This window comes from Syngnathus typhle, linkage group LG8, assembly GCF_033458585.1.
Source record: "Syngnathus typhle isolate RoL2023-S1 ecotype Sweden linkage group LG8, RoL_Styp_1.0, whole genome shotgun sequence".
NCBI classification, from domain to species: Eukaryota; Metazoa; Chordata; class Actinopteri; order Syngnathiformes; family Syngnathidae; genus Syngnathus; species Syngnathus typhle.
This window is the reverse complement of record NC_083745.1, coordinates 15,041,310-15,113,133: the sequence shown is the minus strand read 5'-3', so window position 1 is coordinate 15,113,133 and position 71,824 is coordinate 15,041,310. Positions and strand designations below refer to the sequence as shown.

At 46.2% G+C, this 71,824-nt stretch overlaps 2 protein-coding genes across 7 annotated transcripts; both read left to right on the top strand.

Annotated features, from left to right (window-relative positions):
* The first annotated feature begins 39,575 nt into the window (after window positions 1-39,575).
* Window positions 39,576-56,969, top strand: LOC133158033 (adipocyte plasma membrane-associated protein-like). 4 transcript variants are annotated; one of them, XM_061284833.1, is made up of 9 exons: window positions 39,579-39,700; window positions 40,541-40,657; window positions 51,319-51,434; window positions 51,512-51,604; window positions 51,900-52,016; window positions 52,298-52,472; window positions 52,539-52,673; window positions 56,073-56,265; window positions 56,333-56,969. In XM_061284833.1, the coding sequence occupies exons 1-9, from the start codon at window positions 39,609-39,611 to the stop codon at window positions 56,540-56,542; spliced, it is 1,248 nt and encodes a 415-aa protein (XP_061140817.1). In that variant the 5' UTR covers window positions 39,579-39,608; the 3' UTR covers window positions 56,543-56,969. The 4 variants fall into 4 exon arrangements, with proteins under 4 accessions (XP_061140819.1, XP_061140817.1, XP_061140818.1 ...); XM_061284832.1 differs by lacking the exon at window positions 39,579-39,700 and adding an exon at window positions 39,887-40,022; XM_061284835.1 differs by lacking the exon at window positions 40,541-40,657 and having other exon boundaries at window positions 39,576-39,700.
* A 147-nt stretch (window positions 56,970-57,116) lies between these two features.
* LOC133158031 (uncharacterized) lies at window positions 57,117-64,554 on the top strand. Of its 3 annotated transcripts, XM_061284824.1 has the most exons (4): window positions 57,117-59,854; window positions 63,736-63,923; window positions 64,131-64,319; window positions 64,423-64,554. In XM_061284824.1, the coding sequence occupies exon 1, from the start codon at window positions 57,428-57,430 to the stop codon at window positions 59,057-59,059; it is 1,632 nt and encodes a 543-aa protein (XP_061140808.1). In that variant the 5' UTR covers window positions 57,117-57,427; the 3' UTR covers window positions 59,060-59,854; window positions 63,736-63,923; window positions 64,131-64,319; window positions 64,423-64,554. The 3 variants fall into 3 exon arrangements, with proteins under 3 accessions (XP_061140808.1, XP_061140806.1, XP_061140807.1); XM_061284822.1 differs by having other exon boundaries at window positions 59,088-63,923; XM_061284823.1 differs by having other exon boundaries at window positions 59,088-63,923; window positions 64,009-64,319.
* Window positions 64,555-71,824: the final 7,270 nt, after the last annotated feature.

Sequence of the window (71,824 nt, the reverse complement as noted above, 5' to 3'; positions counted from 1 at the left end):
ATTATTCCTATTAAATGTAGCATTGCAATGTCTTAAACTCACAATTTTGCTTCTTCCAATTCCTGAAAGGATGTTCTGTCGTTTTTTATTTCTTCAAATTTCTCATGAGGGCTCGACACTTAACATGCACTAGTGTGGATCAGTTTCTGCTCGCAAACAGATTTCTCTCTTTTCCTCTCATTTTTATCTTTCCAAATCGTTTCTGTTCTGCGGTGCAGATTGGATAGACCACAGTCTAGCAAATTTCTTTACATTAACAGTTTAACCAATTTTCATCATTTTAACACATGCACAGCTCTCGCGCTCGTAAGGTAGGTTCCAGCACCAATGATTCGTCACAGGCTGGCCATTTCCTGTGGTCGATCATGAGCTGGTCCCTCCCACGCACACGAGGACAGCACATTCTAATCTTTCATTTATCTTCTAGAAGCAAGTTGCATTTATTTACCACTTGATTTGCAAATTTTAACTTTAGTGTACACACACAATTTGATCTCTGGTCATTTGTCATTGGGCATACAAACAGCATTGTCATACTTCTTGTATGGACAGGAGCTCTAATAATCCAAAAAATGTTCCAATAATCTGACAATGACATGTTTTGCTGTCATATGGGCATCTATTCTTTCTTTCTCTGTTTTAGCATGAGGGGTCAAAGGAGAGGAAGCTTGTCATGCTGTAAATGTGACTTTTCCTCTGCCTCTTCTTTTGCCCCTTGACTAGCACCGCTTTTTTTTCTTTTTTTTCTAAAACACTCTCTTGACCAGTGTCCACGTTTCCCACAGTTCCAACAGTTGTCAGAATCTGATGGGGGTTTTGAATTATATGGTGGCCTTCGGCCTTGTTGGTCTCTGACTCTTCCTCTCCCCTTTGGTAACTTTGGAAGAAGATCGTTGTATCTTCATTTAGATCATTATCATCATCTAGGTAGATGAAATACATCAGAACTTTTGCCTTTTTGGATCACTTTTTCAGCATGCCTGTCCCACTGCATAGTTGTTGTATACAAGTGTGGTGAATTCTCTTCGATGGTCAGCTGGTCTTCCAAACAAGATGGTGAAAAAGTGGCTGGCTTGGGGAAGGAAAACTTCAGTCACACATGGCTGATTGGGGAAAGATTTTATTCAACCGATGTCAGAGAGAAGTGTCTCGCGCCCTAGCCAAGATGTCGAGTCCCTTTGTCTACTCTCGTCCTAAACCTTATACCCTTGCGCTTCCCTCCACGCGGGAGCGCGCAGATGGGGCTGTTGGCTGACCTATGACCCCGCAGTTGCCTCCTCATCTCTACATCATGTGTATCTTAGCAGTTGTTAATGGAAGCCAGATGTGTCTGGCGCCAACGAGTCTACCTTCCTGGACCAAGCCTCAAACAATCCCGCACGAACCTGACCTGAACATGCCCTGGTCATACTTAGGCTTACTAGTGAGATGAACATTGCATGATATCATAATAATAATACACTACACAAGTTTTGCACACGAGCGGAATGCCTCTCTTGCTCTTCTGCTTGAGCTGCGGCTGGAGCCGTGGCCGGGACAGTGCGCCTGCGCACTGTGGCCTCAGTGTCTTCCGGCCTGACAAACATAGTCGCAGCACTTTTCAACTTTCTGTCTTTTGTCTTTTGGATTTATTCTCTTCTCTCTTGTGAAGCTTTCAACCACAGTCTAGCACAATTCAACTCTCTCTCTTTTCTTTTTCCACTTCAGCATGTATTACATACAAGCAAGAAATCTACTCGCCATGAACTCACCTTCAAGAGCTAGAGATTTATCGTTCCTTTTTCTCACCTTAATTTTAGTTTTTCCAGTGTTTTTTTTTTCAATCTCTTTTTTTTCTTTGAGGATTCTCAATGCATGTTTAAATTGACCTTCCAACAAATCACTAGCCTGTGTTATTGCCGTCGATCAATGCTAGAACTGCTTCTTAGTCAATTTATCCTACCAGTCACACTCAACCACACAACTTTCATGCAAACAGCTTGGAAAAACGGACAAAAAAAAAACAACAACAAAAAAGAGTCTACGCCCTTCTTCAATTAAGAAAAAGAAGCTCTGTTTTTTCTTAGCCCGTTCCTTCCACTGGGACAAGAATCCCAGCTGTTTCTTAGCTTGGAAAAACCAAAGCCGTATCTCTCATAGCTCGGACAAACCAAAGCCGTATATCTCGTGCACCTTTAATTTTTTACGCGTTTCATAGCTCGAACAAATCAAAGCCGTATCTCATAGCTTGGACAAACCAAAGCCGTACCTCATAGCTCGGACAAACCAAAGCCGTATCTCATAGCTCGGACAAACCAAAGCCGTATCAGTGCTTTTTTATCTTTAACTTACGTGTCTCCTGGTTCGTTGCACTGCCGGCTCCCGTCAATCCACCTCTGTCAGACGAAGGCAGACTTAAGATGGCCCAGCGAAGAAGTTCTCTTCCCAGGACTTTTTTTTCCAGGTCGTCCTAATGGACGCTGGCTTGTCGACAATGCAGCACGTCTTCCTCCGTCAGCCAGATGGCGGGTATGAGGGTCCCGGGTGTCGGCACCAAAATGTTAGAGTGGTGCTCACTCTAACTTATTTTGCAAGAACCACTCGGAGACAAGTTAGTCGTTTTAGACACCTACAGGCGGAGAGTTCACTCGTCGCTGTGCTTACAGCGATGGTCGAATGAAGTCTGACTCTCGCTTCCCACAAGAGCATCTTTATTAAGAGAAAAGGGTGGGGGTGACAGTGGACAGAATAGACAAGTTAAAGCCCTTGACCTCTAGATTAGCAGAGCAGGGGATGTTTTACGACATTGTGTAGGATGGGACAAGTTAGGTTATTTATTACTGGTTACACACCAACATAAGCATAAAACTAATCTACCTAGGTTATTTATTACCGGTTACATACATTCCAACATAATCATACGATCAAGATAGTTTTAGAAAACCCTGACAACGGCCACATGGCAAAGTTTGGGATTTATGGCCAGAGATGCACTGGGGGCTTCTGATTGGACTCGAGTTGGGCCTGACTCCTTTTATAGCCCTACTATTAAGTTTTTTTAAACAAAACATGAACCAGGTCCTGTCATTTGTTAGTGGAGTTCACGTTGACTCCTGTTCTGAGAAAGCATCCTCATTTTGACATTTTGTGCTGTCGTCAGATGACGAGCAAATCCTCGCTGGGATTCCAAGTGAACTTTGGTCGACAGGTCCTTCTGACGTAGGTTTGGTGAAAGGAGCACTTCCTGTTGTTATTAGACCTAAAAATGAATACCGCCCTTGTGTGAGACAGTACCCATTGAAACCCGATGCCTTGCAGGGTATAGCACCTGTTATTTCAGATTTATTAAGGGCAGGTGTCATCATTCCTTGCCCTGATACTCCTTGCAATACTCCAATTTTCCCTGTAAAAAAGGCACTACCTTCTGTCGGGTGGAGATTGGTGCAAGATTTGCAAGCAGTGAACAATGCTGTCATTCAAAGAGCATCTTGTGTCCCTGGCCCACATACCCTGTTGAATTCGTTAACACCTGATGCTTAGATATTTTCAGTAATTGACATTAGCAATGCCTGTTTCTCTGTCCCTATTGCTGAAGAAAGTCAGTTTTGGTTTGCTTTCACATATGCTGGTTTGAGGTACACCTTTACCCAATTGCCCCAGGGGTAGTGTGAAAGCCCAACAATTTACTTGCAGGTGATGGCAGCCAGCATGGCAAAATCTGTCCCACCAATGGGGAGTCAGATTTTGCTCTATGTTGATGACATTTTGGTAGCGTCCCCTGATTATGCCTCTTGTCAGACAGACACACTTGCAGTGCTGCGTCACTTGGCAATAGAAAGCCACAAAGTCAGCAAAAATAAACTCCAGTTGTGGTCCACGGAAATTAAATATTCAGGCCACAATCTGAATTCCCAAGGTTGGACTATAGTTGAAAGTAGAAAGACCTCTATTTTGCAAGCTCCTAAACCGCTCACAAAGAAACAAATGATGTCTTTTCTGGGGCTCACAGGTTATTGTAGAAGCTGGATACCTGACTATGCGCAAATTGTTGCTCCTCTGTCCAAATTGATGTATGAAGAGAACATCTCAATGTCCACTCAATTAAAATGGACTCCCGAAGCTGAGGATGCTTTTGTGCTAATCAAGCAGGCTCTGGTCTCCAACTATGACAAAGCGTTTGTCCAAACTGTTGATTGCAAAGGTCATTATATGACCTCTGTTTTGCTACAATCGCGTGGCTCAAGGTTTCGACCTATTGCCTTTTATTCTTCTAAATTGGATAGTGTTGCTTGTGCTCTCCCGCCATGCGTGAGGGCCGTGGTGGCGGCCTCCATGGCTGTGGAAAGCAGTGCTAGTGTTGTGCTACTTCATCCTTTGACTCTGAAGGTTCCCCATGCGGTCTCGGCTCTTTTGCTGCAAACAAATATGACCTTGTCGCCTGCACGTCATCTGTCATGCATGGCTACGTTGCTTTCTCAGCCGCATTTGACTGTTGAAAGGTGCACGACACTCAATCCTGCTACTCTTATTCCCCTTCCTGACGATGGCGAATTCCATGATTGTGTTGATGCTGCTCAACAAGTTGCAAAGGCTCGACCCGATCTGGAAGACACACCTTTACCTGACAGTCATGTGGTTTTCGTTGATGGGTCGTCAAAGAAAAGTGAACTTGGAGTGACCCTCTCTGGGTATGCCATTGTCTCTGCTGCTGAGGTTTTAAAAGCTGTCAAACTGCCATTCCATATGTCGGCACAGGCCGCTGAACTCATTGCTCTCACTGAGGCTTGCAAAATGTTTGCTAACAAATCTGTCACTATTTGGACTGATAGCCAGTATGCTTTTGCTACGGTGCACGTTTTTGCTCAACAATGGAGCAACCGTGGCATGATAACTTCTACGGGCAAGCCCGTTACCCATTCTACATTGCTGCCTCAACTTTTGGACGCTGTCCAATTGCCCGCTAGGGTGGCAGTCTGCAAATGTGCTGCTCACACTACCAGGACTGATCCTGTTTCACTTGGTAATGCTTTTGCTGATAAATCTGCCAAGGCTGCCGCAGAGGGCCTGCTCCATGTCCTCTCGTCTTCCACTGATTGTGGTTCGATGTCACACGTGTCCTCTGACGTGCTGCTTGACATGCAGTCTCAGAGCCCCTCTCAGGAACGGCTCTCTTGGGAGAGGCGAGGAGCAATAAAAAACAACGATGGCCTTTTTGTGTGACCTCTGGGCAAGCCAGTTTTGCCTCGGAACTTGTTTAAGTGGGCTGCTATTTCGAGTCATGGAGTCTGTTAGAAAAATGTATATATAAGTTATCATGCGTTCTCTAATCAATGCCTTACTGCAATATTACTGCAATATATGCTTGCTGTTTGGCCTTGCTGTTTTTATGACGTACCACAGAAGGACAGTTCCTTTCTAACAAAGACCACTTTGTTAGACAACATGCCTCATTTCTGTCCTGCACCCCAGATGAACCTCCAAGTGACCATTAAAGTCAGGGTTTTCCTAACTATCTTTATCGTAGGATTAGTTTGGAATGTATATAACCAGTAATAAATAACTTAGCTTGTTGCATCCTACACAATGTCATAAAACTTCCCTTGCTATGTTTTAACTAGAGGTCAAAGGTTTTTTCTTTTGTATCCAGTCCACTCAAACTCCTCTTCCCAGATGTTCTTATCAGTATATAAACACCTAGTGGTTTTTTGCTTACGAGACAAAGCCCACATGCCTTCCTCCTCCCCTTGGTGGCTCGTGTCTCACACTGTGGGTAGGGCAAATCCAAATAAAAAGAGCGGGAGTGCCTACAGATTTTTAGTGTGTGTAGAGATTGTCTCAAGCTATCTGTACTGCGCTCCTCGTGAGAAAAGACTTAATATTCTGTCTCACTTGTGGTTTGTTTGCTGTTGCTCTTCTATTCACTTATTCAGTCAGCGAAATAAACCTGACAGAAATTGGGGGCTCGTTCCAGGATCTCAACACGCCCTGAACGGTTCCAGCGGGCTCTTCGACGCAGGCGAAAATCCTTGGCCGAGGTAAACAAAAGCCCTTTGACGGGACTGTCTCGATCAGTCCGGCTGGACACCGGGAGGGTTGACGAGATCTTCCGAGGAAGAGAATCAGCAGACCGTGAGTAGGAATATTAATTCTACTAAATAGAAACGGTTAAATTCCGCAGGGGCGGATGTGGAGCCCCCTAGCTTTCAAGCTAGTTAAATTCTGCAGCAGGAGGGGCGGACTCTGTTATTAAAAAAAAAAAAAAACCTTGAGAATTCTAGACCCTATCAAGTACAACTAGAAACAGTTAAATTCTGCAAGGGCGGATGTGGAGCCCCCTAACGTTTTATGTTAGTTAAATTCCGCAGCAGGAGGGGCAGACTCCTCTGTTCTTAAAAAAAAACGCGCGTGGTATGCTTGTGAACGGTTTGACTGAGAATGATCTCATTTGAGCGCTCCTCTATATAAACACACAGGATTGTAAACGGTGGCTTTGTGTGGGTGCAGAGACATCAACTCTTTAGGGGGAGGTGAAAGGAGACTTACCACACATTGAATTTTTAACCACTGTCCTGTGAATAAAGTTGGTTTTAGGACACTGTAGGTGCCGTTCAAACTACCAACTCCAAAATTTAGAAAAATAAACCATGGGAAACTTAAATAGTAAGCGAAAGTCCCTACCTCGACATGAACTAAAATGCAAGGATTGGAAATTAATGGAATGGGTCGACCCAGAAAATGTAAAATATCTTGACAAATGGATAACCAATTACAACTTTGATGGCCAGCTGAGCTCAAAATCATTAAACGACCTAAAGCAATCAATTAAAGCCAAGTGTGGCGCGAATAAAAAGAATAAAGACGGGTATCATATCATACAATGGGAATTGGAAGCTGAGAAAAGAAAATGTGGACAATTGAAAGAAAAATTGAAGAATAAGGGGAGTGAAGAAAAATCCAAAGAGAGCTTGTTGTTGCATAGGCAGGAAGATGATGAAACGACATCAGCGCGGCCTCGCTTGAGGGCCGTAGCTGAGGGTGTGATAGATAAAGATGAAAAGGATGATCAAATTACAAAGAAAGGCGTTGTGGGACGTCAAAGCGAACCATCCTTTCCGACTTTGTACCCCAAATTGTCAAGCGCAGATGATCCTCCAAAATATAGTGATTCTGCTCATGCCATGGTGACGCGAAGCCGCGTGAAGTCAGAAGCTCCCTCTCCCTCGGCCCCCGCGGCAAGCTGCGGCCCAGGCTACACGGGAGCGGAAGTAACTGACGCCTACCCAATGATTCAAGTAGCAAATCCTCATGATGACGGGGGACCCACAATTTTAGTATACAGAACATGGACACAAGCTGATGTAAAGTCAGCTACAGAAGGAATGGCATTACCTTCTGAAGACGTTGAACAATACTGCACCGAAATAATTCAACTCATTGCTTCCTATAACTTGAGAGGTGATGAGGTGCAGCAGGTTTTTATGGCAACCTTGACCAAAGATTGGGCCAGTGTCAAGGGCGGGTGGAATCTTTTTGATGACCAAGGACGTCCATTAGAATATAATGGGGTGCCATTGAAAACTCAAATTGACCAACTATTGGGTAGGATCAAAATAAAATTTCAACGTAGAGCAAATTATACAGATATTGGCCGAACCAAACAAAAAGAGGATGAGTTGTTTGAAGATTATAGACACAGATTGGAGAGGGTGTTCAAAGCCAATAGTGGTTTGGAGCCTGGAACTGATGTCTATAACCAACAACTCAAAAATGCTCTACATGCAAATTCACGACCAGCAATCCAAAGCTGGGTTGCTAAACCCATGATTACTTTCCCAACCTCTACATTGCCACAATTTATTGATCATGCTATACACGCTGAAAAGGTTGTCAATTTAAAAAAGGGAAAAGAAAAAGGGAAAGTGGCCGCCATCTTTTTTGCAAATGATGATTCATCTGAGGTGTTTTATCGAAACAGAACCTTCGAACCACGCCAGAGAGGGCGCGGTCGTGAGAATTTCCGTGGCAGAGGCAGAGGAGGGTATAATCGTGGTGCGCTCGATTATGACCCAAACGGCCAGCCCGCCCAGGGTCAGTCAAAGCGATATGACTCCCGACCTCCTCTTTGTTGGTCATGTGGCAAAGAGGGCCATATAGCAAAATACTGTCCAAATCCCCCATAAGGGTCAGGCTGATTATGACTAACCGATGGTCAACAGAAAATTGAAAAGACTGTCCTGGCGACAGCTCCACCTGCTGATGTAGATTTGAACATTCAGGACTTGTTGATGAACAATGTAGAGAAACCTGTGATAACTTTGATGGTAAATGGGACTCCCATAACGTTTTTGTGTGACTCAGGCGCGTGTGTGACCACATGTCGCGACATACCTGCTGATGTGCGAGAAGGAGGAAAGACTTTCTGGGTGTGACAAATGGTGTGACAACTCCAGTACCCCAGTCTCGTCCAGTCTGGATACGGGACCCAGAAGGGGGAAGTTGTTGCATTCCCATTTTGCTGATGCCCAATTGCCCTGTTAATTTGCTAGGAAGAGATGCTCTCACTGCACTTAGTCTTTCCCTTGTGCCCATTAATGACAAAATCGTTGTCAAAAGGCGACATCAATTACAGATTTTTGGACAGTTTCATTGCTACTATTTCTATTCATTGGATTTGACTGATGCAGAAGTTGTGCAGTTTGGAACCCCTCTTCTAGCCCAGGCAGGCACCCTGTTGCGCTGCCCTGAACAGGCGATGGACCCAACCAAGCTGCACGTAACCATGTGGCATAAAAACACGCCTGGTCCTGATCACAACTACGAGAATATGCTTGAGGCTGTTACGCCTGCCTCCTTGAAGACATCTTTCCTCCTGCATGATGGTGAAAGCCGTGCCTGTGTTGTCATACCGGCTCCCTCTGAGGTGCAGAAATTGCCCATGTCTCCTACTCCGCTCCACATCTCATTGTTTCGGCCTTTTACGGCCACATGGCAGAGTTTGGGATTTATGGCCAGAGATGCACTGGCGGCTTCTGATTGAACTCAAGTTGGGCCTGACTCCTTTTATAGTCCTTCTACTAAGTTTTTTAAACAAAACATGAACCAGGTCCTGTCATTTGTTAGTGGAGTTCACGTTGACTCCTGTTCTGAGAAAGCATCCTCATTTTGACATTTTGTGCTGTCATCAGATGACGAGCAAAAAGGTGTTCTTAGTGCTTCTATGTGTTCTTATATGTTGTGCGTCATCCTTTTGTGCTGGTGTGTGTGTGCGTGTGCGCGCAGAGGATCCTCATGAATGGGTGTGCGTATGAGTGCGAGTGAGATGTGTGTTCTATGGAAGAAATCAGTAATGGGGAATGTTCTGGAGGCTGTTGAGCAATACTAGGGAAATTGAGAAGTGGATGATGGTGTGTTTAAGTTGGTTGGAGAAACTGAGATGAGCAAGGTGTGTGCAATAGAGAAAATAAGGCGTGTGTGGCAGAGAGTTACGAGAACGGTGGCTTGATAGGATGGGAATAAGAGACAGCAAATGTTGTGTAGAAGACTGAAAGATGTTGAAGGTGAACATGATGGGGGAGGGCAACAGCAAAGTTGGCCTGCCCTTTGAGAAGGTGAAACTGATAAGCGTGCCTGCGCTCGCGCGTTGTCGCGGGGCGGGGCTGTCCGTGTGGGCCTTTGCTACGCTCGTGTGGGCGGTGGGCCGGCATCATGGTTGTTGCAGGAAATGGCCAGCCTGTGACTAATCAACATTGATGCTGCGCCCCCCCCCCCTCGCACGAGGGGTGCTGTGGCTGCAGGCGAAGCAGGGACAGTGTGATTTTCTCAGAGTGATGCTTGAGGAAGATGTGACAATATTTGCATGAAGGATAAAAGTCACTGATGAGAAAACAAAAGTATAACCAAAACGTCAAAATAGAGGATGACGTTTGCGCAGCGTTGTTTGTTTGTATTGTTTGTGAGCTGTGTCTCTGCTGTAAGTTTTTGTGTTGTCTGTGTGCTGTCAGTGTTATGTGTTAAAATTGGCTAATGTAGGTGCACAAAAGAATTTGCTAGATTGTAGTCTACATGATTTGCACCGCAAAACAAAAGCAATTTTGTGAAAATAAGAAGAAAAGAAAGGCAAGCAATTTTTTGTGGGCAGGAACTGGTCCACATTGCATTAATGCCTATCCCTGATGAAACAAAATTTGAGAGATGGAAAGAACTTGCTTTCTGGAATTGGATGAAGCAAAATTATTAAATAACAACATTTCAAAGCTAAATTTAGAGGAAATAGTCGATTGGTTGTGTAAAGACTACACAGGTTTTTACATTTGAGGATAAGAGAGTGATTGAGTTAGTTAAAGTTAAGAAACAACAAGAATTGTCTATTATATTAATTTACTGGCGGTTATTTTGTTAGTTTTTATCTTTATCTTGATTGGTTTGACACCTGGAGGGAGGAAAGATTAGGATGTGGAACACGGGTTGAGACAGCCAGTTACACACGCAAAACATGTGTGCACTGGGACACTGAGAAGCATTTTGAAAGGTGTGTCAAAATTAAATGAAGATGAAATCATATGTAGTAATACAACGCTTTACTACATATGGATTCTCTAAATCGTACAATTGAGTAAAATAAAACATACTTTTTGACTTTTGTTCAAATTACTAAGATTCTTGTGATAAACGATGAGAAACTGATTGAAAAGAAACTACAAGAAACTACAACTAAGCTAGTTGTGGAAGCAGTCCAATTGCCACGACAAATAGCTATGTGCACGTGTGCAGGGCACGCACGAGACTGATAAGGTGTCAAGAGGTAACAAGCTTGCAGACGGAACCGCATAGCTGCAGTGCAAAAGACGCTTCAAATTTTATACACACAAGAAGCGGATTGAATTACTGAAACATTTTTAAAGATGTGCAGCGACAAAGTCCATAGACTGAAATTCAATCATGGACAAAAAGAGGGGCAAGAGTAGAGAATGGCATCTATAAATGACCAGAAGACAGACCTATCCTACCAAAGAACCTATACCAATTGGCAGCAATATTGAGCCATAGTGCGTGTCACATGGCTCAAGAGGAGGGATAGTGGGGCAGGTCAGTCAGCTTTATACAACATACGGATTTGATTCATATTCAAAACATTTGCAAAAAAATAAAAAATAAAATAAAATAAAATAAAACAATAAAAAAATTGTAGCGCTTGTTTAACATGTGCTAAACACAATCCACAGGGTTATAATGCCTGGTCATAATAGATGCATTCTCAAAATGGTTTGATTTGGTTTAAACAAAAACACTGAATGCCTTAACAGTGGCAAAAACGTTATGTAAAAATAATAATAATAATAATACCGAGATATGGGATTTTGAAAATTAATTCTCGTGACAGAACTGGTATAAAGTGTGAAAATGTGCATGGGAAAAATGGAAGATCATGGACAAAATGTTTAGACCTGGTCAAACTGTACATAAATATTACAAGTACTGTGGGTTTAACCCCGTATGAAAAATTGTTTGGGCGACAATATAGATTACCATGTTTTAAAACCAAGTGGGAAACTAAGGATGATTCAAATTTGGCATTTACATTTTATATTTATAATTAATATTTTAAAGGCAAAAAGAACAAAGCACGTTCTCATTAAGAGCAGTGAAAAAAAAACCACTGGTGTTCTTCCAAGGGGGAAGGGCCACATTGAATATTGATAATTACATCAACTGCCATTAAAATAGCAGAAAGGTCAGTTGAGGTGGTCCTAGCAAATTAAAAAAGGGTAATTTCTTTTGAGGTAACGTTCAATCGGGAAAAAGTGACCCAAAGGGAGCCTTACCTCTTAGAGAAATGCCGGGAACAAGAAAATGGAACAATGACGTTATTGCATGTAAGGTGGCTATCTTTGTTGCCACTTTGTTAACTTCAGCAATATGGTATTTGTGGGAACTAAGTCATAATGAGTAGGGGAGAGATGAGTGAACAACTTATATTGATCACTCCAAAAAAATTTTTTTTTAATTATGCTGCATTGTAGCAATTTAAAAGATCAATTTGACCTTTGCAGGATGATCTGCTGTGTCAGATCTGGACTGCCATGAGAGTATGATGTTTATATGTATACTTTGTCAACAACCGCTGTAGATGTTAAAGAATGGGATGAATATATCTAAAGTGAATGTGGATAATTTGTTTCAGGTAACTAGTATAAGAATAAACTGCTAAACGAAACAATTGATTGCTAATGGCAAAACAAGCTGTAAAGACAATTGAATATGTCATGTGTATGGGTTTGCGACCATTGCTTTATGTTCTACCGTCACCATTGATCAAAGATCGTGTGAAGTCTATCACGTCGATTGGATTGTAAGATGTGTGACAGAGCATTCTATATAGTAATGTCCATTGAAGAAAGAAAAAAGAAGCCATTGCTTTCAGAGAATGTAGTCAAGCTAAATTGTATATGTATCAACATCCCAAGATCTGAAAAAAGAAAAGAAAAAAAAAAGCTGGTAAAAACCAAAATATCTTTGAATTTGACAGCCGATGATGATCTGACCGAAATTGATGCAATTGGTGTTCCCGGAGGAGTGCCGGATAAGTGTAAGCTGGTGAATCAGATAGCTGGTTTTGAATCCACCCTGTGTTGGTGGTGTACTCTTAACAAAAATGTTGACAGGATCAACTACATCCATTACAACGTGCAGAGGCTTGGAAATTGGACCGAGGCGGGTTTCAGGGCGGTCCACTCAAGTGGCCGCGACTTCCCTCATGGCTTTCCAGAACCGAATGGCCCTTGCAAAAGAGGGTGGTGTCTGCGCCATGTTTGCTGAGCAATGCTGCACATTTATTCCAAATGGTACTGCCGCTGATGGAAGCCTGTCCCAGGACCTTGAGGGCCTGAGGACCTTGAATGGGAAAATGAAGGAACACAGTGGAGTGAACACGGAGGTTTGGAACGACTGGCTAAACGTGTTCGGAAAGTACCGTACCCTGGTGTCCTCGGTCCTAGTCTCCCTTGCCGTTTTTTCTGCTGTTTTGACCTTGTGTGGATGTTGTTGTATTCCGTGTCTACGGTCTCTAATTAACAGGTTAATTACAACTGCTATCTCTCCAGCAGCTGAGACTTTTCCGTTGCTCCAAGGGGAAGACTTTGCGACTGACGAGGGTGGTCGCTCTGGCGATGGCCCCATCTGTGAAAAGAATATTGTCTGGTCATAATAGATGCGTTTTCTAAATGGGTAGAAATTTTTCCTACCAAACATGCTGATGCACTCACAGTGGCAAAAGCCTTATGCAAAGATATCATTCCAAGATATGGTATTCCAGAAACAATTTATAGTGACAATGGTCAACATTTCGTTAATCAGGTAGTACAAAACATTGGGAGAATGTTCCACACAAATATAAAAAATCATTGCTCGTACCGACCGCAGTCTGCAGGCCTGGTTGAGAGATTTAACGGGACTATAAAAAACAGGCTAAAGAAATGTATGGAAGAAACCAAACGGCCATGGACTCAGTGTTTAGACTTGGTCAAAATGTACATTAATATAACAAGTACAACGGGGCTAACTCCCTACGAAATCGTTTTTGGAAAACCTTATAGGCTTCCTCAGTTTAAAAACACATGGGACATCCCTGAAGAAGCCACATTAGCTGATTACATGAGGAAAATGCTAGAACGTCAAAAGAACCAGACCAATTTTTTTTTTTTTTTTCGGTATGGCGCCGTAAGTGGCTGCCTCCCGGCAGTGTTCTCTCTTTTCCTCTTTATTTCTTTCTTTTCTCCTTTTTCTTTCTGTCTTTTTGTCCATTCGGCGATGCTGGTGCCTTCTACCGCACCTCGGTATCTCTTCGGATCGGATATTTTGTATTATTTTTTTTTCTTCCTGGGACCGGGATCATCGGTCGAGACCGGCGTAACTCTACGGCGGCTTCCTGCTTATCCGGGCAGTGATGACCGGGTCCCTCGCCTTGGCCTTGCAGCCGCAACCCCTGTGGGGAGTCCGCTCCCTCGTGCTCGTCGGAACCAACGACTAGCCCCGTGGTGACCATCTGCACGTGCACCCGACTGGGTGCCCAGGACGCTGCTCACACGTTTGCCTGCTTTGTGATGTTTTTCACCGATTCACGACCACGGTCCATTGGGCGCCGTTGAACTGGACTGCCCCTACACCTGTCTATGGACCCCGTGGAGGCTATTTAGTGTGTTTTGGGGTGTTCTCTTGTATTGAGGGGTGCTGGTTGGCCACAGTTACTTTTTTTCCTTTGTCTTTTATCTTTGTTTTGCTTTGATGGCTTTTATCTTGAGCACTTTCTGGCTTTCTTTGTGGCGCCGTTGTGTGGCAGCCTTATGAGCGCCTGTTGAGTTGCGCTCATGCCATTTGTGCGTCTTTTGTATACCCACTCTGTGGTATGAATACTGCTGGGGCCTGAATTTCCCCACCCCTGGGGATCAATAAATATTCAATCAATCAATCAATCAATAACACTGATGATAAACCCATCTCTCCGCAGGAAGACCCCAAAGTGGTACCGGGAGACTGGGTCTTGATCAAGAGTATCAAGAAGAAGAATTGGCATTCACCCAAGTGGGAAGGTCCCTTTTTGGTATTGCTCACAACGCCTAATGCTTTGAAAATAGCTGAACGCAACACGTGGATTCATTTATCTCATTGTAAAAAGGTGATCTCCACAGACCCAACCTAAGTACGGAAGGTGAGCAAAGTCTGGTAATAGTGCCTGATCCTGGTGTCAAGATCCAGGGTTGACACGAAAGCTAGCAGAAGACTTCCAAGACACCGACCTGAAGCTCAGGGCGTTGACTCTGGGGAGATCTAAAAATAAAGGTTAAGATTAAAAATTCGAATTAGGATGTTACTGTATAAATGCTTTGAGAAAGTGCGGGCCTGCGCCTTCTGGTTGACTGTTCTCACGTGTGTTGCTGTAGTAGCATGGGTTGTGTGCTATGAGCCTCTAGCCTCTTTTCATCAGAAACACAATAACCTGGCTAGCGCTCATACTAACCAATATAGTTCATAGGATGAGACTACTAGACGTAAGCGTGACACCCAATCCCCTTTTGATCATGTTGTCTGCACACCTCACATTATCCACGCTCCGACTTGCGTACCGTGGCTTTTGTCTTGGACTTACAATAACTCATTAATGTTCACTGTGGCTCCTAACACATCTTCCACTATTACCTTACCTATGAAGAGTTTAAAGGGTTTTCAAAATGGCCACCCCACTACTGGGGGAAAATGGCTCGGATATTGGTGGTATTTAACTGGTCATCCAGTTAGCACTGACTGGAGCACCCTTGTCACCACACAAGCGTTAGAATATTGGCCCTCTGGATCCAGTGAAGAGGCTGTGTTTTTTGCTAAGCGAGTAACTTTAAAAAACCAAGGCACAAGCCTCCTTTTGGCCTTTGCACTCCATGATGGCCAAATTCGGCCTCTAAATGCCACTTTGTTTAACACTTCCTGTTGGGGGTTTCAGTTGTGGGCTTGGTCCTCCGGTGTTGATCCTCATTTCCCTGTCGTAATCTGCATTAACAAAACTATGTCGGTGGCCGACCGTCCCGGTATGAATAATTATACTGAAACAGCTGGAGTGAAGATCACGAGTGTGCGCCTCACTGATATAGATAGCTATTTCATGGCCTTCACGGGAATAAGTGGTCAGACTAACAACTGGCTCCTTATGACTGAACAAGCCGCTAAGATGGCTAACACCAGTTGCGTCGTGTGTATGGGACCAAGACCCCTTTTAAAAATTATACCTGCAAACGTTGTTCCAAGGTGTGCTGTTGTTTTAATGTTGAACTCAACCATACCACCTACTCATGATTGTTTTATATGGGATAGGGTTTATCCTGTTTCTCCCATGACGAAAAATAAACCACTTTTTTCTTCCACTGTAGCTAAGGGTAATTTCACGTGCATCAAGCTGCCTGGTACCGGTGTGAAGCTGGGTGCTCTAGCCGCACCAATGTGTGCTTCCCTGATAAATGTTACTGCCCCTTTTTTGCCCATTGCTCGTAGTGATATTTGGTTTTGGTGTAATAGTAACAAACTTTATGATAGGTTGCCTTTTAATAGCTCTGGAATTTGCGCTTCGGTGACCCTTTTGCTTCCTGTTCAATTGATTCCCATGACTCCTTATGATCTGGGATCTTTTGTTAAGTCTATGGTACCCAAATTCTGGTTAAGAACGAAGCGAAGCGCCGAATGGCAGGGCGCGACAGATCCAACATACATAGATGCCATTGGTGTTCCCAGAGGAGTACTGGATGAGTATAAGCTGGTGAATCAGATAGCAGCTGGTTTTGAATCCGCCCTGTGTTGGTGGTTACTCTTAACAAAAATGTCGACAGGATCAACTAAATCCATTACAACGTGCAGGGGCTTGGAAATTGGACCGAGGCGGGTTTCAAGGCGGTCCACTCCCAACTGGCCGCTACTTCCCTCATGGCTTTCCAGAACCGAATGGCCCTTGACATGCTACTCTCAAAAGAGGGTGGTGTCTGCGCCATGTTTGGTGAGCAATGCTGCACGTTTATTCCAAATAATACTGCTGCTGATGGAAGCCTGTCCCAGGCCCTTGAATGGGAAAATGAAGGAACACAGTGGAGTGAACACGGAGGTTTGGAACGACTGGCTAAAGTACCGTTCGGAAAGTACCGTACCCTGGTTTCCTCGGTCCTAGTCTCCCTTGCCGTTTTTTCTGCTGTTTTGACCTTGTGTGGATGTTGTTGTATTCCGTGTCTCCGTTCTCTAATTAACAGATTAATTACAACTGCTATCTCTCCAGCAGCTGAGACTTTTCCGTTGCTCTAAGGGGACGACTTTGCGACTGACGAGGGTTGTCGCTCTGGCGATGGCTCCATCTTTGAAGCTCCTGTGGTAAACCTGTCCGATTTGTTTCCCGACTCTGACATTGATTATTAAGGCTCGATCTCCTCCCGGGTGTAAGTTTGTTCTTATGAATTACCGTTTTTTTCCTTGTATAATGCGCAAAATTTAACTAATTTATTGTCCTAAAATCTGGGGTGTGCATTATACATGGGTACAAAAAATATTTTAATTTTTTTTTTTTTTTTTTTTAAGAAAGGCATGGTACAACAAAACCAACAACAGGACTGACCGACAAAGACGTGGAACAAAAAGACAGGGTGACATTACCAAAGACAGGAACAGAAACCAAACAGACATCATGACATCATCCGACGGTGAGCGAGGGGCAGACAGGACTTAAATACAAAACACGTTACATTGATTGAGGTGACACAGGAGCCGCCTTTTTCACGTCCGCACGCCTTTTTCACATGTGCGCACGGAGCGCGGTGGTGCCTTTACGGGCAGTCGGAGAAGTCAACGCCAACAAAAAAAATTAAAAGATTAGGATGTGGAACACGGGTTGAGACAGTCAGTTACACACGCAAAACATGTGTGCACTGGGACACTGAGAAGCATTTTGAAAGGTGTGTCAAAATTAAATGAAGATGAAATCATATGTAGTAATACAACGCTTTACTACATATGGATTCTCTAAATCGTACAATTGAGTAAAATAAAACATACTTTTTGACTTTTGTTCAAATTACTAAGATTCTTGTGATAAACGATGAGAAACTGATTGAAAAGAAACTACAAGAAACTACAACTAAGCTAGTTGTGGAAGCAGTCCAATTGCCACGACAAATAGCTATGTGCACGTGTGCAGGGCACGCACGAGACTGATAAGGTGTCAAGAGGTAACAAGCTTGCAGACGGAACCGCATAGCTGCAGTGCAAAAGACGCTTCAAATTTTATACACACAAGAAGCGGATTGAATTACTGAAACATTTTTAAAGATGTGCAGCGACAAAGTCCATAGACTGAAATTCAATCATGGACAAAAAGAGGGGCAAGAGTAGAGAATGGCATCTATAAATGACCAGAAGACAGACCTATCCTACCAAAGAACCTATACCAATTGGCAGCAATATTGAGCCATAGTGCGTGTCACATGGCTCAAGAGGAGGGATAGTGGGGCAGGTCAGTCAGCTTTATACAACATACGGATTTGATTCATATTCAAAACATTTGCAAAAAAATAAAAAATAAAATAAAATAAAATAAAACAATAAAAAAATTGTAGCGCTTGTTTAACATGTGCTAAACACAATCCACAGGGTTATAATGCCTGGTCATAATAGATGCATTCTCAAAATGGTTTGATTTGGTTTAAACAAAAACACTGAATGCCTTAACAGTGGCAAAAACGTTATGTAAAAATAATAATAATAATAATACCGAGATATGGGATTTTGAAAATTAATTCTCGTGACAGAACTGGTATAAAGTGTGAAAATGTGCATGGGAAAAATGGAAGATCATGGACAAAATGTTTAGACCTGGTCAAACTGTACATAAATATTACAAGTACTGTGGGTTTAACCCCGTATGAAAAATTGTTTGGGCGACAATATAGATTACCATGTTTTAAAACCAAGTGGGAAACTAAGGATGATTCAAATTTGGCATTTACATTTTATATTATAATTAATATTTTAAAGGCAAAAAGAACAAAGCACGTTCTCATTAAGAGCAGTGAAAAAAAAAACACTGGTGTTCTTCCAAGGGGGAAGGGCCACATTGAATATTGATAATTACATCAACTGCCATTAAAATAGCAGAAAGGTCAGTTGAGGTGGTCCTAGCAAATTAAAAAAGGGTAATTTCTTTTGAGGTAACGTTCAATCGGGAAAAAGTGACCCAAAGGGAGCCTTACCTCTTAGAGAAATGCCGGGAACAAGAAAATGGAACAATGACGTTATTGCATGTAAGGTGGCTATCTTTGTTGCCACTTTGTTAACTTCAGCAATATGGTATTTGTGGGAACTAAGTCATAATGAGTAGGGGAGAGATGAGTGAACAACTTATATTGATCACTCCAAAAAAATTTTTTTTTAATTATGCTGCATTGTAGCAATTTAAAAGATCAATTTGACCTTTGCAGGATGATCTGCTGTGTCAGATCTGGACTGCCATGAGAGTATGATGTTTATATGTATACTTTGTCAACAACCGCTGTAGATGTTAAAGAATGGGATGAATATATCTAAAGTGAATGTGGATAATTTGTTTCAGGTAACTAGTATAAGAATAAACTGCTAAACGAAACAATTGATTGCTAATGGCAAAACAAGCTGTAAAGACAATTGAATATGTCATGTGTATGGGTTTGCGACCATTGCTTTATGTTCTACCGTCACCATTGATCAAAGATCGTGTGAAGTCTATCACGTCGATTGGATTGTAAGATGTGTGACAGAGCATTCTATATAGTAATGTCCATTGAAGAAAGAAAAAAGAAGCCATTGCTTTCAGAGAATGTAGTCAAGCTAAATTGTATATGTATCAACATCCCAAGATCTGAAAAAAGAAAAGAAAAAAAAAAGCTGGTAAAAACCAAAATATCTTTGAATTTGACAGCCGATGATGATCTGACCGAAATTGATGCAATTGGTGTTCCCGGAGGAGTGCCGGATAAGTGTAAGCTGGTGAATCAGATAGCTGGTTTTGAATCCACCCTGTGTTGGTGGTGTACTCTTAACAAAAATGTTGACAGGATCAACTACATCCATTACAACGTGCAGAGGCTTGGAAATTGGACCGAGGCGGGTTTCAGGGCGGTCCACTCAAGTGGCCGCGACTTCCCTCATGGCTTTCCAGAACCGAATGGCCCTTGCAAAAGAGGGTGGTGTCTGCGCCATGTTTGCTGAGCAATGCTGCACATTTATTCCAAATGGTACTGCCGCTGATGGAAGCCTGTCCCAGGACCTTGAGGGCCTGAGGACCTTGAATGGGAAAATGAAGGAACACAGTGGAGTGAACACGGAGGTTTGGAACGACTGGCTAAACGTGTTCGGAAAGTACCGTACCCTGGTGTCCTCGGTCCTAGTCTCCCTTGCCGTTTTTTCTGCTGTTTTGACCTTGTGTGGATGTTGTTGTATTCCGTGTCTACGGTCTCTAATTAACAGGTTAATTACAACTGCTATCTCTCCAGCAGCTGAGACTTTTCCGTTGCTCCAAGGGGAAGACTTTGCGACTGACGAGGGTGGTCGCTCTGGCGATGGCCCCATCTGTGAAAAGAATATTGTCTGGTCATAATAGATGCGTTTTCTAAATGGGTAGAAATTTTTCCTACCAAACATGCTGATGCACTCACAGTGGCAAAAGCCTTATGCAAAGATATCATTCCAAGATATGGTATTCCAGAAACAATTTATAGTGACAATGGTCAACATTTCGTTAATCAGGTAGTACAAAACATTGGGAGAATGTTCCACACAAATATAAAAAATCATTGCTCGTACCGACCGCAGTCTGCAGGCCTGGTTGAGAGATTTAACGGGACTATAAAAAACAGGCTAAAGAAATGTATGGAAGAAACCAAACGGCCATGGACTCAGTGTTTAGACTTGGTCAAAATGTACATTAATATAACAAGTACAACGGGGCTAACTCCCTACGAAATCGTTTTTGGAAAACCTTATAGGCTTCCTCAGTTTAAAAACACATGGGACATCCCTGAAGAAGCCACATTAGCTGATTACATGAGGAAAATGCTAGAACGTCAAAAGAACCAGACCAATTTTTTTTTTTTTTTTTCGGTATGGCGCCGTAAGTGGCTGCCTCCCGGCAGTGTTCTCTCTTTTCCTCTTTATTTCTTTCTTTTCTCCTTTTTCTTTCTGTCTTTTTGTCCATTCGGCGATGCTGGTGCCTTCTACCGCACCTCGGTATCTCTTCGGATCGGATATTTTGTATTATTTTTTTTTCTTCCTGGGACCGGGATCATCGGTCGAGACCGGCGTAACTCTACGGCGGCTTCCTGCTTATCCGGGCAGTGATGACCGGGTCCCTCGCCTTGGCCTTGCAGCCGCAACCCCTGTGGGGAGTCCGCTCCCTCGTGCTCGTCGGAACCAACGACTAGCCCCGTGGTGACCATCTGCACGTGCACCCGACTGGGTGCCCAGGACGCTGCTCACACGTTTGCCTGCTTTGTGATGTTTTTCACCGATTCACGACCACGGTCCATTGGGCGCCGTTGAACTGGACTGCCCCTACACCTGTCTATGGACCCCGTGGAGGCTATTTAGTGTGTTTTGGGGTGTTCTCTTGTATTGAGGGGTGCTGGTTGGCCACAGTTACTTTTTTTCCTTTGTCTTTTATCTTTGTTTTGCTTTGATGGCTTTTATCTTGAGCACTTTCTGGCTTTCTTTGTGGCGCCGTTGTGTGGCAGCCTTATGAGCGCCTGTTGAGTTGCGCTCATGCCATTTGTGCGTCTTTTGTATACCCACTCTGTGGTATGAATACTGCTGGGGCCTGAATTTCCCCACCCCTGGGGATCAATAAATATTCAATCAATCAATCAATCAATAACACTGATGATAAACCCATCTCTCCGCAGGAAGACCCCAAAGTGGTACCGGGAGACTGGGTCTTGATCAAGAGTATCAAGAAGAAGAATTGGCATTCACCCAAGTGGGAAGGTCCCTTTTTGGTATTGCTCACAACGCCTAATGCTTTGAAAATAGCTGAACGCAACACGTGGATTCATTTATCTCATTGTAAAAAGGTGATCTCCACAGACCCAACCTAAGTACGGAAGGTGAGCAAAGTCTGGTAATAGTGCCTGATCCTGGTGTCAAGATCCAGGGTTGACACGAAAGCTAGCAGAAGACTTCCAAGACACCGACCTGAAGCTCAGGGCGTTGACTCTGGGGAGATCTAAAAATAAAGGTTAAGATTAAAAATTCGAATTAGGATGTTACTGTATAAATGCTTTGAGAAAGTGCGGGCCTGCGCCTTCTGGTTGACTGTTCTCACGTGTGTTGCTGTAGTAGCATGGGTTGTGTGCTATGAGCCTCTAGCCTCTTTTCATCAGAAACACAATAACCTGGCTAGCGCTCATACTAACCAATATAGTTCATAGGATGAGTCAACGCCAACAAAAAAAATTACATCCAGCCTAGTTAAAACCATACCAAAGACTAGAAAAATGGGACTCATTGCCTCCCTGCGTGTGTGACGATCATTGGGACTTAAAAAAATAAAAATAAAAAAAATAAAAAATTGGGTGCGTATTATACATGGGTACAGGCTTTTTTTCCAGCATCAACATGCCATTTTTAGGGTGCGTATTATACATGGGGCGCATTATACACAGAAAAAAACGGTATGATCCTACGGCTGAAAATCTTTTTGAAGTGGCCGCTTTTAGGTGATGAGATGGTCTCTGAGAACTTATGATAAACAGGAGGGAATTGTTAGAAAAATGTATATATATGTTATCATGCGTTCTCTAATCAATGCTTTACCGCAATATTACTGCAATATATGCTTGCTGTTTGGCCTTGCTGTTTTCATGATGTACCACAGAAGAGAAAAGTTATCCCTGGGTCAGACAGGACGCAGCTGGCAACTCAGTGGCAACTCAGAAGACATCTACCGACAGTTCCTTTCTAACAAAGACCAATTTGTTAGACAACATGCCTCATAGCTGTCTTGCACCCCAGATGAACCTCCAAGTGACCATTAAAGTCAGGGTTTTTCCAAACTATCTTGCTTGTCTCATCCTACACAAGGTCGTAATACATCCCTTGCTATGTTTTGACTAGAGAACAAGGGCTTTCTCTTCTCAACTCAAACTCCTTTTCTAACATGTTCTTATCAGTGTGTAACACCTGGTAATGTTTTGCTTACGAGGCAAAGCCAACTTGCTTTCTTAGGGGCTTTGTCTAAACGATTGTGGGTAGGGCAAATCCAAATAAAAAGAGCGGGAGTGTATACAGTAGGGGTGTAAATCGCGGGTTTTGTCACGATACGATATAATATCGATACAAAGAACTACGATACGATATTGGCCAATATCTTAAAACCTGCTGCGATTCATTCACGATATATCGCGATATAGTGCTCTATGATCGATATATATTTTTTTTAATAAAAAATATAGAACAATATCCTGATTTATAACAATTCATACGCAAAATCAACAAGGTACTGCAAACTCTTTATTTAGGAAATTAAAAGAGTATTGCAGTATACAAAGTGCTTATTTTAACACTGAACTTTGATGTCGTGTTTTTTCTTTAAATGTGCGGCGAGATTTGTGCTCCCTGAATATTTGATCACCGCATGGCAGGATTTACAAACTGCACGTGTCTTGTCCGTTGAGCCATCTTTTCTTTGGAATCCAAAGTGCTTCCAAACGAATGACTTGAAGCCTAAAGGGGAGCAAATTTCCTCGTCTTTTTAGACACTAGCCATAGCACCAGCCCAGGAGCCGCGTACTAGTTGTCGACTTCCCTTTCACGTGCCTGCTCTGCTCACAACACAACAACGCCGGGCGCACTGCTCCCGGAAAGAGGAAGCAAGCAACAATGAACTGGATTTCAAAATAAAGTCGCGTCTAATGTCCGAGGTCAAACACGGCGATATAAATCGATGTTTACGTTTAGCATCGATGCCAATAAATCGTAGAGCATCATATCAATTAATCGATGTGTATCGATGTATCATTACACCCCTAGTATACAGATATTCAGTGTAGTGAGATTTGTTGTAAGCTATCTGTACTGCACTCCTCGCGAGAAAATACTTAATATTCTGTCTCACTTGTGGTTTGTTTACTTTCCTCTTCTCTTAACAGTTATTCAGTCAGCGAATTAAACCTGACACCACCTCATCTGGCTCCTCTCAACGTGGATGAGTAGCCGCTCTACTCCGAGTCCCTCCCGGATGACCGAGCGTCTCACCTTATCTCTCAGGGAGAGCCCGGACACCCTGCGGAGTAAACTCATTTCGGCCGCTTGTATCCGGGATCTCGTTCATTCGTCGCAACCCAAAGCTCGTGACCATAGGTGAGGGTAGGAGCGTAGATCGACCAGTAAATTGAGAGCTTTGGCTTTTGGCTCAGCTCTCTCTTCACCACGACGGACCGGTACAGCATTACTGCCGACGCTGCACCGATCCGCCTGTCGATCTTGCGCTCCATCCTGCCCTCACTTGTTAACAAGACGCCAAGATACTTTAACTCCTCCACTTGGGGCAGGATCTCATCCCTGATCCGGAGGGGGCCTTCCACCTTTTTCCGACCGAGGACCATGGTCTCGGATTTGGAGGTGGTGACCCTCATCCCGACCGCTTTACACTCTGCTTACCGCCCCAGTGAGAGCTGGAGATCACGGCTTGAAGAAGCCAATAGAACCACGTCGTTTGCAAAAAGCAGAGACACAATGCTGAGGTCCCCAAACCGGACACCCTCAACGCCCCGGCTGCGCCTAGAAATTCTGTCCATAGAAGTTATGAACAGAATCGGTGACAAAGGGCAGCCTTGGCGGAGTCCAACCCTCACTGAGAACGAATCCGACTTACTGCCGGAAATGCGGACCAAACTCTGCCATCGGTGATACAGGGACCGAACCGCCCTTATCAGTTGGCTCGGCACCCCGTACTCCCAAAGCACCCTCCACAGAACTTCCCGAGGGACACGGTCGAACGCCTTCTCCAAGGCCACAAAACACATGTGGACTGGTTGGGCAAAGTCCCATGCCCCTTTGAGGATCCTGCCGAGTTTGTAGAGCTGGTCCACTGTTCCATGGCCAGGACGAAAGCCACACTGCTCCTCCTGGATCCGACCTTCGACTTCCCGACGGACCCTCCTCTCCAGCACCCCTGAATAGACCTTAGCAGGGAGGCTGAGGAGTGTGATTCCCCTATAGTTGGAACACACCCTCCGGTCCCCCTTCTTAAAGAGGGGAACCGCCACCCCAGTCTGCCAATCCAGAGGCACCGTCGTCGATGTCCACACAATGCTGTAGAGCAGACATGGGCAAACTACATCCGGCCCACGGGGCCGTTTAATCCGGCCCGCCAAACCTGAATAAATTGTATTATTAATTTTTTGGGGGTCTTTTTCCCTGCAATTACTATGTTTCCCCAGTAGATGGGGAAGCGCCCGCCCGCGCATTTACTCCCGGGAGCCGTGTCAGAACGCTCGGTGCACACTCACAAGTGCGTGTGCGTACTCAGTAGTACGAAGTAATTTCATCTATCAGTACCGAATTTCGAGTGTAGGCTGTGACGTCAATATTCTCGTAATTCGCGCGCTGAGTTTTCAGATACAGTTTTACGCTAATGACACCCACAGACCTTCCCCTGGAATCCTTCCATTAAAATGAGTGTCCCGAAGAAAAGAAAGGTGGACACTGAGTGCCGAATGTTAAAAAAGAGTGGACAATTTGGCTTGACCTACGTGTGTGAGAAGACGTTCAGCCACATGAACTAGGTTAACGGACCGACACCTCGGCTCTATCCTAAGAATTACCACAACAAATTTTACTCCAGACTATGATGCACTAGCAAAAAAGGGAAACCAACAACACTATTGATTTCTTTATTACTTTATTTAGATGTATTCTTTCACGGATTCTTCAAGATGATGTATTTGGTCAGAATGTTTGCCGTTGGGTGTGATTTCGCCTCATTAGATAAACATATTTCATAAATCTGACCTGCAGGCGCTGAAGTGATGGAAAATGTTATTCATCATAACAGTGTCGTATTTAACAAGAATCACTGATAGTAGTTTTTTGGTGAAATATTTTTTTAATGCTGTTAATAAGTGCATTTGTTTTCAAAAAGCTTTTTTTTAATATCCATGCTTTAGTATCTACTAAAAGTAAAAACCTTTTATGCAATGACCTTTACATGTCATTTATATTACTTCACACAAACACTACATCCATCTGCTCCTGGTTCGGCTCCCCGGTCAAAATTTAGAACCCAATTCGGCCCACAAGTCAAAAAGTTTGCCCACCCCTGCTGTAAAGGCATGTCAGCCATGACAGCCCCACAACATCCAGAGCCTTTAAAAACTCTGGGCGGATCTCATCCACCTCCGGGGCCTTGCCCTCAAGGAGTTTTTTAACTACCTCAGTGACTTCGACCCTAGAGAATAGTAGAGATTAAAGTCAAAAGTCAAAGTCAGCTTTATTGTCAATCTCTTCACATGCCAAGACACACAAAGAAATCGAAATTACGTTTCCACTATCCCACGGTGACAAGACATAGTACACGACATACATACGTACAAGCAAACACAAAATAAAACCAAGAAGGCACAAGCAATGAATAATAAGAGTGATGAATAAATAATAAATAAACAAATAACACAATAAATAAGAGGAGCAAAACGGAGCAAGTGTGCATACAGCAGACAGTCACCTTAGCGAGTCCACCTCAGAGTCTCCAGGCCCTGCTTCCACAAAAGGAAGGCGTTTCGGTGGAATTGAGGAGGTCTTCGAAGTACTCTCCCCACCGACTCACGACGTCCTGAGTCGAGGTCAGCAGCACGCCATCTCCACTGTAAACAGTGTTGACGGTGCACTGCTTCCCCCTCCTGAGACGCCGGATGGTGGACCAGAATTTACTCGAAGCCGTCCGGAAGTTGTTCTCCATGGCCTCGCCAAATTCCTCCCACGCCCGTTTTTTTGCCTCAGCAACCGCCGAAGCCGCGTTCCGCTTGGCCATCCGGTACCTGTCAGCTGCCTCCGGAGTCCCGCAGGCCAAAACGGCCTCCTTCTTCAGCTTTACGGCATCCCTTACTGCCGTTGTCCACCAGCGGGTTCAGGGATTGCCGCCACGACAGGCACCAACCACCTTACGGCCACAGCTCCGGTCGGCTGCCTCAACAATGGAGGCACGGAACATGGTCCACTCGGACTCAATGTCCCCCGCCTCCTCCGTAACGTGGAAAACGCTCTGCCGGAGGTGGGAGTTGAAGTTATTCCTGACAGGGGATTTTGCCAGACATCCCCAGCAGACCCTCAGAATAGGTTTGGGCCTCCAGGTCGGACCGGCAGCTTCCCCCACCATCGGAGCCAACCCATCACCAGGTGGTGATTAGTTGACAGCTCCGCCCCTTTCTTCACCCGAGTGTCCAAAACATGCGGCCGCAAATCCGATGACACGACAACAAAGTTGATCATTGAACTGGTGCCAAGTGCACACATGGACACCCTTATGTTTGAACACGGTGTTCATTATTGACAATCCGTGTCGAGCACAGAAGTCCAATAATAGAACACCGCTCGGATTGAGTCGGGGGGGCCGTTCCTCCCAATCACCCCCTTCCAGGTCTCACTGTCATTGCCCACGTGAGCATTGAAGTCATGCACCCAGTAGAATGATAGAGTCCCCGGAAGGAGCGCTCTCCAGCACTTCTTCCAAGGACTCCAAAAAGGGTGGATACTCTGAGCTGCCGTTTGGTGCATAGACACAAACAACAGTCAGGACCCGTCCCCCCACCCGAAGGCGGAGGGAGGCTATCCTCTCGTTCACCGGGGTGAACCCCAATGTGCAGGCGCCCAGCCGGGGGGGTAATAAGTATACCCACACCTGCTCGATGCCTCGTATAATGGGAAAATCCAGAGTGCAGGAGAGTCCAGCCCCTCTCGAGAGGGCTTGTACCGGAACCCAAACTGTGAGTGGAAGCAAGTTTTCTGCTTCGCACACCAGCTCGGGCTCCTTTCCAGCCAGAGAGGTGACATTCCATGTCCCAAGAGCCAGCTTCTGCATCCGGGGATCGGACCGCCAAGGTCGGTGCCTTTGGCCGCCGCCCAGCTTACACTGCACCCGACCCCTTTGGCCCCTCCCACAAGTGGTGAGCCCATGGGAAGGGGGACCCATGTTTCCTTTTCAGGCTGTGCGCGACCGGGCCCCATGGGCGAAGGCCCGGCCACCAGACGCTCGCCTTCGAGCCCCGCCTCCAGGCCTGGCTCCAGAGTGGGGCCCCGGTGACCCGCGTCCGGGCGAGGGAAGACGAAATCCATTTATGTTTTTCTTCATAAGGGGCTTGTGTGAGCCGTGCTTTGTCTGGCCCCTCACCTAGGACCCGTTTGCCATGGGTGACCCTACCAGGGGCATGAAGCCCCAGACAACATGGCTCCTAGGATCATTGGGGCTCGCAAACCCCTCCACCACGGTAAGGTGACGACTCACGGACTCATCACGAAAACTAAACCTCACTATCCCGCACAAACAGGTCTGTGCTTGACCTGGCCTTATGAGGAAAACATATAGAAATAGGGGCAGAGTACAAATATACCACATCAGCTCTTGTGAAGACTTGTGTGTGCAGACTAAGACCTTCGGCACGTACAATAACAAACCACGGTTCACACCAGACCTCAGGATGCTGCGCAAAGACAAGGAGGAGGCCTACAGGAGTGGGGGCCGTGAGCTGTTCAGGAACACACTGACCCAAGAGATCAGGAAAGCTAAGAGGAACTATGGGGAGAGCCTGAAGAGGCACCTCTCTGCCAATCCTGATCCCTCAAGTGTGGAAAGGCCTACAGAGCATCACAGGCTTCAAGAAATCAACCCCCCATCCTGTAGAGAACACAAGCCTTGCAAACCAGCTAAACAGGTTTTCCTGCAGGTCCACCCACACAACGGGACCTCCTGCATCACAATCAATATCCACACCTCCCCCACACAACCTCCCTGTTCACACCTCCATCGTTGTTATCACCTACTCTCTTTCAAAAGCCGCGCCCGCACTTCCGATCCGCGGAGAGGAGGTGTGTCAGATGTTCCGGAGACAAAAGGTAAAAAGGCACCAAGCCCAGAAGGCGTGTCCCCCTCCTACCTGAAAGTCTGTGATGAACAGCTGGCACCCAGTTTTGCACGGATCTTCAACCGTTCCCTGGAGCTGAGTGAGGTGCCCTTGTGCTTTAAAAGCTCCACCATCGTACCGGTGGCCAAGGAGCCCGCCATCACAGGTTTGAATGATTATAGACATTTTGCCCTGACATCTGTGGTCATGAAATCCTTTGAGAGGCTAGTGTTGAGCCACCTACCGGTCAAACAGGTCAGTGGGTGATGCGATCAAGATGGGACTGTACTACATTCTGCACCACTTAGACACCCCAGGAACGTACGCCAGGATCCTGTTTGTGGACTTCAGCTTGGCGTTCGACACCATTGCTCCCAACATCCTCCACCAGAAGCTCGTCCAGCTCACGGTGCCTGCCTCCACCTGTCAGTGGACCACCAGCTTCCTGACCAACAGGAGACAGCATGTGAGGCTAGGGACTATCACATCCGACACCCGGACCACCAGCACTGGCGCCCCCCAGGGGTGCGTACTCTCCCCACTGCTCTTCTCTGTCTACACCGATTGCTGCTCAGGCAACTCTTCTGTGAAGCTCCTGAAGTATGCGGACGACACCACTCTCATCCGGGATGGTGACGAGACTGCGTACAGACATGAGGTGGAGCAGCTGGTCCACTGGTGCAGCCAAAACCACCTGGAGCTGAACCCGCTCAAGACCGTGTAGATGACAGTGGACTTCAGGAGAGACCCTTCACCACTTCCATCCAACACTATCCTCAGTAATGCTATTCCCTCCACAGACACCATCGCTCCTGACATCCTCCAACAGAAGCTCATCCAGCTTGCGGTGCCTGCCTCCACCTGTCAGTGGATCACCAGCTTCCTGACCAACAGGAGACAGCGTGTGAGGCTGAGGGGCATCACATCTGACACCCGGACCACCAATACTGGAGCCCCTCAGGGGTGCGTCCTCTCCCTACTGCTCTCCTCTCTCTACACCAATGATTTCTTCTCAGGTGACTCCTGTGAAGCTCCTGAAGTATGCAGACGACACCACTCCCATCGGACTGATCCAGGACGGTGATGAGACTGCGTACAGACAGGAAGTGGAGCGGCTGGTCCACTGGTGCAGCCCAAACCACCTGGAGCTGAACCCGCTCAAGACCGTGGAGATGACAGTGGACTTCAGGCGAGACCCTTCACCACTTTTACCCCTCACTATCCGCAGTAATACTATTCTCTCCACAGACACCTTCAAGTTCCTGGGATCCACAATCTCTCGGGACCTGAAATGGACCGGCCACATAGACTCTGTCCGGAAGTAGGCCGAGCAGAGTACTTTCTGAGACAGCTCAGGAAGTTCAACCTACCACAGGAGCTGTTGAAGACCTACACTGCCATCATCCAGTCTATCCTCTGCACCTCCATCACTGTCTGGTTTGGATCGGCCACCAAACAAGACAAGCACAGACTGCAAGCACGGACACTGAAAAGATAATCTGTACCAACCTCCCATCTATCCAAGACTTGTACTTGTCCAGGACCAGGAAATGTGCAAGTAAAATTTCTACAGACCCTTCTCACCCAGGTCACAGTCTGTTCGAACTACTCCCCTCCGGACGGTGTTACAGTGCGCTGTACGCCAAAACCAGCAGACACAGCTTCTTTCCCCAGGCTGTTGATCTGATGAACTCACACATCTCATAGAGTCTCAGAGACATCCCTGGGCAATAATATCCTGTTCTTGCCACTTAAATGTTGTTAGTCACCTGAATGTTGTCCAGAGGCTAAGATCAACCGGAGTCAAATTTCTTGTTTGGCATGCACAAACTTGGCCAACAAAGCTGATTATGACACAAAGGGTGTATGTTATGCCACAATTGGTGTCTGTATAGCAATTGCATTTATTGGCACGAATAACACAAAACATCTGTAAAATAAAAAAAACATATTTACACTAACAAAAACATATGTACACTGACATTTCTTTGTTTTATAGAGGTACACATGAGAATTTCTGAGCTGAAGGGGAGTACCGTTTTTTTCCGTGTATAGTGCGCCCCCATGTATAGTACGCACCCCTAACAATGGCATGCTGATGCTGGAAAAAAGCTTGTACCCATGTATAATACGCACCCAATTTTTATGAATTTTTTAAAAAAAAAATTTTAATTTTTTTTTTTTTTTTTTTTTTAAGTCCCAAAGATCGTCACATACGCAGGGAGGCAATGGGTCCCATTTTTAAAGTCTTTGGTATGGTCTTAACTAGGCTGGATGTCATTTTTTTTGTTGGCGTTGATTTCTCCGACTGCCCCTAAACGCACCACCGCGCTCCGTGCGCACACGGCGGCTCTGTATGGGAGAGACGTTGAAGAGGAATAAAAACACCCTTGGAAACCAAAACTTGCCCCTCGTCGTGACTCGGAGCCGCAACAAATGTTTCGGATTTGTGTAGGGTACATTGTGGCAGACGGCAAACTAGCAGGTGATCGAGCGAGCGTCTGATACAAGAGCATTGCGGTCGTATGGAGCGTGTTTGAAATGAACAGCAGAGACGAAAGGAACAAGGCAAAGTGTTGTGAAATAAAATATTACCTGTAATACGCATTTTGTTATTTGCTGATTGAAACTGCTAATTAAACTGTGAATTGAAACTAATAGGTGGAGAACTGAACTCTCGCTCTTTATATAGCTGACGTGTCTTGCGCAACCGTTCTGCGCATCTGTAATGGCGGCCTCCGTATGACGTCCGGTCCGCGATGGAGATTAAAAAACAAACAATATTTGACAATAACACACCATCGAGGATTGCACCATCGCATCAAACGATGTGTCGTCAATTATGAATTTTACTAAGTGTGTTGGGCAGGATGGCTGAATGCGATGCACGATTGACAACAAACAAGAAGAAAGGTGAGTTTTATTTCGGGGGAGATTTGTCATGTCTCGTCCCCAGTTTTGCTACGTGTCTAGGTTGCCATAGTTTCTGTTCGTGTCACCCTGCTCTTCCTGTGTCACCTCAATCGATGTAACGTGTTTTGTATTTAAGTCCTGTCTGCCCCTCGCTCACCGTTGGATCATTGCATGTGTTACTGTCATTCTGTTCCTGTCTTTGGTAATGTCACCCTGTCTTTTTGTTCCACGACTTTGTCGGTCAGTCCTGTTGTTGGTTTTGTTGTACCATGACTTTATTTAAAAAAAAAAAAAAAAAAAAAATTTTTTTTTCTTTGTACCCATGTATAATACGCACCCCAGATTTTGGGACAATAAATTAGTAAAATATTGCGCACTATACACGGAAAAAAACGGTATGTGAAAATCTTCCTTAACAAGCCAGATGTGCCGTCCATTGACCTCTAGCTTTCATGGTGCTTAACTGTATGAAAAGTATTGCTACCTTCTGCTGCACGAAGAGAGATTAGAGTGTAGCCGTCACTCACTCTCGGACTTCGTCACAAAGAAATCCATGACTTTGAATGATGAGCTCTCGCCCCTCGCTGCTTTTGTGTGCTTGGCCTAATTTATGTGTGCCTGCAGGTCGTTGGCACCTTTGTTTGCCACAGACACGTACATGCTTACCTTAAATGTCAAGCACTCAGCTTCATAAGGATCACAACCCTGGCGAAAGCACGGGAATTTTTTATTCTCCGTGAACATGTACAGTGGAGCCTCGGTTTTCGAACACAATCCGTTCCAGAATACTGTTCGAGAAGTGAATTGTTCGAATTCCGACTCATATTTTCCTATTAGAAATAATGGAAAAGAAATTAATCCGTTCAAACCCCCCCCCCAAAAAAAACACCTTTTTTAAGCGTTTTTTCATTTGCACATTTTTGTCTAATTGCGCAACTGCAGCGCACCACCGAACGCGCAAACGTAGCGCGTCGCCGACCGGGAAACTGCACCGCACTGGTCGCATTATTGTGACAGAGCCGTCGCTGAAATTTAGAAAATATTTTTAAAGTCCTGATGTACTTTCCAAAATTTAAGTGGACCTCAGTGCGCAGGAAGCTTAATTTTGTCCAATCGCGCAACTGCAGCGCACCGCCGAACGCGCAACCGCAGCGCACCGCAGAACGCGCAACCGTAGCGCGCCGCCGACCGCGCAACTGCACCGCGCTGGTCGCATTATTGCAGTGCTTCTCAAATAGTGGGCCGCGCCCCCCTTGGTAAAGTGTAATTGCGCATTTACTACAGCAGGGGGCAGTGGCGCTCTCATTGTTACTTCTGTCACGTTTGCGACAGTGCAACATTTTACGACTTACAAGACAAGTTAGGATAGTCACGGTGGGGAGGGGGGGCGCGAATAGATTTCTTCTTGCTAGGGGGGGGCGTAACAGAAAATAATTGAGAAGCACTGCATTATTGTGACAGAGCGGTCGCTAAAATTTAGAAAATATTTTTCTCTGAGGTCCACTTGAATTTTGGAAAGTACATTAGGATTTTAGAAATAACTCTAATCACTCTAATCATGCCTCCAAAGGAAGCAGGTGGGAGCAGTAAAGCCATCCTAAAACACAAAGACGCTCCTAAAGCAATGCGACACTGAACGCCCAGCGCGCTGCGGTTGCGCGATCGGACCAAATTAAGCTCCCTGCGCTCTGAGGTCCACTTGAATTTTGGAAAGTACATTAGGATTTTAAAACTATTTTCAAAAGTTCAGCGACGGCTCTGTCCACTGGCGTAGCCAAGCCGGGGCGAGCCGGGGCGGCGCCCCGGTTAGGACTCCCTGCGCCCCGGTTGAAAAAAAAATCGAGCTTTTTCGATTCTTCATTTTCATGTCGTTTTTTTCTATCGGTCTTGCGCGTATGTGCTTGGGCTATGTGCGCGATGTTATCCATTCACCGTTTGCCTCCCGGACCCGGATGTTGTTTTAGCGATCAGCAAACGGCGTGGGTGATGTTAGATTTTTTTTTCTGTGGGGGCGCGCCCCTACTGGAAAAATTCCTGGCTACGCCACTGGCTCATAATGCGACCAGCGCGGTGCAGTTGCGCGGTCGGCGGCGCGCTACGGTTGCACGTTCGGCGGCGCGCTGCAGTTGCGTGAAAGGACAAAAATGCGCAAATGAAAAAATGCTTTAAAAAGGCGTTTTTGGTAGTCTTGGAACGGATTAGTTTTTTCTCCATTATTTGTAATGGGAAATTTGAACGATTCCCTTCTCGAACGGATTGGGGTCGAAAACTGAGGTTTGACTGTACTAAATAACCAATAAAATACTCTCGGCAACACACCAAACATAAGTCATCGAGACAAAATACCAGAGATGGGGACTCAAGTCAACTCGAGTCGCTGTTTTGATCACTTGTGACTTGACTTGACAAAAATAAAAAAACTTGAGACTCGACTTGGGCTTGGAAGTTAAAGACTCGGGACTTGACTTGAGACACGATGACTTGAATGACTTCCGTGTTATTTAGTTTATGTTTTCAGTTTGAATATAAAATTAATAATACATTTAAAAAAGTAATATCGATTAAATTTTTTTGTTCGAATACCGATTTGTTCAAGACCTGGGACATTCGAAAACCGAGGCTCCACTGTATTTTCGTTCGTTTCGCCATGAGGATGTGTCCCCCCCCCCCCTGTAATTTGGCCTAGGAATGAGGGAACCTGTTCAAATTTGCCACATTACCTGAACAGACCCCCAGGAAGAGAGAAAAAAAAACTGTTGGAGTCCAGCACTCGCCGTTTTCAAAATAAGGGGGGGAACATATCCTCACGGGTCCGCCGTGAGGATGTGTTCCCCCCTGTAATTTGGCCTAGGATTGAGGGAATCTGTTCAAATTTGCCACACTACCTGAACAGACCCCCAGGAAGACAGAAAAAAAAACAGTTGGAGTGCAGCACTCACCGTTCTCAAAATAGGAGAGGGGCACAAATTCTCACGGGTTGACATTTTTGATAGAGTTCTTGTTACATTTTTTATACCCCCTCCCCACCACCTGTCACTTTGTTTGGGACAAAAGGAGCCTTCAGAACTGAAATGTCTTCTCAATTATTCATTTAAATCAATTCACTCAAATCATTCTCGTTATGAAAGATTTGATCACAAAACGTGCGTGGCTTTTTCTTAAATGAACACGTTTGACATTGCTATAGTGTCAGCTTTTAATTATATTGTCATTTTAAAGCAAATTAATAAATGCAACAATAGTAATTTGCTTTGAAAGTACCTGAGTAATAAAATGGATGGATGAATTATGATCACAATTAAGTATAAAGTCTCCTTTGTAATATATACTCCTTTTAGCATGTAATGGTACCCAAAAAGAGGAGTTTCTTTGCATCGGGGTTTATGCAAAGAGCTCACGTAATTACTATATCGTTGCTTTTTGGTGAAGTGTATGAGTGTTCCGTCTGTACGACTGGTCTTTGAATGCACCCCGCTTCAACGGCAGAACGCGGATGAATTTAAAGACATCAAATGAGAATAATCCTTTCTAAAAATTAAAATTGACTGACGCAAACGTGAGTTCTTCATGTTTTTATTGAGAACAACATGGTGCTGACGCCGTACGACGCCGTACACTGTACGGTCAAGACGACTGGCCGTGTCCATGATTTAGACCAGGGGTCCCCAAACTTTTTCCTGTGAGGGCCACATAACCTTTCCCTTCTCTGATGGCGGGCCGGTGGCAGTTTGTAACAGAAAAAGTGTGACGATCGTAGGGGAGCTTAAAAAAATTATTGTTTTCCAGAAAGCCACACATAACCAAATAACGGTTATTTAATAACCCTTTCCAGGTTCTTTACAGAAAAAAGGTCAGGAAACAAATAATAACACTATTAATGAAATAAATAATAACTAAACCCTCTCTGAGTTCTTCACAGAAAAAACAGGAAATAAATAATAACTAAATAACTCTCTCTGGGTTCTTCATAGAAAAAAAACCATGGAACATTAACTTTCTGTTGTGCCATGCACAATCTTAACAGACAAAAGTTCAGCTCAGTTGTCAGAGCAGAACCTCTCTGACACATATGAGCAGTCTCTTAAAGTTCTTGTGTTCCTTCCTTATAATCCTTTTGTAGGTTCCAGTAGGCTTGTAGACACCGCTGTCTTTTTTGTTAAAGTTTGATAGTGCGTCATAGTCTGGAGTAAAATTTGTTGTGGCAATTCTTAGGCGAGATCCGAGGTGTTGGTCCGTTTACCCCGATCTGTGACGGGTAGATGTTGACGTTCATGTGGCTGATCGTCACGTCGCGTACGTCGAGCCAAATTGGCAACTCTTTTAAACGCTCGGCACTGTGTTCACCCTGCTTTACTTGGGCGACATTTTAACGGAAGGATTCCAGGAGAAGGTTTGTGGGTGGCTTTAGCGCAAAACTGCATCTGAAAGCTCAGCGCGCGAATTACAAGAATGCTGTCGTCACAGCCCACGCTCTAAATTCGGGACTGATACAAATAGAGCGCGAGTGCGCCATGTCCGTACACGCACTTGTGAGTGTGCACCGAGCTTTCTGACACGGCTTCCGGTAGTAAATGCGCAAGCGAGCGCTCCCCCTTCTACTGGGGAAACGCAGTCATTGCAGGCAAAATGAGCAAAAAAAAAAAAAAAAAGTTTAATAATACAATTTATTCAGGGTTGGCGGGCCGGATTAAACGGTCCCGCGGGCCGTATCCGGCCCGCGGGCCGTAGTTTGGTGACCCCTGATTTAGACTCTAAATCATGGACACGGCCAGTCGTCTTGACCGTTCAGTACTTGATTATATCTTATCAAGCATATCTTGACTAATGCTAGACGCCAGCTTTTCGATTACTATGGTTGGAAGCATGATTAAACTAAGAATATAATGACGTAAGCAAAGACATGGAGTATCAAAAGAACAAACTTTGCATAGTCAGGGAACATTAATAGATTAATGATGTCACAGCCAAAAGCTCACATAATTCCGTACAAAATGACAAAATTGAAAGAATGACGAATGGATGAGGTGCGACAGTGTAAGAATGGAGCAGAATGTTTACAGGAAGGTCACTTGGAGATAAAACCAGCAGGTGCCAGAGGGAGACAGCCAAGGACTCGGCCAAAGATGATCACCAAGGCCGAAAGACAGGATGGAAGACGGCAGCCCCCCACACACACCGAATCTCCCATAATCAGCACCCACTCCCATTGAATAAAACTCTACTGCAAACTTGCCCCACCCCAAAGACTCATCACCCATCACACTCGGCCCACACCGGCATGTGCAACTGAATATAAGCTGACCAAAGAACCTTGAACGTTGCCTTTTCTGAATGGAGACTTTCTGCTCTTGAAGGGCCCGGCGCTGTATTGTACTTTCCTGAAAACAGAGCTTTCTTAACAAGAATTGTGATTGAACTCAACCAACCTGTGTAAGTCTAATTTCTGCTTCAGTGTCTTAGCATTTTCCCACATCTGAAGAAATTAAACGAGCACGCAGTGAGTAAATTTGATAACGTGATTGGCAATGGCTTTTGCCGTGAGGCACAGATAGCGCGCTCCCTAAATTATGGACCAAATCCAACAAGACCTTTTGATTATTTTGCTCGCCCTCATTCTAGAGATTTTAATTAGTTTTTCCGGTACCACCCACAACAAAACCCAAAGAAGGCGACGTCCGTCTGCTCAATGACCTCAACCGCTTCTTTGCTCGCTTCGACGCTCAGAACAGCACTTGCCCGCTGAAGGACACTCCCCCTTCACACGAGCTGCCCCTGTGCCTCTCCGCCGACAGCGTGAGGAGGGCGCTTGCCGCTATCAACATCCGTAAGGCGGCGGGCCCTGACAACATCCCGGGTCGGGCGCTGAAGGACTGCGCTGGTGAGCTGACGGATGTCTTCACGGACATCTTTAACACTTCCCTGCAGCAGGCCATCGTCCCGTCGTGTTTCAAAGCTGCCACCATCGTACCTGTGCCGAAGAAACCCGCTCCGTCCTGCTTCAATGACTACCGCCCCGTGGCACTTACGCCCATCATCATGAAGTGCTTTGAGCGGTTTGTCATGGAGCACATCCGATCCGTTCTCCCCCCCACCATTGACCCCTTCCAGTTTGCGTACCGAGCCAAACGGTCTTCTGAGGATGCCATCTGCTCTGCCCTCCACTCGGCCCTCACCCACCTGGAGAGGAGGGACTCGTATGTGAGATTGCTGTTTGTGGACTTCAGTTCTGCCTTCAACACCATTGTGCCACAACGCCTCATCAGCAAACTTGACGCGCTGGGCCTCAGTACCTACCTCTGCAACTGGCTACTGGACTTCCTCTGTCAGAGGCCACAGGTAGTACGTGTTGGCGACAAAATCTCCGCCAGCATCACGCTGAGCACGGGGGCCCCCCAAAGCTGCGTGCTCAGTCCGCTGCTCTTCACCCTCCTGACGCATGACTGCACTGCAACCTACAGCGACAACCGTATCCTGAAGTTTGCTGACGACACGACTCTGGTGGGTCTCATCACCAAGGGAGACGAGACTCAATACAGGCTGGAGGTTGACCTTCTGACCACGTGGTGCAGGGACAACAACCTCCTGCTGAACGTCGACAAGACCAAGGAGATTGTTGTGGACTTCCGGAAGGGTCACACCCAACACCTGCCGCTGACCATCGACGGTGCTGTGGTGGAGAGAGTGAGCAGCGCCACGTTCCTGGGGGTGCACATCAGTGAGGATCTCTCCTGGTCCACCAACACCGCATCACTGGCAAAGAAAGCCCAGCGCCGCCTGTACTTCCTGCGGAAACTCAGGCGAGCGAGCGCTCCTCCGGCCGTCATGACTGCATTTTACCGCGGCACCATTGAGAGCGTCCTCTCCAGCTGTATTGCTGTTTGGGGTGGCGGCTGCACTGACTACAACTTGAAGGCCCTGCAGCGCATAGTGAACACGGCTGGGAAGATTGCTGGTGCTTCGCTCCCCTCCTTGAAGGACATTTACACCTCCCATCTCACCCGCAAGGCGACCACGATTGTGAGTGATGTGAGTCACCCCGCTCACTCTTTGTTCGAGCTTCTGCCCTCTGGGAAGAGGTACAGAAGCCTGCGCTCCCGCACCACCAGACTCTCAAACAGCTTCATACTCCAGGCTGTTAGGATCCTGAGCTCGCTCCCCCGTTCTGCGTAGCGTCCTGTACTTTTACTGTCTGTACTGTCTGTATGCACACTGGCTCTTATTTGTTGTGTTATCTGTTTATTTATTATTTATTATTACTCTTATTATTTATTGTTTGTGCCTTTTTGTTTATGATGTTTTTTACTTTTGCGCTATGCTTGCTCGCTCCGTTTTGCTCCTCTTATTTATTGTGTTGTCTGTTTATTTATTATTTATTCATCACTCTTACTATTGATTGTTTGAATTTTTGCCTTCTTGTTTTTATATTGTGTCGCGTACTTTTATGTCTATCGTGTTATGTGTCTCGTCACCGTGGGATAGAGAAAAACGTAATTTCGGTCTCTTTGTGTGTTGTGACATGTGGAGAGATTGACAATAAAGCTGACTTTGACTTTGACTTTGAGAATGATTGTGTGCATGTTTGTGCGCACAAATGCGTTTTGCTTGTGCCCATGCACGTGTGGGCAAGGCCAGGGTGGCCTGGTTACATAATTGACTCCTGTCCTGAGAAATTCTCCTAGTCCGTCCCTGGTGTAGTGGTATACTTGCCTGTCTTGTGTGCTGGCAACATGAGGTCGATTCCCACACACCGCAAATGAGCACTCAGAGCAAACTTTATGCATAGTTCTACGTTTTTGTTTTTTTTTGCAAATGGCGTTTTTTTTTTTTTTTTATAATATCAGGAACGGAGAGCATTACTTTTTTTCTGTTGGCTGAGCAGAACTCAGCGTTTGTTTTAAAATAGTATTTTAATAAATATTTATCACAGTCCTTTTGTGTTTTGAATTATTCCAAACTATTACACCGCGCGCGTGTGTGGGAAAAAAAAAAGTTAGCGATCTAAGATGTCCGACCTTCTGCGCTTGCGCAGTGGTCTCGGTGGTCACGCACTTACCCATGATGAGAGGGCGTATAATAGAGGGTATTTGGACGGGGCCGAAGACTTCGCAGGGAAGATATCCCAGGATGCATTTCGTGTGGCTCTCACGGTAATACGTCAGTGTTGGAGTGGGGTGTGGGTTGTGTGAAGTACACAGTCGTTGCACTTCACGGAAGAGGCTCGCCTTAAGAACGTTGTGCCGTACGTCTTAGAAAGAGTATACTTGGCCAGTTTGAGAGCGTACTATGCCTTCGTCAAATTGAAGAACGGCCGGGACGAGACGAGGTGAGACTAGCTCGACCGAGCCAAACCGGCACAGAATCAACAAAGCGCTCCAGCATGAACGAGACCGCGGGCCTGCGCTACCGGAGGCAAAACAGACATGACGTCATCAGCGACCACCCAGCCGATCGCGTGCGCAAGGGCAACGGGTCAGGCGACTACACAACAATGACACCCAGTGACGTGCGCTCGGCAATTACTGTCAGACTGACACATTTATGAGCCAAACAAGAGTTAAAGGCGTACACACACACACGCACACACACACACGGTGTGCCATGATGAAATTATGTCCATTTGCGTCACCAATCGAGATATTCAAATGCAGGAGTGACTATCCACTCAAGCATGTCGATGGGTTGCTCCCAAACAGATTTGTGAACCGGAATTTGACTCCACATAAACATTTATTTGGCGTCGCCTGTGACGTGGTGACAACGCGCCATAAAGCTCTCGGGCAAGTCGTTGTTTTTTTCGAGTTCTGGGAGTGATATTTCCATTTGCATCCGCGCCAGCAGCGGCTCAACTCCATCGCCACCATTGTTGTCGTAAATGATGTCACTTGCTGTTGTCGTAACAATGCGCCGTCTTGTTGCAGTGCAGTCACTTTCTTTTGCGAGGATATGACTTCTTGTTGCGCTGGTGATGACATGGCTTCCCATTGCAGAACATATAGCGGACGTGTGTTCCGAGCAACGCTGCTGTCGGTGGGGGGCTTGCTGCTTCTGCCTCTGCTCGTCATCGTGCTCATCTTGGAGTCGCCCATCCAGCCCGATGTCCTGGTGTAAGTCCGCATGGACGGCGCAAAGGCCTTTTGACCAGCAGCGGACCCAGATAGTTTCAAAAGTGTCAACGAGCCAATGGTCTCATCTCATTTGTCTCATTCTCGGTTCGCCGCTCTTCTTCCTACCTAAGAGGAGGTAGAAGAAGCAAATGTTTTGGGCTTATGACACAATTGCTCCTCCATGTCATCATTTCACAAAGATGGCGGCTAAAGATTTGAGCCTCTCGCATGTCACAGTGATCCCCGCAAATGGCCACTTTGAGTCTCAAGTGGGACAAAAGCCCCGCTCAAGCGCCAACCCACATGAGTGTTTTTTAAGTCAGCCGAAGTTGCAAAGGTTGTAAAATGTTCCCCAGAACCGACCGGGGCCTGTACTTGTTTTTCAACACGTGCTAAACAGGACCAGTCAGCCCAACTGTTGGCAAATGTTTTGCAAACATTTGCGACCTCAAATGAAGCTTGGCAAAGTCACGCACACACGTGTTTTGCTAGCACAGTAGAAAATGTTGGCCCCTCGGTGGGGGACGGCCTTCGATTCAAAGAGCCAGACTTCCATTGGCCCTCCATTGAAGCGAGCCCGCCGAAACTCCTTCATATGGCAGCGCGATAACAACAACGGGTCTCCATCTCAAGCTCCTGACACAAAAAGATTCAAGAGTTTTTTATTCGCCATGTTTGAGCGTGCCAAACAAGGAATTTGACTTCGGTAAATCACAGCCTCTGTTCAACATTTAGGTGACTAACAACACTCAGGACATGTGAAAAATGGCAAATATTCTCAAACATCCCCTGATCTTAAACTCCCAAAAGGGCAAGGAAAAACTCAAAACTCCAGCTAGGGGAAATGAGAAACCTTGAGAAGAGACCACAGATGGGAAGGTCCCTCTTCCAGGATAACCAGGCATCAATGGATGCAGAGAGGACATATAGTACAAACAGTGTAGACAAATTCAAAAAAGGTGTGGAGAGCAGGATGTTATTGCACAGTAATGACTCTGAGACTCTAAGAAAGGTGTGAGTTCATCAGAGCAACAGCCTGGGGGAAGAAGCTGTCTCTGTGTCTGCTGGTTTTGGCGTACAGAGCTCTATAACGCCGTCCGGAGGGGAGTAGTTCAAACAGACTGCAACCTGCGTGAGAAGGGTCTGTAGAGATGTTCCTTGCACGTTTCCTGGTCCTGGACAGGTACAAGTCTTGGATAGATGAGAGGTTGATTCCAATTATCTTTTCTGCAGTCCTGATTGTCCGTTGCAGTCTGTGCTTGTCTTGTTTGGAGGCCGATCCAAACTAGACAGTGATGGAGGTGCAGAGGACAGACTGGATGATGGCAATGTAGAAGGTCTTCAGAAGCTCTCGCGGCAGGTTGAACTTCTTGAGCTGTCTCAGTAAGTACAGCCTCTGCTGGGCCTTCTTCCGGGCAGAGTCTATGTGGCCGGTCCATTTCAGGTCGCAAGAGATTGTGGTTCCCAGGAACTTGAAGGTGTCTGTGGAGAGAATAGTATTACTGCGGATAGTGAGGGGTAAAAGTGGTGAAGGGTCTCGCCTGAAGTCCACTGTCATCTCCACGGTCTTGAGCGGGTTCAGCTCCAGGTGGTTTTGGCTGCACCAGTGGACCAGCCGCTCCACTTCCTGTCTGTACGCAGTCTCATTACCGTCTTGGATCAGTCCGATGGGAGTGGTGTCGTCTGCATACTTCAGGAGCTTCACAGGAGAGTCACCTGAGAAGAAATCATTGGTGTAGAGAGAGAAGAGCAGTGGGGAGAGGACGCACCCCTGAGGGGCTCCAGTATTGGTGGTCCGGGTGTCAGATGTGATGCCCCCCAGCCTCACACGCTGTCTCCTGTTGGTCAGGAAGCTGGTGATCCACTGACAGGTGGAGGCAGGCACCGCAAGCTGGATGAGCTTCTGTTGGAGGATGTTAGGAGCGATGGTGTTGAACGCCGAGCTGAAGTCCACAAACAGGATCCTGGCATACGTTCCTGGGGTGTCCAGGTGATGCAGGATGTAACCTCTCGAAAGATTTCATGACCACAGATGTCAGTGCGACAGGTCTATACATAGTCATTCAAACCTGTGATGGCGGGCTTCTTGGCCACTGGAACGATGGTTGAGCTCTTGAAGCACGAGGGCACCTCACACAGCTCCAGAGAACGGTAGAAGATCCGTGCAAAGGTGGGCGCCAGCTGCTCAGCGCAGACTTTCAAGCAGTAAGGTAACACGTATGGGTCCGGTGCCTTCCTGGTCTTTTGTCTCCGGAACATCTGGCGCACTTCCTCCTCGCGGATCTGGAGTGCGGGCGCGGCCTCTGCAAGAGAGAGAGTGGGTGACAGCGACGATAGAGGTGTGGACAGAGCAGTTGTGGGGAGTGGGGAGTATTTAGATTGTGCTGCAGGAAGTCCTGTTGCGTGGGAGGACCGATCAAACCTGCAGTAGAACCTGTTTAGCTGGTTAGCAAGCCTTGGGCACTCCATAGGACGGGGGGTTCGTTTCTTGTAGCCAGTGATGCTCTGCAGACCTTTCCACACTGTTGAGGGATCAGGATTGGCAGAGAGGTGTCTCTTCAGGTTCTCCCCGTAACACCTCCTGGCTTTCCTGACCTCTCGGTTCAGTGTGTTTCTGGTCTGCCTGAACAGGTCGCGGTCGGAGCTCCTGTAGGCCTCCTCCTTGACTTTGCGCAGCCTTGGAGGTCCTGCCTTGACTCCGCTGTCCACTTCCTCACAGTCCTCACCACAGGCTTAGAAGTTTTTAGTTTCTGCCTGTAGGCCGGGATCAGATGAACTAGACAGTGGTCCGAGAGTCCTAAAGCTGCATGAGCCGCAGAGTGGTATCCATCCTTGATCACGGTGTAGCAGTGGTCCAGAGTCTGTGCCCCTTTGGTGGGACACGTTACGTGCTGTCTGTATCTGGGGAGTTCATGTGCGAGGTTCGGCCTTCCAAGATCACCCAGAACAATGATTAGTGAATTTGGTAGAAGTTTCTCCATGTCTGTTACCTGGTCAGCCAGCATCTGCGTGGCTTCACTCGCACGTGCGTGTGGTGGAATGTAAACAAGTCAAGTCAGGTTTATTTGTATAGCCCTAAATCACAAGCAGTCTCAAAGGGCTTCACATAGACAGAAATTGACAATTATTCTCAAAGCATCCCCTGATCTTAAGCTCCCAAAAGGGCAAGGAAAAACTTAAAAACCCCTACTGGGGGGAAAATAAGAAACCTTGAGAAGGGACCACAGATGGAAGGATCCCCCTTTCAGGATCACCAGGTTGGAATGGATGCAGAGAGGGCACAAATGATACAACATGAACATCAATGAAATAAAAAGTGGATGTCCATGTCAGAGCAGAGGGCTGCCGAAGGAGCCCTCAATTGTCCTGGCAGTGTCTACAAGGAGGTTGAGCTGCAGTTCCCCCATCCTGAATTGACCCACGAGAATCCAGATAGCCGCTGTCAGCATGGGTGCCACCTAACCATCTCCCCGGCCGAGGAGGGGGGAGGGAGGGGGTGGAGAGGGAGAGAAAACAAACTCCAGCCGAACCGGCCACTACAGGTTAGTTAAAGGCCATGTCATAGAAATGTGTCTTTAAACGTGTCTTAAATGTTTCTACTGAGGTAGCAGTTCTAATATCCATTGGTAGGGCATTCCAAAGCTCTGGAGCCCGAATAGAAAATGCTCTAGAGCCTGCAGACATTTTCTTGGCCCTCGGTGTCACTAAAAGGGTAGCGTTTTGCGAACGAATGCTACGAGACGGAACATAAGGAACAACTAGGTCGACCAGATATGAAGGCGCTAAGCCATGCAGTGATTTATAGGTTAATAGAAGAACCTTGAAATCACATCTTAAATGGACCGGGAGCCAATGTAAGTTGGCTAGTATTGGGGTAATGTGATCAAATTTTTCTTGTCCGAGAGAGCAGCCTTGCAGCAGCGTTTTGTACTAACTGTAGACTTTTGATGCGGGACTTAGGAAGACCCGATAATAGTACATTACAGTAGTCCAGGCGCGACGTGACGAATGCATGAATAATAGTTTCTGCATCACCGGTCGAGAGGATCGGACGAATCTTTGCAATATTACGAAGGTGAAAAAACGCAATTCTGGTTATATTCTTAATGTGCTTTTGAAAGGAGAGAGTTTGGTCAAATATTACCCCGAGATTAGTTACAGTATCGCTTTGAGTGATAGTACGGTTATCTATAGTTATAGCGGTTTCCTTGAATAAGTGTTGATAACTAGGGGTGTAAATCGCGGGTTTTGTCACGATACGATATAATATCGATATAAAGAACTACGATACGATATTTGCCGATATCTTAAAGCCTGCTGCGATTCATTCACGATATATCGCGATATAGTGCTCTACGATCGATTTTTTTATTTATTTTTTTAATGAAAAATATAGAACAATATCCTGATTTATAACAATTCATATGCAAAATCAACAAGGTACTGCAAACTCTTTATTTAGGAAATTACAAGAGTATTGTAGTATACAAATTGCTTACTTTGACACTGAACTTCGATGTCGTGTTTTTTCTTTAAATGTGCGGCGAGATTTCTGCTCCCTGAATATTTGATCACCGCATGGCAGGATTTACAAACTGCACGTGTCTTGTCCGTTGAGCCATCTTTTCTTTGGAATCCAAAGTGCTTCCAAACGAATGACTTGAAGCCCAAAGGGGAGCAAATTTCCTCGTCTTTTTAGACACTAGCCATAGCACCAGCCCAGGAGCCGCGTACTAGTTGTCGCCTCCCCTTTCACGTGCGTGCTCTGCTCACAACAACGCCGGGCGCACTGCTCCCGGAAAGAGGAAGCAAGCAACAATGAACTGGATTTCAAAATAAAGTCGCGTCTAATGTCCGAGGTCAAACACGGCGATATAAATCGATGTTTACCTTTAGCATCGATGCCAATAAAAAGTAGAGCATTATATCGATTAATCGATGTGTATCGATGTATCGTTACACCCCTATTGATAACGAGTTGGCCCAATTATCAACATCTCAGTTTTATCTGGGTTAAGACGAAGGAAGTTGAGAAATATCCATTGCTTGATCTCCGCAAGGCACGCCTCAAGATTACAACAATCCCGCGGATCTGTCATCGATAACGGCATATATAATTGGGTGTCATCCGCATAGCATTGAAAACTAATATTATATTTACGTATTATGTCGCCAAGCGGAATCATATAAATATTAAAAACAATTGGTCCGAGAACCGATCCCTGTGGGACACCACACGTAACATTATAGAGCTCCGAGGACGCATTGCCATGGACCACACACTGGTGCGTCCTGTTTGATAGATAGGAATGGAACCAGCCTAGTGCTGACCCTGAAATACCAACACAACTTTTAAGACGCCCTAATAAAATATCTAAGTCTACAGTGTCAAAGGCAGCACTAAGATCGAGTAGTAACAGTACAGACGAAGTGTTTGAATCCATAGCTATGAGGAGATCGTTAGTCACTTTAGCAAGTGCTGTCTCAGTAGAATGATTAGCTCTAAAACCAGACTGAAAAGTGTCATATCGATTATTGGCGACCATGTAATCAATAAGCTGCTGCGCTACTACTTTTTCAAGAAGTTTTGCTATGAATGGGAGGTTTGAAACTGGCCTATAATTACCGAGACAGTCCGGGTCAAGATTTGGTCGCTTAAGTAACGGTTTAATGATAGCGGTTTTAAAGGCCGTTGGCACTATCCCAGAGGAGACAGACAGATTGATTATATTTAAGACGGACGGTCCTAAAATTTGAAATAATTCTTTAAGTAGTTTGGCTGGAAGAGGGTCGAGTAAACATGTTGTTTGTTTAGCCGCACTAACCAATTGTGAAAGCCTTTAAAGAGACACGCTTTTAAAAGTTGAGAGGGTTGTTGCATGATCATCAGCGTTGGTAAACGGCGGGCTCGACCGAGCGATTGGAATGGTATTCTTCATCTCATCCCTAATGGATTCAATCTTTTGAGCAAAAAAATTCATGAACTCGTCAGCTGAGTGGAAGGAACTATCGGTGGTCGGCTGGCGCAGAGTCAGCTTTGCCACTGTATCAAATAGGTGTTTCAGACTATTTTTATTGAGATTAATAACTTAATATTAAAATAAAAAATAAAATAAGCGCATCTTTATATTTCAGGAGGCTATCCTGCCATGCCTGATGGAAAACCTCAAGTTTGGTTAGACGCCATCTGCGCTCATGCTTTCTACATAATTGCTTAAGCGTACGCGTTTCATCTGTGAACCACGGAGTAAGCACTCTACGGCGAGTTTTCAGACGTAACGGCGCCACAGCGTCAATGGCATTTAACAATGTCGCATTGAATTCCTTTGTAAGATTATCAATAGAGCCGGCGTATGTGAGAAATATAGCGGTTGCCGGCGACAGTATCTCAGATAGCGCAGTTGCGGTCATGGAGTTGAAATGACGGCTCCTATAATGCTGATTGCTCTCTTGTCTTTGACAAGGAACTAGAATTTCAAACTTTATTAAGTAATGATCGGACAAAACAGTAGTGTATGGCAGTACTGCTATATTTGAGGTTGCAAGTCCTCGGGATAATACCAGATCTATGGTATTTCCATTCTTATGCGTTGCTGCCTGTACGGCTTGCGTAAAACCAAACGTATCAGTTAAAGTCTGAAACGCCGAAGTAAGTGGCTCTGACGGTAAATTCATGTGGATGTTGAAATCGCCCATGATAATTATATTATCCGCATTGGTTATTAGATCAGCCATAAATTCTGAAAATTCATCCAGGAAGCCAGAGTAAGCCCCGGGTGGACGGTAAATAACAGCAAGATAAAATGACGGTAAAGCGGTGGATCGGACAGTGAGAACCTCAAATGTTTTAAATCAATAAAAAAATTGATCGAACGAGGCCTAAAACTAAGTTCGGAATTCGAGATGAGGGCGACACCCCCACCCTTTTTTCGAGGACGCGCCACATGCGAGCTCACAAAATTTGGAGGCGAGGCCTCATTAAGCGGCATCAGTTCATTAGGTTTTAACCAGGTCTCGCAGAGACCAAAAACGTTTAGATTATGTTCTGTGATCATTAACGAGAATGGCTTTCGTATGAAGCGATCTAATATTCATAAAACCAAGTTTAAGTGTAATTGGTCGATCCGGGTGCGTATCTATCGAAGGATATTTATACGAGATGCGAGTAAGATTGTGTTCTCTAGGCCTGACATCACCTCTCAAATGTTTGTTAGTGCGGTGGGATGATACGACCGTGGGAATCTGATAGTAAATATTTGTTACACGTGTAGAATTATCTGAAACCGGCACCGTTTCATCAGCAAAACCGGTCGGGGTGGAGTGATTGGATTTGTCTACTACCCCAGTAGAAAGTGCATTTATGTATACTGTAGCACTATTCAAACTATCACGCTCTAGTCTACACAAGGAGCTATGTGCATGCTGGGAGTCTAGCCTAGCGCTAGTTAACTTTATTTTAACAGACTCCAAACCCATTTTGACAGGTGGTCTAATCACCTGTGACCCGGCCTGCTCTAAAGTGACCTGTCATGTGTGGCTCAAACAGTAATCTATATTCCTAGAAAGAGTGAAGGCGCCTGCACGGTTAGGGTGAAGGCCGTCCTTCCTCAGCAGGTCGGGGCGGCCCCAGAAGGAAGGCCAGTTATCTATAAAATACAGTCCCTGCTTCTTACAGAACCCAGCCATCCATTGATTAAGGAAGACTAATCTACTAAACCTCTCATCAGTGCCTCTCCCAGGCAGGGGGCCAGAGACAAATACTCGATGCCGACTCATCTTTCTGGCGAGATCACAAGTCCTCGCTATGTTTCTCTTTGTGATCTCCGATTGCCTCATCCTAACATCATTGGAGCCGATGTGTATCACTATGTCCGAGTAGCTAGTGTTGATGGAACTACGCTGTTGACTAGACCTATTGCGAGTCAGCTCCCTAAGATTAGCTTCTATGTCGGGTGCTCTGCCCCCAGGAATACACATTACCGTGGTTGGATTTGTAAGCGTAATATTTCGGGTAATGGAGTCACCTATGACCAAAGTGCGAGGGCCAGTAGACCGAGATGACTTTGGACGGCTATGCGTCTTACCTGGCTCATCGCGATTAGCAAGCCGCTTGGGGCTAATGCTAACTGGGCTAGCGGGCTGACTACAGCCCGCGTCTGTATCCGCCACATCTACAGTTATCGCGCAATTCTGCTCTAACTGGCGGACACGTCCCTCTAGCAGGGACAACCTCTCTAAGAGAAGGGTGCAGTTGGTGCACGAAGCCGCACAAACCTCTTGATCCGCAGCCATACTTTGCGTCCGATGATCGACGGCAGACAAACGGCCACGAAGCCTCCGCTCTCCCAGGCACTCCGGCTGTGAAAAACAAGTTCGACAGTGTAATAAAAGATTCAAACTTACTTTAGAGTCAGGGAGATGAGTTCCACGCTGGAGAAAACAAAATCGTCCAAGCCTGAGATTAAACAGCCGCCATGACGATCGAGGAGAACTCCCGTGGTGAATAGAACGGCCGGCAGTTTATGAAAAGTGTTTCTAGGAGAGGGCTGCAAATCTCTTTCAACACCGTGACATCGGTACACCAACGTTCATTAATGTAGAAACAGAGACCATCTCCCTTTGATTTTCCGGAGAGCTCCGCGCTGCGATCTGCACGAGTTAACCGAAACCCTGCTAGCCCCACGGCGTGGTGGGGGGTTCGTTCGCTGAGCCACATTTCAACAAAGCACAGCGAGGCGGATCTGCTGAAGTCCGTGTTCCTTGAAGTGAGGAGCAGCAGTTCGTCCATCTTGTTCGCCAGGGAACGGACATTCGCCAGATGAATTGACGGTAGGGCAGAACGGAACCCTCTCTGCCTCAGTCTTACGAGTGCTCCGGCTCGTTTTCCGCGCCGCCGTCGTCGCGCTAGCTTGTATAGCACCGCCGCTCTGGCTAGAATCGCCGACAAACAGTCTGAATCGAAGAGAACAGGAGAGAAAATACCAGAAGAAGACTGTCCGATGTTTAACAGCGCTTCTCTGGTAAAAGTGGTCTGGGATGGAGAGCAGAGGACACAGAAAACTAGGAGTGTAAATCGCGGGTTTTGTCACGATACGATATCATATCGATACAAAGAAGTACGATACGATGTTTGCCGATATCTTAAAGCCTGCTGCGATTAATTCACGATATATCACGATATAGTGCTCTACGATCGATTTTTTTTTTTTTAATAAAAAATATAGAACAATATCCTGATTTATAACAATTCATACGCAAAATCAACAAGGTACTGCAAACTCTTTATTTAGGAAATTACAAGAGTATTGTAGTATACAAAGTGCTTATTTTAACACTGAACTTTGATGTCGTGTTTTTTCTTTAAATGTGCGGCGCGATTTGTGGCCCCTGAATATTTGATCACCATGGCAGGATTTACAAACTGCACGTGTCTTGTCCGTTGCGCCATCTTTTCTTTGGAATCCAAAGTGCTTCCAAACGTATGACTTGAAGCCTAAAGGGGAGCAAATTTCCTCGTCCTTTTGGACACTAGCCATAGCACCAGCCCAGGAGCCGCGTACTAGTTATCGACTCCCCTTTCACGTGCCTGCTCTGCTCACAACACAACAACGCCGCGCGCACTTCTCCCGGAAAGAGGAAGCAAGCAACAATGAACTGGATTTCAAAATAAAGTTGCGTCTAATGTCTGAGGTCAAACACGGCAATATAAATCGATGTTTACGTTTAGCATCGATGCCAATAAATCGTAGAGCATTATATCGATTAATCGATGTGTATCGATGAATCGTTACACCCCTACAGAAAACACTCAAAATAAGACAAAGAAACAGAGAGCGACTCACAGTGGCTGCCATCCGCGGCGCCATCATATGACGTCACGCGCCCATCAAGGCGGTGGCCATGTTGGCCGCTCTTTCTCGACTTGCTAATCGCTGTGCGGGGGTGCCCGGAGAACCCAAGAGCCCAACTTGTTCCGTGAGCGCCAAAGCCTAAACCGTCAAATCATCTGTTTCAAAGTAACGGAAATTCCAGCGATCCAATCCAACCTTCCAAAATCAAACGTCAAAAAGGTTTGGGAAAGTGATAAAGACGAGTCGTCGCGGTGTCAAAACCAACATCAAATGACTCAACTCGTTTCACTGCTGATTGTCCAACTTTGCGAGTGTGTCACAAGTAAGCCATCTCTGTGCAAAGCCAACCAACAAAACGTGCAAACAGGTGCGGTCATTTTAGAAAAGCACCAACGCCATCGTTGGGCAATCTTCCCAAAGATGATCGCGTCAAGAAGTAACGCCTTCTTCCACAACGTCGCTTGCTCAGTGCACCGTCACTCCCTCCCATGTCACTATGGCTACATTTTTGCTTCAACATAAAGAATTACCAAATTAACAACAAGAAAAGTCATAGAAGGAAAAACTTTTTTTTCAGTGACCCTGAACGTAAACGTAAAAGTTTGATCCGATGATTGGACAAACAAATCCACTCTTGAGACATTTGAGGCCCCAAATTGGCACACTTCATTGTGCGACGGTTCGTATCGGTTTTTGGTTGCTTGTCAAGAAAACGGCGAGGACACAACAGTTTGATTGGGGGCAAGTCTCCTCACTGCGCCTTCCCACCGTGCTTCAGAATGGCTACTGACGATGTCATCCGTCCCATAGTCTGAAGGAGCCGCCGGCCATGTCGGGCTGTTGGGAAGCAAACGCCAAACTGCGTCTCGCTCACCGACTCTACGAAGACGCCGTTGCCGGACCGGAGTCAATCGCCAACATCGGAGGTGCAGACCCCGCATATCGCAATGTTGGATGCTAAGATAACTTGACGCTTGCTAATGCCGCGTGCGTGTGCATCCAGACGTTTTTTATAGCGGAACAGCTGATGGCAGGATTGTAAAGATGATTGGTCGAAGGATTCACACGGTGGCCAGATTGGGAAAACCTCCTTGTGGTGAGCCAAAGCATCACAATGACTGGAAAAGAAAAGCAGTTTTTAAAATTAATCGGAAACTGGTGCTTCTCTATCCAAATCAAGACATTTCCAAGTTTTCAGAGAAAGTCTGTTTGCACTTGCATTTGCTTTGAGTCTGGAAAACCGGAGCCCATTTTCAAGAGAGAGGTCACACACCAAATCAGTAATTGCATCAGATGCAAATTTTGGAACAAATAATACTTCTGAAAGATACAAGTAGTGAAATGCAAAAGCTGTTAATTCTTATCTTGTGATTTTGGGTGTGTGCGTGCAGAGTCCGCGCAGTACGAGGTGACCTGCGGGAGGCCCCTGGGTATACGAGTGGGACCCAACGGGACTTTATTTGTAGCAGACGCTTACCTGGGTGTCTTTGAGGTCAACCCCACAACAGGTGAGCTGCCCGATGGCGTCAAATATCTTTGTTGTCAATTGTGGTGGTTGTCATCTTATGCCGATGTGTTCCCACACGTGACTCAAGTTTAGCAAACAAAACGGCCCTCACTGAACTGGGTCCAAGGCTGGTCATCTTATGCCGATGTGTTCCCACACGTGACTCAAGTTTAGCAAACAAAACGGCCCTCACTGAACTGGGTCCAAGGCGGGTGTGATTAGTCCAGTGCTAGAAGCGGCGGCAAGTGAGCAGCCGCGCTGTTTTTGTTGTTTTTTTCCCAGGCGAGTCCACTCGGCTGGTGGCGGGTGGCCAGGAGGTGGGCGGCAGGAAGTTGCTGTTTATCAACGACCTGGCGGTGACGCAGGATGGCAAGAAGGTGTACTTCACCAGCTCCAGCAGCAGGTGGCAGCGCAGAAACTACCTTCACCTCATCATGGAGGCCAGCGCTGATGGGCGGTATGGCAAAAGGCTGTCGACGGGCTTTGAGCGCACCTGACCTGACGCGCTGCTTCTTGCCGTCAGTGTGCTGGAGTATGACACGGAGAGCGGAGAACTGAGCGTGGTCATGGACAACCTGCGATTTCCCAACGGTATCCAGTTGCTTCCCGACGAGGAGTCCGTCCTGGTGGCAGAGACCACCGTAGCCCGAATACGTAGGTACGGCGAGTCGGAGTCAGTTGGGATGGGCTCCAGCACTCCCGCAACCCCGGTCAGGACGTACAGGCTGTACAGAAAACTGACAAATAGATGAATTCCATTATTGGCGAGGAAAAAAAAAATCAGATAAGCCACGTTTTGGCCAATGAATTGGAAAGCAGTCGGTGTGAATTGGCCGTTAGTCTCAGAGGAGCCGCCATCACTTTTGGAGAGACCACTGGCATTTCCATTTCCATTACCGTATTGGCCCGAATATAAGACGATGTTTTTTGCATTGAAATAAGACTGAAAAAGTGGGGGTTGTCCTACATTAGGTGTCTCGACATTATACCCATTCACTTGTGCGCAGCGGTAAGTTAAAGGTTGCTGGTATCGACTGAGTATGTTGCTGTGATCGTGTGTGTCTTTGACACAAAGTGAGTATATACATTTGTATACATCATATATACATTGTTACTACTGTCCACTGTTGTGCCGTTTGTCCGATCGCGGTTTGCTTCGTGTGCGTGCAGTTTGATTGACAGGTCCGGCGCGCTCCTTTAAGTTTGCCTTGCATCGTACACGCATGACTACAGCCCGTTACGCAGCTGCATGGCGTATAACGGTCGCCAGCAAATGTATTTTGCAGAGATGGGACAAGTCAGACATGTGCAAGTCTGAAGTGAGTCTCAAGTCTTAACCTTCAAGTCTCAAGTAAGTCCCAAGTCATTTTTTTCTTGGGCAAGTCAAGTCAAATCAAGTCCTTAAATAGGTCAAGTCCAAGTCAAGTCCTCAAATAGGTCAAGTCCAAGTCAAGTCACCTTATTATTAAGTAACTTTAAGTAACCATCATTGTCCAATGTGTCTAACCTGTTTAAAAAATACGACAATAATTTGGATTTTCACTGTAATTACTGATATTCAGTAAAATACACCATGGAATCAAACAAAAAATAAATTACCTCATACAATGATTGACAGCTAAATCTAAACAAATGAAGTTCAAAGTTCAAAGTCAGCTTTATTGTCAATCCCTTCATATGTCAGACACACAAAGAAACCGAAATTCCGTTTCCTCCATCCCACGGTGACGAGACACAGTACACGATAAACATACAAGTAGACGACACAAAATAAAAACAAGAAGGCACAAACAATAAATAATAAATAAATAAAATGAGTGATGAATAAATAATAAACAAATAACCCAATAAATAAGAGGAGCAAAACGCCTGCCGACAGTGTCTGACACATTTGAGTTGCAAATATGAAAAAATAATCTGAAAAAAATCTGAACGAAGAAACACATTAAAGAGCATTAGAAACATTTTATGTTTTATCTGTAACATCTAGAGACACCAGAGCTCTATAAACTTCAAACGGACAAAGTCGTCTGGCTGTCAGAAATGTTCTGTTGCATATCTTGCACTGTGCTGTCCGTCTTTTGCCGTCATAAAGGTAATTACTAGGGGTGTAAATCGCGGGTTTTGTCAGAATACGATATCATATCAATACAAAGAACCACGATACGATATTTGCCGATATCTTAAACCCTGCTGTGATTCATTCCCGATACATCACGATATAGTGCTCTACGATCGATACATATATATTTTTTTTTAATTAAAAAATATAGAACAATATCCTGATTTATAACAATTCATACGCAAAATCAACAAGGTACTGCAAACTCTTTATTTAGGAAATTACAAGAGTATTGTAGTATACAAAGTGCTTATTTTAACACTTAACTTTGATGTCGTGTTTTTTCTTTAAATGTGCGGCGAGATTTGTGCTCCCTGAATATTTGATCACCCCATGGCAGGATTTACAAACTGCACGTGTCTTGTCCGTTGAGTCATCTTTTCTTTGGAATCCAAAGTGCTTCCAAAGAACGACTTGAAGCCTAAAGAGAGCCAATTTCCTCATCTTTTTGGACACTAGCCATAGCACCAGCCCAGGACTCGCGTACTAGTTGTCGACTCCCCTTTCACGTGCCTGCTCTGCTCACAACACAACACGCCGCTCACTGCTCCCGGAAAGAGGAAGCAAGCAACAATGAACTGGATTTCAAAATAAAGTCGCGTCTAATGTCCGAGGTCAAACACGGCGATATAAATCGACGTTTACATTTATTATCGATGCCAATAAATCGTAGAGCCTTATATCGATTAATCGATGTGTATCGATGAATCGTTACACCCCTAGTAATTACGATAGCCAAAGGTACCGCTCCCGCTGACATGTTTGCGCATGTCTGATATAAAGGGGCGTGATTCTCCAATAAACACGTTAGGTAGGTAGAGAGGGCACAACTGATTCTCAGCCCGTGCTCCTACCGTGTTATTGATATTACTTTTTTAAATGTATTATTAATTTTATATTCAAACTGAAAACATAAACTAAATAACACGGAAGTCATTCAAGTCATCGTGTCTCAAGTCAAGTCCCGAGTCTTTAACTTCCAAGCCCAAGTCGAGTCTCAAGTTTTTTTTTATTTTTGTCAAGTCAAGTCACAAGTGATCAAAACAGCGACTCGAGTCGACTGGAGTCCCCATCTCTGGTATTTTGTCTCGATGACTTATGTTTGGTGTGTTGCCGAGAGTATTTTATTGGTTATTTAGTACAGTCAAACCTCAGTTTTCGACCCCAATCCGTTCGAGAAGGGAATCGTTCGAAGTTCCCATTACAAATAATGGAGAAAAGATTAATCCGTTCCAAGACTACCAAAAACGCTTTTTTAAAGCATTTTTTCATTTGCGCATTTTTGTCCTATCACGCAACTGCACCGCGCTGGTCGCATTATTGTGACAGAGCCATTGTTTCAAGACTACAGTTACAGTTAGACTCCAGATATTAAGATGTGATAAACAGTTTTTGAAAGATTTGAATGAGGCAAAATAACATGCTTTTTCTCTTGAATATATTGGTATAATCATTTGTTTCAGATAATTTTCTGTATAAAAATTTAATTTGGTGTTCAAAAAGTCTTTTTTCAAACTTGAGTCTTGAAAAAGCGGGGGTCGTCTTATAATCAAGGTCGTCTTGTATTCGGGCCAATATGGTAGGTCTCATATTGCAAACAAGACATGTTGCCATTCGATTTGACCAGAAACCTAATTTTTGACTCCAAAGAAGGGAGATGATCCTTGGTCATTCTTGGTCATTGTGTTTTCTAATTTCTTTGATGGTCGCCTCAGCAGTCCGCATACTCGTTGGTATCCGGGTTTGTACGCACTCCACCAAAAGTGAATTTCCTTTTGAACAAACGGCACCTGTGCTATTGAAATGCAGAGTTTCAAATGCAAATTCAAGCCAGTCCCAATGGTAAAATTAGCACCTTAAGAAGTCCAGTCATGTAACCCAAGTCCCTCATCTCTGGCACGCGCCCAGCTAACTCACTCTTGAATTTTGCGACAGGGTCCACGTGGCAGGACTAAACAAGGGCGGCATGGACACGTTTGTGGACAATCTTCCCGGTTTCCCTGACAACATCCGGCCCAGCTCGAGCGGTGGCTACTGGGTGGCTATGTCCGCCGTGCGCCCCAATCCTGGATTCTCAATGTTGGACTTCCTGTCCCAGAGACCCTGGATAAAGAAGTTACTTTTCAAGGTATACACCACCATGCAGACAAACCAACAAGCGCTTGCGCGTGACAAGCTTTGTCTCCGCCTCCCAGCTCTTCAGCCAGGACGCCATGATGAAGTTCGTCCCTCGTTACAGCCTGGTGGCCGAGCTACACGACGGCGGCATCTGCTCACGAAGCTTCCACGACCCCAACGGACTGGTTGTGGCGTACGTGAGCGAAGCGCACGAACATGACGGGAGCCTTTACTTGGGCTCCTTCCGATCACCTTACCTCGCAAAACTGGACCTGAGCCTCGTGTAATGGTCGTGTCCATCGAGCCCATCCGTCCTTTGTTGCCTGGGATCACATCATCAATCTTTCTATTTATACTTATCCACTCGTCTTCCTTCCATCCCTTTTAATTTCCTCACTTGTCCACTCACCTTCCTTCCATCCCTTTTAATTTCCTCATTCCATGCTCCCTTTAGTCTTGATATTGCATGCGAATCTAAAAACGCTGTTCGGCTTAAGTGAAGAAAAGTGTGTAAAATTAGAGTAAATAATTATCTGGCCTACCCACAGCAGAGGATGTGACGGGGCTGGGTTTCAATTCACCGTCAAAATCAAACCTTGTGAACCTCCGTCCAAAGCAAATTGTTGCGTTTTTCACCATGGAGCAGAAAAAGTGAGAAAATGTCAACGGTGGGAGATCTAATTAGTTTGGATTGAATAAAACAAAATAAATTTCTGCAGACTTCTTTGCTTTCATTTAGCTTCGTTGCTTTTAGCATTAGCAGTCCGTAGGCCACCGAGAGGAATTGAGTCGAACATGACAGACCCCATAACAGACTCCATTCTGGCAACGGGAGACAGCTTTTACTTTTCAAAATAAAACTTTACGTCTTCAAAATAAAACTTTACATGTAGCCCACTGTAGTTTGTCCTCTTACCAGCAAATGAAATGTTCTGGACAGGGTTCTGCAGAGTTAGTGTTACGCTTGGATCGCGAACTAGCAAGAGTCATTACACACTGCATGCAGAGCCCGTTTGCCTTTGGGACGTCATCATCAAGAATTGTGAGTATGCATTTGGTCGCAAAGGCCGCACATTGTTGTCTTCTTTGGCAAAAGGAAGCTTTAAGACATCACAAAGGTGTCAAACACTCACAGCGAGAGCATCTGCCAACAATTTGGCAACAGCCCAACAATGGAGATGGACAACTACTCCATCAAGGCGGACGTCATCCTCCCAATGGTGCAGAAATACTTTGAACGCATCCAGCCAGCTCAGTGGAGCATGCTGGCCACAGGGACCATCGACTCAGCCACACAGGTCATCCTAGCAGACATGTGCACGGACATCACGCAGAAACTCTGCACCGACACCATCAGAGTCATCACCCCAGAGTTTAAGCAGCGCGTTCAGAGTGCAGAAAAGAAAAGAATGAAGCTCAAAGTGGAAGGCGGACTGAGCACCGCTTTCGCTTTGGCGTTCATTGTCCCGGAGCAGCCCAGTAAGAGCTCCCAAAAGCTGGACTCCCTCTTCAAGAGGGAGATCTCTCAGAGGGTCAATCGCATTTTGGCGGCAGCAACCACCACAGACAGCAAGCTAGTGCCGCATGTCTACAGCCTGGGAACCTTCACCAAGATAGCAGTTCTGGCCAAGATGGTGTTGCAGGCCTGTGGTGTGCTTAAGGTTTACCTGAGCAAGATGGCCATATACACAAAGTCTTTCAGACCATGTTGTGAGCAAAAAAATAGACACCAACTGCCCTTTGATTCCAAGTGCGTTGATGCGTGTGTATTCAACCAGGAAGAAACTACAGAGGTGCTGAAACAAATTCTCTGCAAATGGACTGACAACAAGGACGAGTCCCTCTCACTCAGGACAAATCGCAAATCAAAGAAAACGGCGGCTGAAATTGTGGAGACCATCATGAACAACCTGCACTACCCTGAAACCTTGGAGGAGTGGCGCAGTCGCTCTTCTATGCCTCACTTCAATCTGGGGCTGATCAAGGATCAACTCTGCGAGTTCTTTGAATCCTGCGCGTCACCCAACAGCAGCAATGAATCTGCTCGCAAACGCAACTTTTTGAACTTTAGCCAAGAGAGGTTTAACGAGTTGTCCTTTGAGCTGCAAAAGCTCCGGTGTCGCTGCATGCGGATCCGCTGGGACGAAGCGATTTGCCTGCCTGGCAGCGTCCTGCAGACCCCCGAGGCTGACAAAGAGTTGCGCTTCCAGGGAGTCCGCTCAGGTCTCGAGTACGTGTTCCACAAAGTGGCGCTACCAGCCGGAGATACTAGCATAGATGTGGACACGTTGCGACACAAAGCTGACAAGTTCTCACGAGACCTGGGAGATGAAATCTACCGTTACATGACCACCAACCGAACAGCGGTCCAGTCAGCTGCAGCGTGGAGGCGCTTCTCAGAGCTGCTCATCTTGGAGGTGGATGAGGAAAAACCGGAGAACATCCAGATCCTGCATAAGATGGTGGAGGACACCTCTACAAAGTTTGTGCAGCATCTACTCCTCTGGCTCAAGTTGGAGCCGGTGACGAGACGGAACCACACCAATGAAGTCTGCTGTTGCTTGAACGACATAGACGTGCTGGTGACTGGCACCTTGATTCCGCAAAAACTTCCGCTAGCAGGTCTACTGGACAGGGACGGACCTTGGCCAAAAACCCCGCCCGAGAACGAGGACTTAAGCAACGAGCTCAGTTATTCCCAGCGGTTGGCTTGGGCTTCCTCACACCAGCCCTTGGGTAATGAGGAGAAGTTGGTCGACAGCGGAACCCCCGGGCCACCACATGGGCAAGAATTTGTTGTGTAGAATATGCAGCTAGAATTTTTTTGCAAGAAGAACGCGTCAATTCTTCACATTACTAAACAGAGACATGAAAACAAAATCATATAGGCAACATAAATATACAACTGTGTTGGTATTTAATCAGAAGAGCAAGTCCGTTCTGGCAGGAGCCATTAAGATGTCAAGGTATGCAGTGTTCATGAAGACGTCAGGAGATTCAGGCACTGTTCAAACTAGGAGCAAGGACGTTTGTTACCCTGCCAAGTCCAACAGGAAAATCCATCCATCCATTTTCTGTACCGGTGCTGCTGGAGCCTATCCCAGCCATCATCGGGCAGGAGGCGGGGGACACCCTGAACTGGTTGCCAGCCAATTGCAGGGCACACAGAGACGAACAACCATCCGCACTCACACCTAGGGGCTATTTGGAGTGCTCAATTGGCCTACCAAGCATGGTTTGGGATGTGGGAGGAAACCCACATGGACATGGGGAGAACATGCAAACTCCACACAGGGAGGGCTGGAGGTGGAATCGAACCAGCACCCTCCTAACTGTGTGGCGGACGTGCTAACCAGTGCGCCACCGAGCTGCCCTAGTCCAACAGGAAAATCTTTTCTACAAACGCATCATGTACCGTAATTTTCCATGTATAATACGCCCCCATGCATAATACGCACCCTAAAAATGGCATGTCGATGCTGGAAAAAAGCCTGTACCCATGTATAATACGCACCCAAATTTTGACTCTTAAGTCCGTAAACATAAAATTATTTCAGAAAAAAGACAATATTTGGGAACAACCGGATGTTATTCTGCCGGTCAGTATCACTGCGCATGCGCTAGTAAACTCGATAGCGGAGAAATGTTTCAGATTTGTGTAGGGTACATTGTGACAGCAAACGAGCAGGTGATCGAGCAAGCGTCTGATACGAGAGCATTGTGTTCATATGGAGCGTGTTTGAAGTGAACAGCAGAGAAGAAAGGAACAAGGCAAAGTGTTGTGAAATAAAATATTACCTGTAATACGCATTTTGTTATTTGCTGATTGAAACTGCTAATTAAACTGTGAATTGGAACTAATAGGTAGAGAACTGAACTCTCGCTCTTTATATACTAGCTGACGTGTCTTGCGCATCCGTTCTGCGCATCGGATCCATAGTGCGCATGCGCAGTTATACTGCCTCCGTATGATATCCGGTCTGCGATGGAGATTAAAAAACAAACAATATTTGACAATAACACACCATCAAGGATTGCACCATCGCATCAAACAATGTGTCGTCAATTGTGAATTTTACTGACTAAGTGTGTTGGGCAGAATGGCTGAATGCGATGCGCGATTGACGTGTCTTGGGGATCCGTTCTGCGCTTTCTGTCATGGCGGCCTCCGTATGATATCCGGTCTGCAATGGAGATTAAAAAACAAACAATATTTGACAATAACAAACCATCCTGGATTGCACCATCGCATCAAACGATGTATCGTCAATTATGAATTTTACTGACTGTGTGTTGGCCAGGATGGCTGAATGCGATGCGCGATTGACAACAAACAAGAAGAAAGGTGATTTCAAGTTTTATTTCGAGGGAGATTTTCCTATAAAATTGTTGTACCCATGCATAATGCGCACCCCAGATTTTAGGACAATAAATTAGTTACATTTTGCACATTATGCATGGAAAATCACAGTAGTAGCAAGAACAATGCAGGAAGAGCTGTCAGAATCCAAGGGTTGGTTCATTGGTAAATATCACCGTCTCATTGCTTTTCTTCAAAATGACAGTTGCATTGTCAAATAATCGATTGCATAGCACACAATGACATAATGAAGTGATTGTGTGCTAAAAAGCCTTGTGACCTCATCACTATGTGGTCACAAAAACCATAAGTTGTTGTCAACTCTGTTGCTCTTATGAAAAGCTTTGTGATGTCACAAAGGTGTCAAAGCACTTGCAGGAGCCCGAGCAGCTGCCAATACTTTGGCGACAGACAAGTCAACAACAGCCCAACAATGGAGATGGAGAATCACTGCATCAAGGCGGAGGTCATCCTCCCGTTGGTGCAGAAATACTTTGAGTGCATCCAGCCAGCGCAGTGGAGCATGCTGGCCACAGGGACCATTGACTCAGCCACGCAGGTCATCCTGGCGGACATGTGCACGGACATCACGCAGAAACTCTGTGCCGACACCATTCGAGTCATCATCCCAGAGTTTAAGCAGCGTATTCAGAGTGCCGAGAAGAAAAGAATGAGGCTCAAAGTGGAAGGGGGATTGAGCACCGCCTTTGCCTCGGCACTCAGTGTCCCGGAGCAGCGCAGCAAGAGCTCCCAAAAGCTGGATTCCCTCTTCAAGAGGGAGATCTCGCAGAGAGTCAATGACACCTTGTCATCAGCCACCAACACAGCCAGCCAGCTGGTGCCACTTATTTACATCCCGGGCACCTTCACCAAGATAGAGGTTCTGGCTAAGATGGTGCAACTAGCCTGTGGTGCACTTAAGGTTTACCTGAGCAAGATGTACACAATGTGCTTCCGCCCGTGCTGGCGCCAAAAGAGCAGACAGGAACCTCCCTGTGACTCAAGGGGTGGGAACATGTGCATTTTCAACCGTGAAGAAACCACAGAGACGGTGATGAACATTCTACGCAAATGGACCGACAGCGAGGACAAGTCAGTCAGGACCGATCGCAATCTCAAGAAAACAGCAGCAGAAATTGTAACAACCATCATCAACGAACTGCACTACCCTGAATCATTGGAGGAGGGACGCAGTCGCTCTTCTATGCCTCACTTCAATCTTGGGCTGATCAAGGATCAACTCTGCGAGTTCTTTGAAACCTGCGCGTCACCCAACAGCAGCAATGAATTTGCTCGCAAACGCAACTTTTTGAACTTTTGCCAAAAGAAGTTTGACCAGCTGACATTTGAACTGGAAAAGGTTCGTTGTCGATGCATGCGGATGCGCAGGGAAAAAGAGGAGTCCCGAAGAGGAACTCCAGCACCGGATGGTGATAATCTGCTCAGCTTCCAGGGAATCCAGCCAGGTCTTGAGGATGTTTTCCACAAGGTGGCACTACCGCCCCAGGGTGTCAGCATAGACGTGGACGAGATACGACTCGAAGCCGACAAGTTCTCAATAGACCTGGCAGATAAAATCTACCATTTCATGACCACCAATCGCACCACGATTCAGTCAGACGCTGTGTGGAGGCGCTTCTCAGAGCCGCTCATCCTGGAGGTGGATGAGGAAAAACCGGAGAACATCCAAGTCTTGCATAAAATGGTGGAGGACACCTCTACAAAGTTTGTGCAGCAACTGCTCCTCTGGCTCAAAATGGAGCCAGTGACGAGGGAGAACCACGCCGATGAGGTCTACGGTTGCTTGAACGACATCGACACGCTCATTATGGGGACAGTGATGCCACAAACAAAGGAGGACGTCGACTCGGACAACACTAAGTCCGAAAGCCCACCAGACACGCAGGAAGGGAGCATCACCACGGAAAGCAGGATCAGCCAAAATGCATTGGAGACGCACAGCGCACAAGCAAAGACTCCAGCCTCCGGGGTGGTACGTGTAGCTTGGCCGTCGCCGCTCCGCCCGCCTTCTGCGGAGGAGAAGCGTTTGCACAGGCCCACAATGGCTTCCCAGCCAAAAAGTTCATCCTCAGAAGTTACGCCAGGCCGATCGGCCTCTGTTCTGGAGGAGATGGTTACGTCGCTCATGGCGGTGCTTGTCGTCCAGCTGCTAACGCGCATCCAAAAAAAACATAAGAAAGTCGTTCTCTCTCGCGACACACTGCCGATTATCCATCGTCTGTCAAAGATGGTACTGGAGGACCCAAGCTTGTGCGTCATCACAGAGGCCAACATTTACAGCATCAACAAGGTGATGAAGGCTGTCGTCAAGGAGATCCTGCGAGAGTTCGACTGCATGCGCGAGCTGCCGGAGGCTTTTCTGTCTAACGAGCTGAGTTTTGACAACACCCTCCTCAAGCTACTGATGGTGAACTTAGAAACCCTGAAAGTCCGCCGGCAACGCAGGACACGCAAGTTATTTTCTGCTGTGCGCAGGCTTTTCCGACAGACCTTATGTATGCGCGCCTCTACTAGCAAGACAGAAATCCTGGCGCATGATGAAACAGCTTCCGAGGCCAGTCTCGGCGTTTAAGGAAGACGACATCATGGTCAACTGCGGAACCAAAACTGAGACATGAAGTCTTCACAAACACACCAAAGTGCAATCATGAGGGAAGGCTGCAATAGCTCTGGCACTCCGTGGTCTTTATGTACTTAGCAATATACTACTTTTGTTTGTCCATGTTAAGGTCTGTCTAAATTTCGGGACCCAGAGAGTGCCCCACAATTGGCCTTGAGTAACAGTCTTTGGCGTGGTTTTTTTATGATTTGAACAAAGACTAAGAAAAACAACACAGAGACGATTTGGACGGCGGTACATTCGTGTACATTGACAAATGTTATTCCTCTGGGGAAAAAAAGTCTCCACTCGTCCTGTATATGAGGATTCTCTCTGAACCCCAAGCAATGTCGGGAGAAATCTGTGTGAAAGGAATCCTTTGCTCAGTTTTTGGGTGTTGGTTCTCAAAAGGTGTCTGCTAAGACACGTGAGCTTGATGAGCCATTATGGAGAACATGTGAAGAAAGTCTGATTGGTTGTCACACCAACCTGTACCACAGGTTTGGCCTGTGACTCCTGAGCGCTCCACCTGATTCCTCAGCAGGGCGTCACCTGCTGGTCTCGACACCGCTGTCGCTATAAGACCAAGCATCCTCCCTCCACCCGGCATCAGTCAACAACATGGACAAATTGTTTGAGAGCGAGACGGGCCAGAAGGTTATGGTCAACATGATTAAAGAGAAAGCAGGTAAGTGAACATTCCTACATTGCTCTCTACAACTTGAGCTTGAAAGCACAATGGTGGGTCTTTATGTGGGACAAATCCATTTCAGGTTGACAATAGGACTCTTGGTTCGCTGCATCAACACAGTAACACATCGTCAAATGTGTGTTGTTTTCAATGAAACAAGAGCAGAGGGGCTGACGCGAAACAAGTCAACTGCTTCTTTTGCAGGGGATTTTGCAGAGGAATGCCTATCCAAGCTTGGAGGAGGAGGAGGGGCGGAAAGTCAGGAGGACAAAAAAGGTTTCGACGTGGGGGACGTACTACAGATGGTCGGTGGGAGGAAGGAGGACAAGAAAGGTTTTGACATGACTGATGTCCTGTCCATGGCTGGTGGGAAGCAGGAGGACAGTGGAGCAGGTAAGTTGTCAAGTGTGAATTAGAAAAACAAGGCTGTGCCCGGTCTTCGCTGTGAATGCTACACATGACGTCCAACTCTAACTTTTCATTTTTTTTGTCGCAGGAATTGGGAAAGCTCTGAGTGGACTGTTTGACTAGAAAAGCGCAGACCTCAAGCTCCTCCACAACTTGTTAAAAGGGCAACTGTATGTGTACAACTGTCATTCCATGAAATAAAGCGACAAAAGCCATGTCACTCTGCTTACATTTTTGGGCTGGCTGGTGAAAAGCCTGCTAATACAACCGTGTTGTTTTTTGCTAAAGCAAAGAAAACCAGTTGCTTGTGGTTTCAGCTTTCAACATGGAAACCGCACACACACACCCAAATAGACGTAGCTTGTGTTGACATTCTGTGCACACCCTGCCACCTTGATTATAACTTAAAAATAGACTCAGGCAGCAATTATCAGACATCACACACACGGCATCACTGCATGCGCCGCATTGTAGCTGACTGAGTGGAAAAAAGCAACTGGCGTTTCCCATGGCAGAAAGTCAGTCCTTTGTCGACAAAGGCAGAATTCTCCGCTCTCTCTTTTAGCGCCGGCTCTCCACATCAACTTTCAAGCTCCACATCGGGGGGCTGAGCTGCTCAAGGTTGTAGTGCCTCACCATTGAAGCAAGCAGCGCAAATATAATTGCACCGATATCCTTCAATAAAAACAAGATCTGCAAACATGCCACCGGTATGCCGGAGCAATAGCTTCGCTCTAGTAAAGACGCATCCCCCCCAGAAAACGCTGGAAAACGTCAAGAGTGGGTTGCCGAACCAACATGAAATGTTCAAACGTGGTGCAAAGGTGGAAATGAAAGAAAACTGTCATTGCCAACCGAAACATGTTCAACCTAAAATGTGTTGACCATAAAGATTGTATCTTTGTTCATGAAGATCTTGTTCACAACGTGCAATGATGTTCTGTGCTGATTCAAACCGGCCAACTCCACATTTAGAAATTGGTTCAAAACAGCTGTTGGACCCAGCTTGAGAAAAATGCTTTTCCACAACTCACTTCAGTCTTTGGTGTCGAGTACAAAGGTGAATGTGTCGTCTTTTCTGGGTCATGGTTTTTAAATGTGCACATTGCCAAGGCCCACCCACCCTTTCTTGCGGGCCAATCATGTGACTTCCAACTCAAACACAAGCGTGTTTGTTCTGCCTTTCAGGTGAGTCAGACGCACACGCACACTTGGCGAGCGACAGGTGGAACCTGCCCGTCCGGTACGGTCAGGGCCACTTCCCGGTGCAGCCATAAGAGAAAGGTGGCAAAGCGAGTCGCGCTCAGTGACCTGACCTCGCCTAATACACGCACACACTCACCGACGTCGAAGATGGACAAAATGGCTGAGATGTTTGGAGATCATGTGGGTAAGTAGAGAACGTGATGATGCTTCTTACGTTGGCCTCCTCCATTTTGTCAGCAGTCCCATGATGCGGTGTAACAGGTCAAACAAGTATTAGGGGTTACCAAGTCGGGTCCACAGCCTTCTCAATGTGATCGTGCTAGTACGGAGCTTGCTGAGGAGCAGATCATGTTTGTGTTGGACGAGGGAGACGTGTCAAACGGGAAAGACATTGCTCACACCTCTGGTCTAAACACAACGTACAAGAGCTGAAACAGTGTACGGTACATCGTTTTCTGTTAGTCCACAACAGGGCTAGGAAGTAGAAAGTAGTAGAAAGTGTTAAACATGTGCCCACCTCTGGAGGTCAATATGGTACAGCATATAGGGTCTCATCTTCTGCTCATCATCTTCTTGAGTGAATGTGGAGTGTGTGAATGAAAAGCGAGCTTGAGCAAAGGGCCCGCACACGTTCCCGTGGAAAGCAAGCCGTGTGTCCATTTGTGTGTCCGCAGGGGACATCGTGGGGGGCATGGTGAAGAACGCACTCGGGGTCAAAGGCACAAGCGAGGACAAAGGAGGCTTGAGCTCTTTCTTCGGAGGAGACAAGAAAAATCAGGACGAGAGTGACAAAGGAGGAATCTTCTCCTTTGGTGACGACAAGAAGAGAGAGAACGACGACGACGACAAGGGAAGTTTCTTCTCCAGATTCCTGGACAGAGATGACAATGACAAGAAGGCCAAGCAGTCGGGCTTTGATGGCTTGTTCAACGAGCTTGATGGCCCGGAGAGAAAGGCAGGAGGCGGGGCCGGAGGATCGGGGTGCGGAGCTGCCGCTGGAGCACCAGGCGGACCAAGGGGTGGAGCAAGTCTAAGTGAGGGAGGTGAGTGCGGACATCTCACTGTTGGTAAAAAGGTCTTTCTCATGACTATAAAAGTTGAGCTAACGCGAGCAGGTCAACAAGTAGAGCGTCTCACTGTTGGTAAAAAGATCTATCTCATAACTAAAAAGGTTGAGCTAATGCGAGCAGGTCATCAAGTAGCGACTGATACTGAGTACTGAAACCAATAGTACTTCTAGCACTGGGCATTACATGGAAATGTCATTGTGATTTCAATGAAGGCATTAACAATGTTAAGATCCAAAACGCGGAATGAGCGAAACCATGACGAGTGTGTTTGCAAGAGCCTCGGTTGCAAATCAACCCAAAATGCCCTGTGTTGCTTGAAGCAAGCCTGGAATGGAGCTTACCATCAAATAAGACACACTACAAAAATAATCACAGTTTCAAAACAAAATCATGAGTTCTTGGTACCTCGCCTGGTTAATTCTATCAACAATGGAAAACCGGATTGACCAGCTAGCAAAAGTTTGGAGGGGGTCAATACTCAAATAACACACACACACACACATATGTGACGAGGCAACCTAAAAAACTTGTTATTGGGATTTAAGATACAGCAGGTGTCCACCCCCCCACAAACCCACACACACGCACCCACAATCCTAAATGTCACGTGTTTGGCAAACGTGTCCAATGCTTGACAAGGGAGTGCCGCAGACGTGACGTGCGACTCGCACGGTGCGAGTATTTCTAAGTGACGCCGAACGTTTTTGTGCCATCAGATTTGTTTGGTGATCTGATGGATGTGGCAGAAGAAACATCCAGAGGAAACTAGAGCAACAGGAAAGACGTTCTTCCCCCCCATCCTTCCCTTTTCCCACCCGTGGTTCCCACCCAACATCTTGTGCTCATCCTGATTTTCACCAAATCAAGCTAGCGTCTCGAGTCAGTGATCTGTTTTAGCGTACGTGGCATTACTTTCGGCGACAGGGTCAAGACACGTTCGAACGCCTTGTGGGAAGAAGACAGGAGTGCTCAGATACAGCTAGCTCAGCAAAAAGACACTCTCCACGCTAACTGGTAACTTGGTGTGGCTCAAAAGCATCTTTGAGGCTTGGCTTGAAGCCTCCGCCTCAATACTCTAGCTGTCTTTTGTTAAGAACTTCACACCATTGCAGAAGCTGTGATTTGATTCCATTTGATTTGAACGCGAACAATTATTCAGTAAGAGGGAGAACTTGAACCGTTGACAGTTTAGTTCTAATTTTCCTGTAAACATGACGGTTGTGTATACAAAGTGAAAAAGCAAACATGCTTTGTGCTTCTTTCCGCTTGGGATTTGTGATGTTTAAAAATGGTGCCAAGCAGCACTTCCTTCCTTTTGTTACTGTCTTTCGGACTGCCGATGAAATCCGAAATGAGCGCAAACATCAAACGTCACAGATAAAGGCGCTGGCTTCATGTTTGCACGTTTTGGTTGCTTGCTTATACTTTCCTCCGTCCATTGTGACGGCCTTTCCAAGGCGAGCGCATCCACAGCGCACCTGAAAATTGCCCCAGGAGCGAGGAGAAGGACGAGCGAAAGGCGCACGATCGTGAACGTGTGCCCAAGTCTCGGTCCTGGGTCGCAACTGGCACACCAAAACACGTGGCCAACACCAGGCAGAGGAGATTGAGGTAGTCAGGAGATAAGGGGGGTCTGGCCGGATCAGCATCTGGGAGCTAAGGCCGACATTGATTCAACCATTGATTCAGTCAGCCTGGAGTCTTTGACCAGAGCTTTTGGCGAGCAGCAATCGAGGCAGGCCACCAACGTCTTCACTCGTGGCTAGCCGAGGCCGGGGCTTGACGGCATCTTGGCCATACATGGGCAAGTCCCCGCTCCAAACACACATGCCTGCTATTGGAATTCCAATCACAATCTCCTGCGTCCGTCCTGCATAAAGACGAGGGCTACGGGCATAGGGGTTCTATGTGGTGGCAGCGATGGCACGCTAAGCACAATCTACTGGCCGGGACCCCAATTCAACCACAGGAAGGACTCAGTCTAGTTTGAATTTGGGGGCAAGCCTCGCTGTATATAAACGCAAGGAGACTTGTAAGCGTCCCACAAGGATGTGGAATTTTGGAAGCCCGAGGACGGTTCCCTTAATTGGAAGAGCAAAATTCTAACTGATTCATGTCAAACTATATGACAAATACAAAAACTTCTTTTTGACATGATAAAGGGTCCATTCAAATTTTTGTCCCCTGGTGACATGTCATGGAAAATTCACTCTTTTTGTTTTTCTATTCTTTTTATTGTGCACTTGGAGTCTCCAAGATTGTAGAAAAGTGTACTCTATCCCTCCAGGTGTTTTCTCCATTTTCTGTTTCGTATTTTTATCCATTACGTCACATCCTTTGGGGCGGAACTACCAAACAAGGTAATGTAAGGTAATGGGTGTGGCCAAACAGTTTCGTAAATCCACCATCCGTATTTCTCAGAGAGACTTTTGTAGTCCAAACAACTCAGGGCTGCCAAAGTGGAGAGATCAAAATGTTCCATTGTTGGATGCATCGATCCACACAACTCATTACACTGTCCTGCAAAGTCCTGATTGTTCAAGGACGAGTTTCAGAAATGTTTTGTCAGTATAGAGAAGATTTCACCCAAAGACTTTGATGGTTCAGTTCCTTCAATCTATGTAAACGGCAGATACAGTAAAGCAGTAAGCTTGAAATGACACAAAAATAATGAACTGTATTTCACTTTTATATTATTGCGTGTCTATGATGCCCTTGTTCTCATAGCATTAGCGTCAGTCTTTCGGCTCATTTTAGAGCTGTCCAATCTATGTTTTCACTTATTCTGGGTGCATTTTGAGTACCGTTTTTTTCCGTGTATAGTGCGCCCCCATGTATAATACGCACCCTAAAAATGGCATGCTGATGCTGGAAAAAAGCCTGTACCCATGTATAATCCGCACCCAATTTTTATGAATTTTTTTTTATGAATTTTTTTTTTTTTTTCTTTCTTTTTTTTTTTAAGTCCCAATGATCGTCACACACGCAGGGAGGCAATGGGTCCCATTTTTATAGTCTTTGGTATGGTCTTAACTAGGCTGGATGTAATTTTTTTTGTTGGCGTTGATTTCTCCGACTGCCCATAAACGCACCACCGCGCTCCGTGCGAGGCGTGCGGACGTGAAAAAGGCAGCTCTGCATGGGAGAGACGTTGAAGAGGAATAAAAACACCCTTGGAAACCAAAACTTGGTGATTTCAAGTTTCATTTCGAGGGACATTTGTCACGTCTCGGTTGTGTCTAGGTTGCCATAGTTTCTGTTCGCGTCGCCCCTCTCTTCCTGTGTCACCTCAATCGATGTAACGTGTTTTGTATTTAAGTCCTGTCTGCCCCTCGCTCACCGTCGGATCATTGCATGTGTTACTGTCATGATGTCTGTTTGCTTTCTGTTCCTGTCTTTGGTAATGTCACCCTGTCTTTTTGTTCCACGACTTTGTCGGTCAGTCCTGTTGTTGGTTTTGTTTTCTAAAAAAAAAAAAATAAATAAAATAAAAAAAATAAAAAAATAAAAAAAAATTTGTACCCATGTATAATGCGCACCCCAGATTTTAGGACAATAAATTCGTTAAATTTTGCGCACTATACACGGAAAAAAACGGTAGTTGTATCAGATGAATTGCATTGAAGGTGCTGTATTATTCTTGTTTTCCATCGCTATAAGTAATGTTTGGCAAAAGATGCCATTCGACCTGATCCGAGACGCACCGAGCCGAGCTTTCACAGGTCCGGGACTAAGAGCAGCTCGAGCAGCGCCAACTCCTGACTGATGGCCGCACCGTTGTTGTCGCACAAGACGAGGCTGCGCACGGAGATGGCCACGTTTTTCCTGGGAAGGCAGAGGAGTGTGCGGAGCCTCTCCACTGCCACATCAACAGTTTAGCCGTCGGAGCCTGCAGCCGACGGACAACATTGAAAGCGGAGTCAAGAGTTCGTAGGGAGAAAACAGCTCTCCCCTGCGTTCCTCAGCAGCTGGCCGGGCGGCATGCCCCGAATCTTCTGCGCGGCGACAGTGGGAACCTGAACACTCGCCTGCCTGGAGCCCTGCTCGCTCACCGTCAGCACAGCCGGCCTGCGGATGGCGGCCACCTTTGAAGGAGTCTGAGGCAGATGGGTGGCAGCCAATTCTCACCTGTAGTAGCGGCGCCGGCGGGCAGGCAAACGTAGCATGGGGCATAAATTCCGTTGGCGTCAACGTCCAGTTCGGCGACGCACCGGTTGCACCCCAAGTAGGTCACATCGCCGCTCAGCATCCCAGAAATGGCGGCACGAGGCGTGGAGCCGTCCAAGCTGGACGGCAGGGCCGCTGCCATGTCGCCATAAGGCCAAAAGCGGAAGGCCAACACTCGTACCCTGAGCAGCACGTCTCCTGAGGACAACAAGTGTGGTCTGTGTTTGCTGGCAGAGGCTCTACGCTGTCGCCGAATCCCATTTGCTCACACGCATAAGCACCGGCGCCAGCCAAACTGGATAGACTGGGTCCCACCAGGACAGGCTGCCACCTGAGTATTGCTGCGAGAGGAGTGTGTCCACGTCCATCTCCACGGTGCGACCCGTGACGCACAGGAATCGGCCCAGCCGGTGGTCAGTTGCATCCAGTCGCCGGGCGTGGCTCCTGGGAGTGCTGTGAAGCTCGGCGCGCTCAAAATCCGAGCCCTCCATGACCAGGAGGAAGTGGACGTCCCAGACGCCGTCTGAAGGCGACGGGAAGTCAGCACGCCGCCACGTAACACCACACAAGACAGGCAGACGAAAGCCCACCTAGGTGCGTCCTGAAGCCTGGAAGCCAGTCCAGAGCCGAACCCCACAGCAGCAGCGCCCCCTTAAGGCCATTGGCCCACTCCACACTCGCCACTGCGTGGCGTTCCAAAGCTGACCTGCGGCGAGACTCCGCCTCGGCTCGCCACTCTGCCACATGTGGGATCAAACATGGGATGACGCACCTGATGACATGCCTCACTCAGAACAGCACATCATGACACGCACGCTTGTCCAATGGGCATTGAAACAAGAAAATAACGGACAGATTGGGGAAAGTCAAAAGAAATTCAGCCAGGGACCATTGCCTCATTTTCTAGCACATTGCAGTTTTCTTAACATCACCGGCCTCTCCTCTGTGACAGCCGTCAGTTCAAGCGTGCGTGGACATCTAATAAATAGCCTCAATCTATTTATATATTTATTTATTAGTCTAATCTTATTGGTTTTCACCAGCCCT

Bases quoted from the DNA above. Each gene is read 5' to 3' on its own strand.
- LOC133158033 (XM_061284833.1), top strand. From the start codon at position 39,609: ATGATGAGAGGGCGTATAATAGAGGGTATTTGGACGGGGCCGAAGACT. The intron at 40,658-51,318 runs GTAAGTCCGCAT...TCCGTCCCATAG, and splicing joins ATCCAGCCCGATGTCCTGGT to TCTGAAGGAGCCGCCGGCCA. The intron at 52,674-56,072 runs GTACGGCGAGTC...ATTTTGCGACAG, and splicing joins ACCGTAGCCCGAATACGTAG to GGTCCACGTGGCAGGACTAA.
- LOC133158031 (XM_061284822.1), top strand. From the start codon at position 60,950: ATGAAAAGCTTTGTGATGTCACAAAGGTGTCAAAGCACTTGCAGGAGC.